Source organism: Dipteris shenzhenensis, chromosome 18 (assembly GCF_047967505.1).
Source record: "Dipteris shenzhenensis isolate YYH24624 ecotype China chromosome 18, Dip_SZ_1.0, whole genome shotgun sequence".
Classification (NCBI taxonomy): Eukaryota; Viridiplantae; Streptophyta; class Polypodiopsida; order Gleicheniales; family Dipteridaceae; genus Dipteris; species Dipteris shenzhenensis.
In genome coordinates, this window is record NC_141613.1 from 38,856,763 (window position 1) to 38,928,851 (window position 72,089).

Genomic DNA, 72,089 nt, shown 5'->3' on the forward strand with positions numbered 1-72,089 from the left:
AGAGGGACTTCCCTCTCATAATGAATAAAACACCCATTTGAATATCTCATGTGTTCTCACTCACCTCCATGATGAAGCTCTCCTCTCTCCCCAAGTTCCAACATTTGGTATCAAAGCCTCCTTGAGTCCCTAGCCCATTGTAGCTTCAATATGCCACCTCATCATCTTCTTCTCACCCTCCGTCTTCTTCTTCATTTTTGCCCACTTTCTCTCTAGATTTTGCTTAGCTCCGTTCTCCTCCATTAAGCGACCATTCCCAGAGCCCTCTGAGCTGAAGTTTCTTCTACTTAGGATGCACCTTTGACACAAAGCAATTAGGGAGAGATGCCCTCGACAGCCCGTGCCGACACGATCTCTGCTCTACGAGCTTTCAAGCAATTCCACATACTGACGCAATATTTCACCAATTCCTATTAGCCACGGGTGAACAACACTATGAGCTTACTGTTCATGAAATTTTAGCTCAAATGCTTGCTGGAATAAGGAGAAAAAAGCAAAAAACCAATCAGAGAAGGCGCTACTATCATGAGCAATGCTGCACGTTTTTTGGGTAATCCTCTCTGCTGGAAGTAGTCCTCAGTAAGAGCTTCCATTTGCCTTTAAAATCCCTCTCAAAGCTTTTCTCTTCAGCTTCAATTGCACCCTCCAATTTTAGACTACTCAATTTGGGGGTAACAGTGATATCTGTTTCTAAGATGAACCATTGAACATGATTAAGTGCTAGAAAGTTTCATTAGTATCTCAATTATCTTTGGTCTTTTGGATGTTTGACCATTGGAAGTGATTTGAGGTATTTTTTAGTCTTATCTTTCGAGCACTGCCCTGTGGTTTGATAGTTTTGGTAAATGCTCATTGCATGTGTGCATCCACTGGCAGTCATATGGTTGTGTGTGTGTGTGTAGGAGAGGCACACTTAGTGTCATAGGCCATGACACAGGTGATGATGTAATGCAAAGGCCCCCAGATGGAGTGGTGCCTATGATTGTGGAGTTCCTATGATTTAGGAGTTAGCTCCATTGGTGTAGGAGAGGTGCCATTGATTTAGGCCACCCTCTCTCCATTTCTATAAAAGAGGGACTTCCCTCTCATAATGAATAGAACACCCATTTGAATATCTCATGTGTTCTCACTCACCTCCATGATGAAGCTCTCCTCTCTCCCCAAGTTCCAACAATGGGTCCCTATAGTCAAGTGGATCTCTTTTGAGGAAGGCAAACAATGGGTCCCTATAGTCAAGTGGATCTCTTTTGAGGAAGGCAGATAAAGAGGAGGGGTCCCCAATAGTCTAAGTGAATCCCTTGTCTTGTTGGCATCCCTTGTGGATTTTGCAATAAACAAAAACATCAATGAAAATAACACATAGCATCACATCAAAGGGACCAAAATTATGTTTATAAGATTCAAGAGAGTGAGATGTTGGATTTTTTTATCGCACTTTGCAAGATACCAACCATTTTCATCATGTTTTCATGTTCTTAATATGATTAAAATAGTTGCTAAGAGTTGAAGCACATGTGAGAAATTGTTGGAGGGCACATTCTCAAGCGCACACCCTAAACATTCAAAGAATTTATACAAGTAAGAGGCTTCAAATTTGATGATGGTGATGATGCATATGAATGCTTGTTCTAGTGGGTTTCTCTTGTTTTTTTCTTCGCTCAAAAAATCTCGATTGGAGTTTGGGATGGGGCCAATATGGCAGCAAATTCTAAAGGGTATACATGAAGAGGATAGCCATCCTGTATGTCAATGTGATAAGTGGAATCCAAAATCTCATGAGTATGCCTCTAGATGTCAAGATGAAGCGAGATTTAATGCTATGCTAATCTTTTTTTTTTAATGTGTTGTTTCCGAGTCCAAGACGGAGCATTGGGACTCGTCTATGGTGATTAGTCTTCACTAGTTTTACATGCATTCACAAACAATTATTGGGCAAGTTGTTATGACACCTGTTGTCGCACAATGTTGCTTGGCTCTTCATGCAGCTCTTAGTTTAGTAAGAAGAGACCTACAACTACTACTTCCAATTGTGAAGCTGGGTGCACGACAACTTTTAACAACTACCATAGAGTGTGTTTGGCTACACAAGTTACTTTCATATCTTCATGTCAACCAAAACACTTTTCCTATCATCTACATTGACAGCCAAAGTGCTTTGGCTACATGTTTCATGTGCATATGAAGCACATTGATGTAAACATCATTATGTTTGCAAGTGATTGTCAACTTGAGATGGAGGATAACTTAGCTGATCTCTTCACGAAGGCTCTACCACGCACGAAGGCTCTACCACAACCCAAGTTTGAGGCTTTTCGACATGCCTTCCACTTGGTACCATTTACTATGTGATGTTGATCTCCCTATACTATCATAGGTCACTATCCATCTTGGACAAACATGTGCAACCATGATAAAGTATAGCCATCTACGACGAACGTTTATACGTAAGATGTATCCATGATACTTTAGCCATTCCATGGAGGGAGGTTTGTTAGCACTTAGCCCTGGTATGGTCTTGTAGGCTAGTTAGGACTAGTCCTAGTAAACCAATTGGCTTTAGGGCCATATATTGGCCACTCTTGTACTTTCTTCATTATCCATTTGCAAGTACACTAGTTGTTATTTGCTACCTTGCATTCCATTGCTCCCCACACCCAAATGTGTCTTTTGTTACGAAAGGCATACATCACTTGGGGGTTCCCTATGATGATAAGGTTTCACTGGTCATGCATCAAGATCTTGCCTAATTGCACCATTAACTTGTAGTCTTGGGCATGACCTTTCAAACAACGCCCACTCACATTTATATTTGAGGTCTTAGAGCTAATGCTCAAACATGCTTAGATTCTCCAACATTTTTAGCATGGAAGAAATATGCACGCGCACGCACATATGAGAGAGAGAGAGAGAGAGAGAGAGAGAGAGAGATGTTACAAAGGGCAATAATTGGGGCATTTGTCCATAAATAAATTTGTACATTGAAGATTTCAATGTCATGCTTGAGATATCAGAAGAATTTTATACAGCATTATCTACATCCTTTGACCACTTAAATCTTTAGATCACTCCAATGCTCCAGCCTTTACCCTTCAAAACACAGCATTGCACGTGTTAGCAAAGCTAAACATCAAAAGAACCCAAAAGCCTTCTTGATAGACAAGAGACAAATTGAGCTCAGGCTCGAACGCCCTTCAACTGACATGACATGTATACATTAAAGGTGGGGAGAGGGAGAAAGGGGAGAGAGAGAGAGAGAGAGAGAGAGAGCTCCTATGAACGACTCAGGCTTGTTTTTCATCACTAACATAAGGGAAAGATACAAATGATGAAAATAAATATTCAGAGAATAGCTGTATAGCAACACTTCAGGATGTGAAACTGCACAATGGTAAATACAATTTGATACAAATGATGAAAATAAATATTCAGAGAATAGCTGAACTGCAACACTTCAGGTCTTGAAACCGCGCAACGGTAATTTAAAGCACCAAAAATGCATGCTTCACCTTTTATTAAGCCTTTCCAAGGTCGAAATCCATTGTGTAGTCATACTCAATAGTAGGAATGACCGATGCAACAAACTTCAAGAACAGAAAGAGATACCTGGCAAAGCATCCAATATGCAATTTTTAAGACAAAGTCAAGTTCCAATGGCAAAATCAACTGCGTTATGCAAGTCACAAATCCATACTTATCAACTTCTGGCTCAACACCTCGGCTCAGTAAGACATCGATTATTTTCTTCATGACTGCACCGTGTCTACAGGGATGCACTGAGGCATGTTTTCCAGCCATGTGTGGATGGTCTTCTATGGTGACCTGCAATTTTTATATCAGCTTCAATCTGCTTAATTACACAGTTCCCAAAAGATGTAATGCAAAAAAGTACACTCCACACAGAATAGCAGTTGGCATGGACACCAGAAGTTTCAATCAGAAGCTATTTTCTTGAATAGTGTCTTTGGTCATTGGCACTACTCTAACATGTTTAACAGAAATTGAGATGGAGACAGTAATTCCTTTATATGTTGCAAGTGCATGCCCTTAGTCTTTAATGCAGCTTACCGTCTTATGGGCGTGGTCCTGACTGACATCTTCCAAAACAAGCTCTGCCCGCAATGGCATTCTAGACTGCAAAACAATATAAAGACCCGTTATGCAATTACTGAAGCATGGAAAGAAGAAACATCTGCAATTTTCAAGAACAGTAACTCTATTAGTAAAATGGTCAAAACTGACAGTGAACCCCCAAAACTCTAAACAAACTTAAATGCACGCGCGCATGCAGTGCAGGGAAGAGAGAGAGAGAGAGAGAGAGAGAGAGAGAGAGAGAGAGAGACTTGCAGCTGATTGGAGAGAGATTACCACAGCAATGGTGGACGTATTTAACCCATAAAAGGACACAACTGAATTTCTGATATATGTATATATCAAGTGCATGCACATGCACGCACACATATGCATGCATGCATGCATGCCCAAACTCATCCGCTAAATACGGAACAACTAGTCACCCACAAGGCTGGGCTTTTACTAACTCCGGTGTGGAACTAATTCTAGACCTCCAAGCTAAAAAGTCCCTATTTTGTGTGGCCATGCAAGAACAACCAATGCTTGAGCGTTTACTGGCATGCATGCAGCCTTTTAAGGCATTGCCACAAGCACTTTTAGGACAAGGAGCCTTCCTTGGTCAAAGAAGCTCTCTCTCGCAACAATTAGAGGAAAGCTGTGCAGGTCAAGCTTGAGGCTATTGAAAAGAACGAGACCTCGAAACTAGTTCCAAGGCCATTGCGGAGGCTGTGATGTCAAGTCGTTGGATGGGGACATTGACAAACACAAAACCAGACGTGTGGCTAAAGGGTATGCACAGCAACCGTGCATCGACAATGAGATACCTTTGCACTGAAAGCACAGATGGCCATGATCAAGACAGCTCTAGATGGACGTCGAGTCAGCTTTTCTGAATGGCGACCATCACGAGAAGGTATATGTGGAGCAATGTCCAAGTTTTCAGGTCAAAGGATATGGTCAAGTTAGGGAAGGCACTGTATGGCCTGTCGCAGGCACCTCCTCGAGCTTTGGAACCAAAAAATTGGTGGTTTCTTTCTTCGGAAGATTAGGCCCTCCAGTGGTGTGTGCACATTGACTCCTGTGACACAAAATTTTGATATCTTTTATTTGATATTGGTATCGGGATGGGAAGAGGCTGAAGCGAGCCAACTGGTCTAAGATTTAATTCCCTATTTTGCTGATAGGGTTTGCATGCTTGGAAAACACATCTCTCCATAACCCCTTCCAAATAAAACTGTCTGACCTTTTCATAACTCTTAAACAATACAATGTGACCATCCATTGGACAAGAATGCATGTCCTAAAGAACCAGCAACTTATAGGCAGAATTCTCCACAACAAAAATCCTCCCTTTATACCACAATAAACCATTAGACAACTTGTGGTAGGGATGGTCTTCACATGAAGGATTTTGTAGGTCTTGGAATATGACTGCAGCTTCATTATCTGAGAGATACTTTTCTTGAATACCATGTATCACTCCTTATACATCCATGTGATAGAACTCAAAGTGCATGCCCACATCCTAGATATTGTCCTTTCCTGCCTTATACTCAATATCAAAATCATTATTTTGAACTATAGAAAGCCATCTCCTTTGTTTGGGAGAAAGATTAGCTTGTGACAGGAAATAGTTGAGAATCCTATGATCTGTCTTACCTTGAAATGACTGCCATAAACATAATGGTGCCACTTCCCAATGGCATGGAGTATGGCCAACATCTCCTGATCATATATGTAATAAGCGACCTCTTTAGCATCCAGCTTTCTACTATCAAAGGCAATAACTCCATGAGGCTGCTTAAGGCCTGCACCAATGCCTCTCCCACTTGCATCAGCTTCAATAGTGAAGGGAAGGGAAAAATCAGGGCATACCAATATAGAAGCTGAGGAAAGGGCAATCTTCAATTGTGCACCTGATGTCCATACATAGGAATCCATCTTGAGTAGGTCAGTGAGTGGTGTAATAATCTTAGCAAAGTGCTCGAATCACATTTACTGGTTGTGGCCATTCCATAATACATTTCACTTTATTGGGATCCACCCTGATTCCATTGCTGCCCATAATGTGTCCTAAATAGTCCACCTCTCTAGCCATGAAGGTACACTTACTAGTCTTTGCATAGAGCTGGTGGGTTCTTAAAACCTCCAAGACCTGCTTCACATGAGAGAGATGCTCCTCCCTAGACTTGTTGTAGATGAGTATATCCTCAAAAAACACCAATACAAATTTGTAGAGGTAAGTCTGCAAGATTTTATTCATAAGGGCTTGGAAAGTGGCTGGGGCATTGGTGAGGCCAAATGCCATCACCTTGAACTGATACAATCCCCATTCAGTTCTCAAAGCTGTTTTGGGTTCATCCTCCTCTCTCATCCTTATCTAATGATAACCGGACCTAAGGTCTATCTTGATGAAGTATTGGGCTACCTTCAATTCATCCAAGAGATCATCAACTCTAGGGATAGGAAACCTGTTTTTTATAGTTATCTTGTTGAGATCTCTGTAATCAATACACATCCTGTAGGATCCATCTTTCTTTTTCACCAAGAGGACAGGTGAGGCAAAGGGGGATTGGATGTGGGAGATCAAGTCTCTATCCAGCAACTCTTTGGCCTGCCTAGCCACCTCCTCTCTCTCAACTTTTGACAACCTGTAGGGAGCTTTATTGACTGGTTTAGAACCTGGTTCAGGAGTGATGGAGTGGTCAATGTCCCTTTAGAGGTGGGAGATGATGGGACAGATCAGCAAACACATCTGAATATTGCCGTAAAAGCTCCTGCATGTTTGTGCCTTCAGATTTAGAAAGGTGAAGGGCACAGATTGCGCACACATTTTTTAGGTCCCTTGCCAGCTTCCTAGAAGAAATAACAGGTTCATGACCCTTCAAAAGTACCTCCTTACCTTTGTGGAACAACCTCATAAACATGTGATTGAAATCCATAGTAATCTCTCCAAGAGCTCTCAGCCATTCGCATCCAAGTAATAGTACCTCCTTACCTTTGTGGAACAACCTCATTAACATGTGATTGAAATCCATAGTAATCTCTCCAAGAGCTCTCAGCCATTCACTCCAAGTACAATGTCTATTGGCCCCATATCCAAAGCAACAAGTCTCCTTGGAAGGTATAATCTGGGGACAACTGAATTTGGGTGGCCTGACAGCAATATCTACTAATGGAGTGCTCCCATTGCCATTTGAACTTGCAGACCATGCTCTATCTGTGTAGGGTGTAGTCTAACTGATAGGACAAACTTAGAGTTAATAAAATTGTGGGTGCTCCCGATGTCAACCAAGATGTGAACTCGTCTGTCATTGATGGCCCCTTTCAGCCTGAGTGTTTGGGCGCTTTGGGAACCCATAAATGCCTCCGGAGATATGCTATAGATCTCATATTGACTGTAGACCCTTATGTTCATAGCATCAGCAAGGAACAAAAAACAGCTCACAAGAGCAGGGAGCCACTAAAGAGTAATGTGAAATGTCCCACTGTTTATGGCATTCCCACACTTGCTTTGGAGCCAATGGGAGGTTTCATGGAATGTGGAAATTCATGGAGAATGATAGAGATCCTGAAGGCAACTCTTGTGTGGATGATGAAAATCTGTTCTGGGACACCAGGCTCCACCATGACATCCTTTTCAGAACCTGAGTGACCCCTCTAGGGCCTGCTCCATAGGCTTCTTTTCCTCATGAACTGAGCCAGTCCAACTTCCTGTTCATTGTAGCAAAGGAATTCTGCATCCTTATACCATTATCTTTAATCTCCACAATCATCTCCTTAAGGGCCTGTAATATACCTATTAGTGTGTTGCTCCTGGGCCTGAGATGCCTGGGCATTGGAAGTGCCATCAGTTAGCTCCTGTCTGCAACTGCTAGGGATATCAACTGCCATCATCCTGGGCTTCCTCACTGGAGCCAATGCCCAGTTTTGTAGAATCCAACACCAAATCATCCTCTGAATGGGGTCAAAGTTCCCCCTATGATGCTTCTTAAACTGATTTCCAGATCTCTTTGGAGGCATCCTGACATAAACTAGCTTACTATCTGACAAAAAGCTTACACAATTGATAATATTTTAAAACACTACTAGTCTACTAGCAAACACCTCAATGCTTCCCTTATGTGATCACCATGCTCCCCACATTTCAAATATGCATAGACCACATACTGTATGCACCAAAAAACAATGAATATCGAAGAGCATGAAAGAGAAGGTGAGCATTGACATTATGAGAAAATAATACCTCATCATATCCAGTCAACCAAACACGTGGGGTTTGATAATACTTATCGTACCTGCAAGTAGAATAAATTGAATCATATGATAAAGCCCTTACCATAAATTAAAAAAAACAAGTACAGAAAAATTTTGCTTACGTTATGCTAACATCATAGGTGCGTGTCCGAAGAATGTTGTCCTCATCGGGTTCATTGGCAACAAGGTAAGAAGGTTCTAATGTAGCCTGCAATATACACACCACTATCAAGCACCTAAAAAAGTTGTTGTAAATTATAAATTATAAGAATGACAGTCCCATCCCTTTTTGACTATGCGCATGGTACATGTGAATCATGCATGAGGCAAAAAAATATACTTACAAGGATTGTTTTCTATCATCATAGGTTAGACCTTCGGCCATCCCATAGGTACCAATAGGCCGAACGTTGATAAACCATGCCCAAGAGACAAAGAAGAGTCCCCTACCTCCCCTTCCCTCACCTACAGCTCCTCCTAAAACCTAGTCAAGGCAAACTAGGATTGCGGCAAGCAGCCTTTCCATCGTCGAGCACGTAGCTATTAACCTGAAATTGAACTTGGATGCAAACATTTTATCAAATTTTTAAAGATAAAAAGAAAATGAGTAAAAATGTGGACATAAGATGTCACCACAATGTAAATATCCTAAGTCAAAGTACAGTTGACCATTTATTTGATCATAATTAAAGAGTTTTATATGTGTTAATTATGGTCAAAGAGTTCTTTTAATGGTCAAAGGATTGACTACGGTCAAAGATACTTGACTCTAGTCAAGTAAACCTGACTTCGGTCAACGAGACTTGGTTTATTACCAAGAGGGTTAACTGCGGTTAACTAGAGAACTACAGAGCTGACTACGGTCAGAGAGTGTTGACTTCGGTCAACAAGACTTGGCATGCGCCAAGAGGGTTAACCCCGGTTAACCAAGATGTGCCAACTTCGGTTGGAGAGACTTGGCTATAATTAAGGCGCCTCGACCCTTGGTCAAAGCTCCTTAATTATAATCAAGAGTGTTGACTCCGGTCAACCAGAGAATAAATATATATTTTTATATTTGTTTAGGTGTGCACATGTATTCAGTGGGGATGCCCACTGTGACTAGAATTAGTCCACAGTGTGTTATTTGCATGCAAAGCGCCAACAATTAATGGGTGCCATGGTGGTGCGCTTTAATTAATTGTTGCAGGTACTAGGAAGAGTTATTTTTCCTAAGCGTTACGGAAGCCTAATAAGCATCTAGGAGGCGGTTCGTGTGACCAAGTGCTTTGAAGACTCCAGAGTGGCCCTTAGTGGCATGTAATAGGACTTAGTCTAGATTTTAGACAAGTGGCATGTTGCCAATTTGAAATGAGCTTGAAGCTCTTGTAATAAAGGGATTTTCACGTTTTTGGATTAGAGTGTGTATCAGACAGCTCTACGGTGAACTTTTCTAACAGATTCTCTTCAAGTAATAAAATACCTTCGGGGGGGGTCCAGCCCGACATGTTGTCCTAGGCCCTAGTGTCTCTGTTGAGAGAGAGAGAGAGAGGGAGAGCAAAAAGGGAAGTGTGCTTGTCACCACAATGTAAATATCCTGAGTCAAAGTACAGTTGACCATTTATTTGATCATAATTAAAGAGTTTTATATGTGTTAATTATGGTCAAAGAGTTATTTTAATGGTCAAAGGATTGACTATGGTCAAAGATACTTGACTCCAGTCAAGTAAACCTGACTGCGGTCAGAGAATGTTGACTTCGGTCAACAAGACTTGGCATGCGCCAAGAGGGTTAACCCCGGTTAACCAAGATGTGCCAACTTCGGTTGGAGAGACTTGGCTATAATTAAGGCGCCTTGACCCTTAGTCAAAGCTCTTTAATTATAATCAAGAGTGTTGACCCTAGTCAACCAGAGAAAATATATATATGTTTATTTGTATATATATTTGTTTTGATGTGCACATGTGTTCAGTGGGGACGCCCACCGTGACTAGGATTAGTCCACAGTGTGTTATTTGCATGCAAAGCGCTAACAATTAATGGGTACCATGGTGGTGCGCTTTAATTAATTGTTGCAGGTACTAGGAAGGATTATTTTTTCCTAAGCGAAATGGGAGCCTGACAAGCATCTAGGAGGCGGTTCGTGTGACCGAGAGCTTTGAAGACTCCAGAATCCTTAGTGGCATGTAATAAGATTTAGTCTAGATTTTAGACAAGTGGCATGTTGCCAATTTGAATGGAGCTTGAAGCTCTTGTAAGAAAAGGGATTATTCACGTTTTGTAATATAGAGACTTACGAGACAGCTCTAAGCTGAACTTCTGTAACAGAATTTCTGCAATGAATAAAGACCTTCGGGGGGGTCCAGCCTGACAATTTGTCCTGGGCCCTAGTGTATGTTCAGAGAGAGGGAGTGAGGGAGAGCTTTGGAGAGTTAAATTCCGTCATTGAAGCGAAGCCATAGCTGTTTTTCACCCTCCAGTTTGGTTTTATTGGTATCAGAGCATGGTTTCACAGCTTCCTCAAACTGTGACGATCCAACAAAGCTCCAGGATGTGAAGTCTCTGAGTGATTGGAAGATATTACACCGGTCAGTTGGGAGAAGACTTGCTGGTAAGTGCTGGTACGGGTGAAAGTCCCCGTCTAAGATTGGCGAGAATGAAGCCCTGTGACCACGGATGGGTGACGCTCTCCACCGTATTGACGGAAGCTTTCTCCTGTGACGGCAGCCTGAAAGAGTCCGTGAATTCTCACGTAGGTGTGCATTGTTGGTAGCGGATGATTGGCTGTCATATCTTTTCCACCAGCGACCAGACACACCCAATTTTTACAAGCAAGGAAGCCTGTGAACACACAGTTGCGTTGTCCAGCTGAACGAAATATTGGCGCAGAAGAAGCGTCAATGTGAATCAGAGAAAGTGAGCACGTGAAGATAAATTTGGGCCTGTGTTGCTGACGTGGTCTCGTATGCAAGTCTCGCGATGAGCAGATGTTCGTTGTGAACGAAGGCTCGCCGGTGACCATCGCACACAGACGGCTCCAATGAGGGTGCCAGCAGGTCGAGCTGACGTGGCGCAGGAGGACACGTGGCAGATAGGCAGCTGATGACATGGCAGACACGTGTGGGCGTGGCGCTGACGTGGCAGCCAGCAGGTCCAGACGTGCGGCACTGACATGGCACTGACACGTGGCAGCCCGCTTGGCAGACCAGTGGTTAAGTTAACCCTGGTACAGTAAACCCTGGTTGGTTGACCCGTGGTTAGTGAAACCCTGGTTAAGTTAACTACAGTTAGTCAACTCTGGTTAGTTGAACCAGTATCTAGTTAGTTCAACTTGGTCCAGTTATTCTGGCCTAACCAGACCAGTTTGGTTGGTGTGACTGGTCCAGTTAGTCTAGTTGCAAACTAACCAGACCAGAACCAGACAGTTGGTTAGAGTAACCAGAAGCTACTCATCTGGTTACTGTTTTCCAAAAAAAAAAAAAAGACAGTTTTTGCCATCAATGCCCACCTATCTGGTAATCATTTTACTGTCAGAAAAACAGCAGAAAAACAGAGGAATCAGAGATTTGCAGAAACAGAGTATACATGCCTTTGAGCAGTAAAAGAGGGAAAAAAAAAAAAAAAAAACAGATGCCTGTCGAAGCCATCTGCAGTAGCCAGAAAAGGGCAATATAGTTGTTGATGCTTTGGTAACTGTGTGGGTATATGCCTTGAACTGACAGCCAGTACTGGCATAGATCGTAAATGCAAAACACCTCTTGTTGAGGTACCTTTTCTGTTGGAAAAGCAAAGGTAGTGTGCATCAGTTACCCGCACTGTGTGAGAAATCTGCAGATCTCAGAATATGGATCAATCACCTATCCAGTGGGATTCACAAGATAGGGATGTACATCCAGGACAGAGAAATGTGCCGCAAACTCAACAAGAATTTGAACAAATGGTACGCACTCGTATACAAGAGCTGGAAAATCTAAAAAGGGATCCCAGGGCTCAGCATTTGTTTCAAGCAGAAGCTATGCCTAATCCAGTATATGACGTGCCAATGCCAGAGGCACACTCTCGTGTTGTACAGTCTGAGAGAGAGAGATTTCATAGATCTCATAGGAGACGGTCCCATAGTAAAAAGAGATCGAGGCATCATCACCGATCTCCTAGTCCATCACCGTCTACCTCGAGTTCGACTTCCGTGTCTTCTTCTTCCTTATCAGATAAACCATCCAGGAAAAGAAGGAAACACGAGAAGTCTGGGAAGAGAAGGTCTTCCAAAGCGACCAGGGAATTTAAAGAGGGAGGAAAATCTGTCAAGTTTATGACCTACAATGGATAGTATGGTCATACAGACAAAGCATTGCAGTTTATCAGACAGTTTGATGCTGCATTCGGTACAGAGAAATTTTCAGAATCCTCCAAGTTAAGAATGGTCAGTCTACACTTAACAGCAACGACTAGTGCATGGTGGAGTGCACTGACCACAGATGGGTCAGCCCCAAGGAAGTGAAAGGGCTTCAAGAAAGCCTTCTACCAGCAGTTCATGCCTGAACAGTTTAGAGACCATGTTCTTCAAGATTGGGACAGCTTGCACATGGATGCAGGAGATACAGTGGATGGGTACAACCAAAAGTTCTGGGATGCTTATTTGCAGGTTGCACCGTTCAAAAAGATCTCCAAAGGCACCCAAATGAGGAAGTACAGAGCGAGTCTCACTCCAAGAATTCAGGCAGTAGTGAATGCTTTGGGGGCAAAGAATATTCAAGATCTTATGCATTCAGCTTCAGTAGCGAGTCTTGTGCCGCTACAAGATCCATCTACAGTGCCATCCTTGCATGCAGGACGTGCTGATAAAAAGAAAACTGATTTTACAAAATCAGAAAAGAAAGAGTACCCTAAGGCTGAAAAGAAAGGGTTTCAGCCTCAGAACCCGAGGGGTACTCAGTTTTCAAAGACTTATAAGGGCAAATCTCTATTCACCCCTGAACAGATAGCGGAATTCCGTAGAGATGGGAAATGCTTCAGGTGCGGTAAAGAGGGGCATGTGGCTGCCCAGTGCCCAGAAAAGCCTTCAACATCGAAGGGAAAAGAGGCAGAGAAGCCACGAGGACCGCAAAAGCCAATGGCAGGGGGTATTCCTGATATACTGGGTCATGCTTTGAACCCAGAAGAATGAGAATTACTGCTATCATGGGGCAAAGTTAGAGACCAGCAAGCGCTAATTTTATTTGATCCAGGGGCTACTGATAATTTCATATCAGAGGATCTAGCCCTGAGGCTGGGAATAAAGACGGAGGAGTTAGGCAGGGCTTTGGATGCCGATCAAATGTTTTGTGGAAATCCTGTGCCAGTTACTCCCTTGATAGGGAAGCTCCGTCTTCATGTTCAGAGTTATGTGGATCAGGAAGACTTCTTCATTTCTCCACTGAAACATTATGATGTAGTTTTGGGGATGCCTTGGTTTCACCGCAAGGCAGTGAAGTTGACTCTTCCTGAAAGAGTGCTGGAATTTGTGCATAGGGGGAAAAATCAGCGTTTAATTGCCAGGGATAAAGGGGACACTATCCCCATTGTATCTGATGTTTCATGCGGTAAAGCAATAAAGTCTGCAATTTCTGCGTACATGGTTTTTGTAAAAGAAAAAGAGAATGATATGCATGCTGAAATGAATGATGCAGACAAAGATAAGTTTCAGTTTCTGGTAAACTTTAAAGATTGCTTTTCTGATGTTTTGCCAGGGGAGTTACCCCCAGAGAGACCAGAAGATCATCAGATAGAGTTAATGCCTGGTAGTGAGCCACCAAATAGACCCCCTTATAGAGTCAGTGCGACTCAGAGAGAGGAGATCATGGCTCAGGTACAGGACTTGCTGTCCAAAGGGTTGATTCAGCCCAGCTCGTCTCCTTTCTGTTCCCCTGTACTGTTAGTACAAAAGAAAGATGGTTCATTCCATATGTGCGTCGATTATCGCGCACTGAACAAAATGACCATCAAGAATAGATTCCCTATTCCGCGTAGTGATGATGTCCTGGATCAGTTAAATGGAGCTTCAGTTTTCAGCAGGATAGACTTAAAGAGTGGCTACCACCAAGTGAGGATACAGCCTCAGGATGTGCACAAGACAGCATTCCGCACTACATTCGGGTTGTATGAATACTTAGTGATGCCTTTTGGGTTGACAAATGCTCCAGCCACATTCAATAGAATGATGGATCGTATCTTCCGGAAGTACAGGCATTTTACGGGTACTTTCTTTGATGATATCTTAGTTTTTTCTAAGACAGAGGAAGACCACAGAGAACATCTTGCTATAGTGTTTCAAGAGCTGAGAAATCATCAGCTCTATGCCAACAGCAAGAAAAGTGAATTCTTCCTGGAAGAAATCCACTATCTGGGGCATATAATATCCAAGAATGGGATACAAATGGATCCAGCGAAGATCCGTGCCATTCAGGAATGGCCAGAGCTGAAAACTGTGCATGAAGTTCGAAGCTTTTTAGGCTTGTGTTCTTACTACAGAAGGTTTATCAGACATTTTGCTGATATCGCAGCTCCATTACATGACCTCACTAAGAAAAATGCAGCCTTCACATGGGGATTATCACAGAAGAAAGCATTCAATACACTCAAGGAAAAGTTGACTACAGAGCCTATTCTAGTAGTTCCGGATCTGTATCAGTCTTTTGATGTGGATTGCGATGCTTGTGGAGAATGTGTTGGGGCTGCATTGCATCAGAATGGTCATGTAGTAGCCTATGAAAGCAGGCGACTTCGGGATGCGGAAAGATATTTAGGAATCTATGAGAAAGAGTTATTGGCTGTAATTCATGCCATCCATACATGGAAACACTATCTTTTGGGTGCAGATTTTACTGTCAAAACAGATCACCAAAGTCTGAGATACTTTTTGACTCAGACCAAGCTTTCAGAGAAGCATATGAAATGGGCAAACATGCTGTCAATGTGTCAATGTATCATTTTCAGATTGTCCATACCCCAGGAATTCGGAACAGAGTGACAGATGCCTTGTCCCGAAGACCCCAAGTCAATAATGTAACTATTGCTTATCATCAGGACCTGGAAGGCATGAAGGAACAATATGCTCATGATTCTGATTTTGGTGAAATTTTACAGCAAATGCAAGAGGGGCAATCCACCAGTCACTATTCCCTGAAAGATGCGTATTTAATGAAAGATGATTGCCTATGCATCACCCAGGAGATGAGGAAAAAGATTTTGGGGGAAAGCCATGCACCTCCCTATGCTGGACATAGAGGAATTACAGCAACAAATCTAGCCCTAGAGAGGTATTTCTTTTGGCCAGGAATGCGGAAAGATATACATCAGTTTGTTACTGAATGCCTTACGTGTCAGAAAATAAAATATGATAGACGGAAGGCACCTGGCCTACTTATGCCTCTTCCCGTGCCTCAGGCACCATGGGAAACTATTACAATGGACTTTATTTTTGATTTGCCGAGATCAAAGTCAGGGAATGATGGGATTTGGACTATCATTGATAGATTCAGCAAGCAAGCTCATTTCCTTCCGGTTCGCAAAACCATAAAGGCAGATCATATGGCTAAGCTGTTCATGGCACAGATCTTTAAACATCATGGTATGCCTAAGTCCATTGTTAGTGATCGAGATCCCAGAATGACCAGTCTATTCTGGAGAGCTTTATTTGATAACATGGGGACGAATCTGAATTTTTCTTCTTCTTTCCATCCCCAGACAGATGATCAAAGTGAAGTAGCAAATTCTACCATTTTGGATATGCTGAAATGCTACGTGGATGACCAAAGTTCAGACTGGGAAAAGTACCTACCGTTAGTAGAGTTTGCTTACAATAATACAGTACATAGCTCTACAGGGAAAGCCCCTTTTGAAGTCATATATGGGAAGGTAAATTTGCCACCTATATTGAGGACCAAAGATGAAATATTTGCAGCTGATCAGTTTGTGAGAGACCTTAGACAGCTTACAGCCAAGTCCGGACAGCAATTGAAAGGTCTCAAGAGAAACATAAAAGAGCTGCAGATAAACATAGGAGACAGCTAGATCTCAAGGAAGGGGACTGGGTACTTTTGAGGTTTGAAAAAGCTAGGCTCCGCAAGTTTAAAGGCAAACAGAAAGTGTATGCAAAGATATCTCCCAGATATTATGGCCCTTTTAGGGTTACAGAAAGAATAAATGAGGTTGCATACAGATTAGCATTGCCAGAGCATTGGAGGATTCACAATGCATTCCATGTGAGTCTTCTAAAGAAATTTCAAGGACCAGAGCCTACAGAACCAGTATCAGAAGATCCACCAGAAGTGGATGAGCTAGAGGAAGTCCTTCAGCCAGAGCAAATTGTGTACCATATTGTACGTAAAGGCCCTCAGGGTAAGCAATTTTACAGGTATCTTGTAAAATTCAAGAATTATACGGCATTAGATGCCAAGTGGATGGACGAAGACATGTTATCCGATCATCCACAGCTTTTGGATGTCTACAAGGAAGCTTTTCAGTTGAGGTCAACTGAATAGAAGCCGAGGGGATGTCACCACAATGTAAATATCCTGAGTCAAAGTACAGTTGACCATTTATTTGATCATAATTAAAGAGTTTTATATGTGTTAATTATGGTCAAAGAGTTATTTTAATGGTCAAAGGATTGACTATGGTCAAAGATACTTGACTCCAGTCAAGTAAACCTGACTGCGGTCAGAGAATGTTGACTTCGGTCAACAAGACTTGGCATGCGCCAAGAGGGTTAACCCCGGTTAACCAAGATGTGCCCACTTCGGTTGGAGAGACTTGGCTATAATTAAGGCGCCTTGACCCTTAGTCAAAGCTCTTTAATTATAATCAAGAGTGTTGACCCTAGTCAACCAGAGAAAATATATATATGTTTATTTGTATATATATTTGTTTTGATGTGCACATGTGTTCAATGGGGACGCCCACCGTGACTAGGATTAGTCCACAGTGTGTTATTTGCATGCAAAGCGCTAACAATTAATGGGTACCATGGTGGTGCGCTTTAATTAATTGTTGCAGGTACTAGGAAGGATTATTTTTTCCTAAGCGAAATGGGAGCCTGACAAGCATCTAGGAGGCGGTTCGTGTGACCGAGAGCTTTGAAGACTCCAGAATGGCCCTTGGCATGTAATAAGATTTAGTCTAGATTTTAGACAAGTGGCATGTTGCCAATTTGAATGGAGCTTGAAGCTCTTGTAAGAAAAGGGATTATTCACGTTTTGTAATATAGAGACTTACGAGACAGCTCTAAGCTGAACTTCTGTAACAGAATTTCTGCAATGAATAAAGACCTTCGGGGGGGTCCAGCCCGACAATTTGTCCTGGGCCCTAGTGTATGTTCAGAGAGAGGGAGTGAGGGAGAGCTTTGGAGAGTTAAATTCCGTCATTGAAGCGAAGCCATAGCTGTTTTTCACCCTCCAGTTTGGTTTTAGTGCTTGCTGTCTTTTACGAAGGAGGTTCGTAGTGAATCAAAGAGTAATTGCTGTCTTTCAAGAGCGTGAGGGATTTCATAAGACACGACATTGGGTCCATTAGGACCCGATCCTCCCTGCAAATGTCAGGGGTGGTTATTTATTATTGACTTGGCCATATTGTTTGTGCGGTTTGGGAGTTCAAGCCCAACAAATACATGAATAAGGCAATGCTCACAAGAGCTCATAACTGATCCTCCCTGCAATCTATACAATATTGTCACAGGGACTACAATCATATAAATAAATGTGTCGATATCTTTCAATCTTGCATGTAGCTTGGATTTTCTTGCTCCCTCACATCGAGAACATGCATCAAAAGAGAGGAATGTTGTAAGAAGTCAAGTTGAAAACAGGCAATTTTGAGTGTAAGAGCAATTGAAAATATTTGTATGATAGGTGGCACACTTCCTTCCCCAAAGAGTTATAATCCGAGGGAGCATGCCCTTCCGTGGGCGTCAAGAATATAAGCACCGCGAAAGAGTCTCGCGAATGGATAAGATACTGGCATATTACCTGAATGTTAATAGTCGTACTCGTAATCGATCACTCGTAAAATCACCACGAGCGGTTCGCCAGGCAAAATTCAAATTGTCGCCATCTTTTGACGATTTCAGGTAGAGAAAAGGCCACGTTTTCGCAGGTCATAAAAAACAGGGAGCATACAATTTAGATGATGGTAGACGCTATTTGCCATGGCAAAAAGCACTGCGATTGGAACAATGTCAAGATGCCGATGTGGAAGCCTGGTAAGTCGGACTTGATGTGGTCACCCTAGTCAGATGGCTCAATTCTTTACAAGCTGGTTAACATCTTGAAGGCGACACGCCTCGATTCAAATTGTGCGAGGGGATTTTCCAGGGAAGCTCTTAGCTTGTACTTGGAAAAGACAAGAAATCACACCTTGAAAATATCAAATATGAAGTATGATCAGCTCAAGTGTGTGATTCCGTGGTGCGCTTACTTTGAATCATTCATGGACCAATTGCCTAGTCTAGGTGGACTGAAAGTGGCTCTGCTGGAGAAGTTGCAGGGATGTAAGAGTCTATTGGCAACTACTTTGGAACGTTGGCTACCCTTTTTGGACCTTTACCGAGTCCATCCTGAAATTCTAGCAAGAGTTGTGTTCATGAACAGCATGGCCGAGTCCTTTATTACAGAGGTGCCCATGCGTTCTTGATTTCATCAGCGATACTGCTTGTGATGGCCTGGCCTCATACGCAGTCCCAAATTGATTGTTCGTTCACATGGCCAATTCACTCCTATGTTTAATGATAATGACACTTCCTTCCAAACACTCGTTCGAAATTTCAATGCAGATCATCGTCCAAGACACAGTGCACGACACTCAGCGATTACTTCCAAAACTTTGTGTTTGCTGTTGTTGTCAAACCTTTCTTCAAGGACCAGAATTCTAGAATGGGGCTAGTGCCCGCTGGGACCGCATGCCACATGGAATATGATGCTCCTCTTCAACGGTCATGTTCATTTCTAGGAGCTCAATCCTGCAACTATGTCCTCTTCACCTTCATACCAAGGGTGGTGCCTCCAAAATGCCTCTCCGTCGGTTGCACATGTGCAACGCAGCCTGGAAGGTAAATTGCGCGGGCCAATTTTCTTGTTTGAGTACCAACTTCCTCGCATCCTTCCCTTGCAACAAGACAAAGTACATTGGTGCTCTACAACTTCAAGCAGATTACCATCGTTCCTTCCTCCAAGGATTTCGTCGACATCATCCTCTCCCGCACCCAGTGCTAGATGCCCACCGTCGTCCACAAGGGCTACCCCATCTCTCGCCTTCGTCAATTCTACATGCGAAAGATCAAGTATACCTAGCAGAATTCCCACGAGAAGCTCTCTAAAATTGTTGATGACTTTGCTCGCGTAGATGACATTCATCCCTTTTATACGACAAGGATCGCTACAAGCTTGCCCTGGGTCAAATCAATACTGCACGGAATCTTATCGGAAAGACTATGTTCGGCTTTTGAAGTATGGAGATACTTTGTGTCGGTGCAAAAAGCTAAAGGTTGATGCACTTTCCTAGATGTGCATTGTTATGAAAAGAATAGGTCCAAGCTTAGCTTATTTGTAGGGGCAGGTTTGTCTAGACTTCCTACCATTGATCCGAATACAAGGACCATTTTGACCTGTGGCTATCCAAATGTAGGCAAAAACTCTTTCATCAACAAAATAACTAGAGCCAATGTTGGCGTTCATCTGAGGTCAAGGTTCTACATTGGATGATGTCTACTCTTTGGTTGGATGCTGACTTGCTTGAGCGCTAAAACGCTTGCAAGACTAATGATAGTGTGGAACAAGCAAAAGCACGAGATAAAGCGAAGATTGGACCGACATCTACAAAGTGGAGCATGGTTTAACGATAGCTTCACACCCTGCATCAACGAACGGAGCGGGTTGTTGTGGTTTGCATCCATCGACAGCCTCCCACCATGGATTGCATTCATTGACGTTTTCACTTGATTTCACGCCACGTTTTGGTTCCTCCAAGATGATTGATCCACCATCTGCTAGATTGGGGGATCTCGCCGAACAGTGAATTTTAGCTTCCAATTCACCAAAGGACCCTTTCCACTGCAATCTCCTGAAAAACTTATCATCTAGAAGGTAAAATTTCAAATCTCAAAGCACACTATCCCAGCACGTTTTTTATGCTTGATAACATCTGAATTCAGTTAAATTAACTGATCGCTATCCCAGCACGTTTTGATGCATCATAACATCTGAATTCGGCTCCTCTGCAATGCACCTTATGAATGATTCAATGCAGAGCAGATTCAATGGCCCAACCACAACTATTGCCAAAGCGACTCATCCATGCGCACAGAATAAGGAATGGCCCCAAGACCACACTGTCACAAAGTGGAAAGCCTAAAGCCATCTCAAAAGCTTTTGATTTTGGACAATTTTAGAAGGTGCGTTGTAAGCCTTTAGATCAAATCAAATCAAGGCCTATAATTAAGACACATGGCTCAATGAGAGCTCAAGAAACCCAAACTTCTTCATCCAAGCTACAACTGCTTGTGACAATTTCATTTTAGTCTCTCCCAAACAAAGACTAAGAGCAAGCTAACTATACAATTTCATTTCAGTCTCTCCCCAACAAAGACTAAGAGCAAGGTAACTAGCATCTTTATTACTAAGATCCATTGAATACAACTGTAAGCTTTCCTTGCTGAAGAGGGCTGAGTGCATCCTCTGGTTTCTCAATGAAGAGAGCTAACTCTGCTTGGGCTGAGATGTCACGCGTAAGCATTGGATCAGCTGAGGAGGCTGGAGAGGCTACTGTGGAATTGCTGCTGTGGCTGAAGACTGAACTGCTGCAATACACTGTGGTTAGGTAGACTGCCACAGCTGTTGGATGCCTTAAAGGCACATGGACCCATATCACCATGGATTTTATTACTACGATGCCTTCTACAGATGGGATCGGACAGCATGATTGGCCCCAAGAAACTCATCATGATTTGAAACTAGATTTTATACTCTACTTCATGTTAAGAAACAACATTCTTAAGCTAGCAATAGGCCATGTGCAAAGTATACGATGACAAGAGACCTTAGTCATCTTCAATATATGCAGCCAAAAATCAAGTTGTCCTTTAACAGCCTCGATGGTGAGCAGACATCATTCATAGTTCAGAAAACACTTTAAAAAAGAAATGGCAGTTCATAAGAAGCATCTGTAGTATCCCTTAATCTGGTTCATTTGTACAAAAAAAATTCTCTGGGCACTGTCTCTTATCTGAAGTTTCAGCAGGCTACAACATTTTCAGCATCACAAATCACAAGCTCAGCTCATTCCTACTGATGCTGTCGTGTTTGTGGACAATCATCGAGTAAAGGAAAATCACATACACGACATGAATGCACTCACGATGTCATTTTCGATGAAGTTTTCAGATTCTTCAAAATCGGCCATGTCTGGAATGCCTTCATCATCATCACTGCCAGCATACTTGGGTATGATATGTAGTCTCTGTCGTAGATCACTATCCAATTCCATTGCTGGTACACTTTCCTCCTCCTTTTGATTGTCTAAGTCCAAATAAAACAAACAAAGAACAAAATAACCTTGAGACATCGTTTTCACCACCAACATGATAGATCTGTATCTCCCAACATGTCTCAAAAATATGTGAGTCACAGATACCTAGGTACTCAGTAAAAGCAAATGACAAACCTTAGAGACAACACATTAAGAAAATAAGGTTGTGGATCTGTAGAACGTTAATGATTTTTTGTGAAATCCCTTGATTTCCTGTAAGTTCCTTCAAACAAAAGTCCTCTGGACCTCATCACGTTCTATTTTTCATTGCAATTGCAAAGTTTTAGGATTTTCACAAAAACAGACCAAAGTCCAGATCTAACATTACACACACCATACAAGAAAATTACTTCAAAGACTGCTCCTACAATAAAAGGTCTTTCAATACCCTAATAGTATCCTTAAAATTCATGCATCTCGCTCTTATCTCAAAGACACTAGATTAAGCACTAAACAATCTAAACACAAGAACAAGGGTGATACCCGGTCTCCCGTGAGTTGCCAGCCAACCATCGTCGTCATCATTGTCAAGTAGAATTTCCCCTCCTGCTGCCTCGTATTCCTCTTCTACAGACGCTGCCCTGCGTAGGCACGGAACTGGAACTTACAGACGTTAATCAAATTCCATTCAAATACCCATCAGCGATATCAAAAGAGTAAAGGCGCAGAACAGGCCTACCATTTCTGGTTATTAAGTATTGCTTCTCGGGAGGTAGATAGGGCTTACGCTTGTTAGGATCACCGACCTCCCTGCCCGTTCAAAAAATGAAGTGGCAGATGTCAGAAACCGATGAAAGAGGAACTGAATCAAATTCAAAGAAGAGAGAGCACATACCAGGACCAGGTAGGGCACTTGGCGACTAGGTTATCTCCAGCGATAAGAAATTCGTCTGGAGTTAAAACCCCCTTCTCCTTGTAAGCAGAAACGGTACGGGGAGGTGTGATTCTCTCCACAGCGCCTTTGAAAGCCTCATGGAGTCTTTGTTTGAATGCCATGGAGGCTAGAAATGAGACGACTGTGACAATTTCGCGAACTTTGTGGAGGATGGATCTCCGATGATTGCTTGCATTGCACGCTGTAAGAGGTGCTGTGAGGGAGAAGGATTTCTCAGCAAGATTAAGTGGCGTATTAGCCTATAAATTTGGCACCTTAATTAATACAACTTGCAATTTATTGCCATAGCTTTTGTTCTTGTCGGCTACTCGTACGGGTTTTGGTTTTGAGATGGGAAAAATAAAATTATTGTATGCGTGTAACTTTGTGGTTGGTGCAGTCCTCGGGTGGATTCGTTGTTATTTTAGGTGTTCTAAATTCCCATTTTGGCACAAGCCATCGGGTGGGGGTTGCGGTTTTGAGATGGGAAAATTAAAATTATTGTTATTATTTATGCTTTGTTACGTGTTAATTTGTGGCTAGTGCACGTCTTAGGTGGATTCGTTGTTATTTTGGGTGTTCCAAAATTCCCATTGGCATGATTTGGGGTCCCCTTTTATGAAGAAGAGATTAAGAGTGCAAAGAGGAGTAAATGCGAATGGCCCAAAAGTCCTTTTCACCCTAGGACCTCCAATTTTATGCTCTCTCTAGGCATTTCACTCACACAAAGGCAGGCCTAATGAATGATAGATGTATCATTTACCTTGTTAGGAAAAGTGAGGATATCTCAAATCCTTGGGCCTTAAATGAATGCTAAGATTGAGGGAACTTAAGGGTTGTCATAATCTAAGGGTGAGGTTGTTGCATCTCCTTTGGCACGCCTAGTGAAATTTTCACCTTGATATTTTTTAAATTTCAGGTGAATCCTTACTTGCTCGTTGTGTGGAAAATCCATGGAGTCTCTTTGGCACTTGATGTGGAGATGTCCGATTTCAAGGGGGGTCTCGTCTAAAATAGAGGCTTGCCTTGCTTGATGTCGAAGTTCTTTATTGGAGGAAACTCGTTCTGTTGCTCGATGCCTCATGGCTTCCGTCTAATCTCAAGGCTTGTTGGCCATTCATTAGGGGTGTGGTCTACTGCTCGATCTGGCTAGTCAAAAATCAATTGGTTTTCCGTGTAGCTCGAAGATGGGTTATAGGGACAGTTTGGTTATTGTAGTTGTCAAGGCTTCTCTTGCAGATTTATCCAAGGAACTTGGGCCTTCCCAGCCCTCGGAGAGGCAGTGCCTAGCTAATTTGATGTTTTCTCTAGTCTTAATCTCACCTTGCTGTCTGAGCGTAGGCCTAGGGCTCTCTGCCCATGTATATATGTCGACCACCCATGTATATATGTCGACCACCTTTTGTATGGGCTTTTTGGGTTTGCCTTTTTTTGTTTTTGTTTTTTTTTGCGTGAAAAGATAGAGCTTTATTACTTGGAACAAGGTGAATTACATTCATTAGGCTTGCCCTGGTGTTGAATTTTGATGTTTGTGATGGTGTTTAATTACCATATTTATGTGAGTGTAGTATGGACAAGCGAATGGTCAAACCAATATATGACGTTGCTTTTGCATTTGTGATTGACATGGTCTGTGTTTGTCCAAATTTAGTCAAACATTGAGCATTCTCCCACAATGTATGTTTCTATGTGTTGATTTATTTGCACGAGTAATTGTTGGAGTCCTTGAATTCAACCCTTTTTTTAATTGTTGGTGATTTATAAGTATGTATTATGGCTATGCCTTTCTCTTTTTTGTTGGTGAACATAGTAAGCAAGCACTCAACACCATCATTGTTGTAGTATGGTGTGTTAATTAGATGGGTGTTGTTTTTATAGTGTGTTGTAATTCCTAATCCTTTGGTTATTAATATGTAGTTGAATCCTTCTATTTTCAAGTCTTTTGGAACTGTTGTGTGTCTCTTGGAGACATAGCATTGTTGTTGCCATTACACTTTCACTTGCAATTATGTCCACCTTGTATGATGTAAATGATCGTGTGTTTAGAGATTGCACACTTTGGTTTATATCTTTGTTTCGCTAGACATTTTTTTGTTGTGGCATCCATTTGCATTGTGTTTGCATCTGCGGTATTTCTTGGAGCACTATTGGTTCTACCTTAATGTGTTTTGGTTCTAGTTCCATTAGACTGCATAGATTGTTTAGGTCTCAAACACGAGACTGTGCAGTGTATGTGAGACCATGTGACCGGATGTTCGAGGGGTCAAATGAAAGATTATCCTTTGAAAGGCCTTGGGCTTGGTGTATTGTTCTTGCAACTACTAGTTGGATAGGAAAGTGAGTGCGACATTTAGTGTTTAGGTTGTTTTTTCCCACTTTGAACTCATGAGTAACTTGTAGATGTTGGAGTCCATGTTTTCGGGGTATTTTCATCATATGGTTTAGCATTTTGGTAAAGTACTTGCCTTCCACTTTTCTTGTCATTGAATTCAATCCACACAGTTAAAATTCTACCTTTTGTTTCATAGTGTTTGAAGATCCCATCATCTCCGTCTACGAGGCCATCTTCTATGTTAAAATTTCCTGAGCATATTTCTATTATCATGCTTGGCTTTAAAGTTAAGCTCATTGTGTAGTGCTATTGTACATTTTGGGTCATTTGGTATTTTTTTGGATTAGCTACATGTTTTGTGCTAAACATCTTTTGCTTTGAGTGTGTGAAGGGTTGTAGATACCATGTGGAAAACTTCTATATTGTGTTTGTCCTTATATGTGTTTGTGTCGAAGAGGTGTGCAATGTGTTCCTTTTGTGGTGGTAACCTCTTGTAATTTCTATTAGGTAGTCTAAGTCTCTATGTGATTGCTGTCCAACCCGATTTTTGTTTATGATATTGATGAAGCACTTGTTGTTTTGTCACATCACCTGTGTTAACTCATTGGATTGCATATGGTTTTTCCAAATGGACGAAAGCATGCCCAAGTTCATGGGCTGATCACAGAATATACATGCATCCTTTGCGAGGCTTGCTTGGCAAAGATTGCCACACAATAGGACTTAATGCCTCCAAATGGTTCTGAGTGATTATGTTTGATTTTGTGTGGATATGCATGTCTGCTGCTGGTGCGAATGTGTTTTGGCCTATGAAACACGATTAGCCTTAGGTTCTTGTAAAACATGGATAGTTGTTGTAATTGTTTTGCACCTAGACATGTGCAATTCGATGTGAGAAGTGGGAGATGCAATGCAGAGTGAATTATTGTCCCGCCTATGTTGTAAGCTACTTTACCTGTATGCTAGCAATAAGGCCCTTGGCAAAGCAACATCCAAAGTTTCTCGATGGGAATAGTGTCGTAGAAGAGCTTGTACAAGAATGAGCAACCCAAAAGTTTGACCTATCCCTGCATTATCAACAACTAGGAACAAACGTAGAGTGAAGATGGGATCTATGTTTCCTTAGTAGTATGTCTTCTATGATTATACCTTGCTACTACAAATTTAATTTTCTAAATGCTAAATGGAATCATGCGTTAGGCATAAATGTGTAGGTGTGCTGTTCTTCATGACGAGTTTGTTCTCTCTCCTGAATAGTGTCAAGGTCTTTGCCCAAGTCAGAGCTGTTGTTTGCGTCCAATTGTCTTGAATCACTTGAACTTGGTGTTGCAATGGTGCTATATTTGGTCAATGGGTGGTTGAAAAGGGATTAATTTATTGAATTCTTTTAGTTTTTTCAATTGTTTCCTTGTCATTCATATATGTCATGCCATGGGTATTGATTGTCCAAGGAATGTTCTCTCCCAAAGAAAGGCAAATACAATAGACATGCTTCCCTGTGATGGTTGTTTGGGTCATTTTCCTTATTGTAATTGTTGAACTGAATAACTTTTTCCTTCTTTCTCTTCCTAGTCACACTCTTTTGTAGTGTAGACTCACAAGTGTATACTTTACAAAAGAGTGTGACTAGGAAGAGAAAGAACGTTTGACTTATTTCTCTTCCTAATCGCACTCTTTTGTAATGTATACTCACAAGTGTATACTCAAAAGAGTGTTGCAAGGCTTATGTCGGCGAGGCTTGTGCTTTGTGTATAGTATTTCTTGATGTTGCTTGGGAAGAAAAAACCTTCAGTATACGGGTCCATCATCTCAAGTTGTTTTCATCTTCGGAGCAAAAGTTTGCATTCCTCAAGTGCGCTTGTGTTGATGTACCCAAAGTATTTGGAGGTACTTGTAAGAGGTAGTGACAAAGCTAAGTACATAGCTTGCTATGCACTAATTTGTTATATATTTAATATTGCATCACCCACTCAGTGCACCCGCTTATTTGCTAGTGCACTAGACTCCCCACAAATTGCTAGGGCTTGATTGATCCTGGTATCATGCCTTGTCAGCTTTTGTCATGTACGAAGTGCAGTATGTTGTGGCACCATGGCACGAATTGGATGTCAATATTTTCTTCCCATAGTTTTGATATTGTTGGGTCAAAATTGTTTGTGTAAACATCTTTTGGCTATCTTTGCAATAGTAATGTTGGTTGTGAAACTCTTGCATGCAATGCATGAATGTAATATTCCTCTGATAGTGCTAGCTTTGCCAAGAAGTTGTCGAAGTCTAATTCCATTGTTGATTGTTCTGCAAGCAATGAGTCAATGTGTTTTAGGTGTGTCTTTAATGTTGATGTGATTAATGGACTCTCAAGTGGTAGCAAGATTCTAGTTTTACGTGCCACTGGGCATGGAAACCCAAATCTACAACCTTTGTTTTTCATCTTATATGTCTTTTTATGCTTGTGTATTTGGATCATTTCTTGCTAACTCTAGTTTGGAGATATCCATTGTGATGTACTTGTCAAAAATGCTTCGAGTTCCTCATTTGTTGCTACACCGTATTATGGCAAATTGTGCATCCAGAGAAGGCCATGGTCATGTTGGCCTCCTCTTTTTTGAAACTCGATGACAAAGATGTCGTGGGATTGTCGGATTTTGCTTCATTTCAATGCTTGGAATCTATGTACATAGTACTTTATTGTTGCCACTGGATCATAACGAATTAGTTTTGTTGTTTCCATTTGCAATGCTTGTGCATATATGCAATTGGTTTGCACATAGTTTCCTCAAGGACTCTTGCACAATGGCTCCCAAAGCTTCTTTGTAGAGTAGAGATAATAATGAAGAAGATGGGTCTACCCAACTACCTGATCATTGCAAATAAGTTTCTTTCGAGCCTATACGGGACATCCTAAGGCATGTGAAATCATGGAATCCAATGTTTGATTACAAATTCTTTTCTTCATTGGTATCAAGCTTAGCGTCCTTTGCTTGTATCGTTCTTCCATTTAGTTGTCTTCCTAAGTATGTCTTGCTTTGTTTTTCAAAAAAATTTGTTACCTCTTTTTTCTTCTCTTTCGTTTTCTCTTTTATTTTTGTGTAGATTTTTGGACTTTAGAACAACAAAATTTCTAAATTTGTACAATTGGATATACTCTAGTCATACAAAGGTATATATATAGTTGTCCTTACACATTCATATTCAAGTTAATGACAAGACTTGGTGCACGATAATTTTCATTATCTTGGAAAAGAGATTCTCTATGAAGTAAGAAAGTGTATGTCTTTATTAGTTAGTTACCACCTTGCAATGTCTTGGTAAGGAGTACGTTCAAGTATGTTCTAATTACGTGTTTGTTCTAACTTATAGATGGCCAAATGACTTATGGTGATTGATTTGAGTACTTGAATTTGGAGATCATATTAGAATTTCATGTTATTTTTTTGATACATTCATCAAATTTGAAGCTCTACTTTAGCCTTACATTCAGCATTAGGTTAATATTCACCCCTATTTTTTTGGTGTCCACTACCTATAGATGGGATACACAGTTACAAAATTGGGAGGCATGGTCTCCATGTATATGGTTGTATTCATTTGCACAAGGTGAAAAACTATTGTCCTCCAGGAGAAGGGTTCATTACTTGTCTATAGAAAAAACTCCTACCAAAAGGATATGTTTGTAGCGAGTGTATTATTTCTAGGAGTGAGTGTATTAGTCTTGAAATGGAGAAAGTAGTTCATTGCCTTGTCAAGTAGACAATATGGCTAGGGATATGGAGAATAAGACAACATTGTATTTAAATGCTATGAAGAAGTAGTCATGCCTAGCAACATGTATAAGGCTACTTTAGAATATTAAGTTGCCATTTTACAACAACCCATATCAACCTCAGTTTTACTCCCCTTCCTTTGTCCATCAGTGGCCACTTTAACCATCTTCTTTATCTTCCCGTTGTTCTATCCTTTGGTTGCTAAATTCCTCTTTGAATGAGGAAGGCAATAGTCCACATTAGAGACACTTGATTTCACATCACATTTAGGGGGTCTTAAGCCTTCATTGTAAGCGGTATTATTATTTTACAATAGCACAATGTTGCAAAATTGTTTTGCTAAGGCATTAACAAACTTAGTCTTCTCTCCCTTTGTATTTTAGTGTTTTATAGCAACAACATTACATTGTATTTCAAGGTTATTTTGCTAACCTAATGAGCTATTTTACAAAAACACGCTATTGTAATGTATTTCATAATTGTTTGCGAAGCCAATGAGCAATTTTTTTGTCATTTGTAATTCTTTTTTTTGGTCAATTGACATTTGTTCTTCTTGAGAGCAATGTGTTTGAATGCATCATAGCCATATCTTTAGCGGTTGATTACTAGCCATACCCCCTCTCCATAGTGCTATTGTTGGAAGATGATCCTCATGGAAGGAGCCTTGAACCTAACGGTGATGTGGCGACCGTGGGTCATTGACATACATGGCTTGATGGATATTTGTTTGTGATTGGACGATGCATGTGAGATCTAGAGCAATTGGTTGTAGTGTGTAGTCTATTCAGCTCATTAATGCATGGTCTCAACATGTTTTTGTGCAACATGGCGGTGTGGACATCCCTTGTCTTCATGGATCCTACAAAGTGTAGAAGGAGCATTGATCTCATACTTTTGTCCTTCCATGATCTTCTACCAGTCGTGTTGTAGGAGCTCCTTTGCTACTAGTAGTAAGTGTTGTAAGTTGCTGCTCATAGGTCATAGGAACTTCAAGAATTTGGTCCATTGCTGTAAGCTACAACAAACCCAGTAGGCGTGCAAAGTGTTTTGATTTTGTGAGTATCCTTGAGTCAAGCTCATGATATACATGCTATTTATCGTGTCAATTTCAAATATATAATTTTTTCACAAAGAATTCTAGTGCTTATTTATAGAAAGTGTGGTCGAATTGAATAAGATTCTAAAATTTTAAGTTTTGGGTTACTCATTTGTGTATTCTTATCATTTCATGCAGTTGGAGGTTCATATGGCTTGCTCAATACCCTGCACTCATTAACAATGTCTCTGAACTATGAGATATATTGCATGCATTAAGACCAACAAGTGCTATTAGTGTTGAGAGTTAAGGCCAACAGGAGCATAGGTTAAGGCCAACAGGAGTGCAATTGAAGGCTAATAGAAGTGCGAGTAGTTCTATACTACCGAGTGCTGCCTTGCTCAGGGGCAGTGGAAGCAATGGAACTCTAGACCGAGCACCGTTCACAATTAGAGGTGCAGGTGATTGTGGGACATCCAACCAATAGCAAGTAGCAGTGTGGCACACTGAGCATGATGTCCTTTAGAAGGTGGTTTGCATAGTTAGTAAAAGGCTATGTAATAAGGAGAAGGGAAAAGTAGAGTTGTATTTCACTTCATCAATGGTCAACATGAACCTTTCAATGACCTCTCAATTCTAGGCTTGCTACCTCGGTTCCCTAGATCTCTTGGGCTAACAACTGATCAACTCACAACTCAATTGACCCTTCCCCAATAGGATCGCCAAAATGTTGACAGTTCGGTTCACTCACACATGACCAACTTTAAGGCGCTCAGTGCTATCCCAAATGAAGTGTGTAGTGCTCGGGAGGAAGATTCTTGCTCTTACGATCCTTAGTGCAATGTTATCGGGTGATAGAACAGATGCCCACATTAAACACTCAGAGTTCAGGGGTACTTGTTGAAGGGAAAGACCGTATGGTGCTGCTACTAGGAGAACCGAGTTCAAATTACTTAGGAAAACAATACTAAGTGCACAACACAATGGATGAATAGACAATGAATAAACAAGGAAATCAACTTGTATTGATATACTCTTTACAACCAAGATGCCTCAACTTACAATGAACACTCAATAATAGCTTCCTAGTCATGGAAGAGTGCTGAGATTACATAGAAGAGTGCATGGTGCCTTCCTCTACATCGCCGCCACATCCCATTGAAGATTTCAGCAACAATAGGGGAATTTTGAGGAGCAACAAGCTCCTAAAGTTTGCTCGTCTACCATGGAAGAAAGCATGGGATGAAGCTCTAGCAGAAGAAATATTGGATTCTTACAACGCTGAGGACCACAACGTCATTATCAATGACGTCCATGTTTGTTTGAGCACAACATTGCTGGAGGAGGTGTTTTGGTTATGTAGAAGATCTGGAAGATGACCTTGTGTAGTGGACTGGTTCACAACTTTTGAGAAGGCATTTGAGTCCCAAATGAAGGCAATTAGCAAGGGACAAACACATTACAGACTTATAATTGGGCCATGTACAATGACCGAATGCGTTTCCATCACCTAGAGGAGCAAGCTCATCAAGAGCAAAGAATATGAATAGTGCTCAGGAAAATACGGCCCAGATGAACAAAACAACCACGCCAACCAAGGTAATGAAGAGAATGAGAAGAATCAGACCTTGGAGGGGAGTAGCCGTGAGGGAACCTCCAAGGTGCAACTGGCATTGGAAATTTCTACTAAGGGGTCAAATAAGGGTGATTCCTCTAAGGAAAAATTGGCAGATGAAGGTTCTACTTAAAGGATAGATGGAGGCACTGAGTTGCCACCATGGTAGACACCTGCGAAGCAGCAATGATAGCCCGAGCAGAAAAGTAGCGAAATAGTGGAGCCTGCGGCCACTGCCATCACACATCCCTTGCCTCCCTCTACTTTGTGAGGTTTGTTTGTCCTTGAGCCATTCTCCCTTGACTCGTTGCTAACACGAGTCCCAGTGGTAAATCCTAAGGGAGGATATGGTCTATGCAACTCAAGCCCTTGACTACTTAGCCAACCACTAGCTCCCTCCCCAAGTATTGAAGCACAATTTGTTTCTTCAGGCGTAGTATAGGGAGGAGTCGGCTTGGTTCTTTGAGGAGAAAACAACGAAACTAGGGCTAGCCCATGTGGATCTCACGGTCGAGTGCAAGAGCTTTGGATAACAGGTGGACAATACACAATGAGTTGCTTTAGAATTATTTCTTGCTAAGCCAAACTCTTACCAAGCTGTAGATGGACTATGGCAACCTCAAGTGTGAGGTGGACATGTTACGAACAATTGTTGCCAAGTCCCAAAAATGAACTACTGAATGTTGTGGTGGCCAATGCAAAGCTCCAAGATAGGTTGGCAAAGATGCCTTAGACAATGATCAACCCAAAGGTGCTGTAGGTGGCCCAGGATCAGGTGGAGGTACTACAAAAAGAGAACACTCAGCTTCATCATGCAACTGCAGATGCCGATGACCTAAGAGAGGAGAATGCTCGGTTGCAAGCAATATGCCCAACTCCAATCTCTTATTTGGCTCCTCTAAGCACCTGACGAGCATCCACATGAGTTGCCCAGAAGATAGCCACCAGACAACGTTGACTCGGCGATAGGCCAAGCTGGTGTGCATCAATGATCTAAGGCCAATACCCAGACAGATACCTTGGAGCCGAAGCCTAAGGAAGTGGAGGTACCTCAGGCACTAAGGCAATGGAGGAAGCAATGGCCTAGGCATTACTCTTACTTGATCCGGTGGGCTGAGTTGAATCCAAGAGCGTGAGCACCCAGACTTACTGCAATTTGTAGAGATTGCAGTGCAAGAGGAGTGCAAGCCTCGTTTTTGCAGTGATTGTAGTGCAAGTCTCATTTTTTGTGGACAATAGTTGTGACATGAGGTTCCAAACATTGAAGCAAATTTTTTATGTCGAGCGAATTTTGCCAAGACAGGATCTTCCTGAGGCCATGCCAATATCTGAAGTCCTGCACCAATTATTAGGCTGGGAAGGGATGCCTACTTGAAATCAGGCCTTATGGCAAATTGAGGAGATCTAGTTTAACTCTGCTCCCCCACAATCTATACATTAGGGCATTTTAGGGCCAGTCCAACCCATCATCTCTATTTATGATTGAGCCATAAAGGCCTTGCGTCAGCATAACATTTTTAAGGTTGAGCGGCGCTTGATTGTGGCCCACATTCGTCAACTCCCCAAGTCGAGCTACCGTCCTACTACACATAGATTTTGAGGGAGTTAGAAAAATTAATAAGGAGCAATGTTACAGAAGTACCCCCCATGCACAACAACGTCCGAGATCTTTGCAAGGACCCTTTGACTGAATGGCAAGAGCGAATCACACCTATCCGTAGTAGGTACGCAGAACTGCAAGTTGAAGTCTGAGCTCCCAAATTTGCTGCCGGGAATAGTAGATCTGTTCCTGTGCTTCAGTCGTGCTTACAAGCTTCCTGATTTTTGATGGGAGCAGCTGCAACTGTGGAGTAGAGAAACCTACAGGTTGGAGAGGCTGAGCAAGGGAATTTTGAAGTGGAACCTGGCTGTTCCATGCTGGTCATTTCTTAGATACCCCTGGCTTAACTAACCCCCGAACTTGGGCTGGGGGTTCAGCCCAGCCCGGGGAAGGGGGGAAGGAAGCTGCTGCTGCTGTTGAGCTCAAACTATTGCAGGGAGATGCACTGAGCGATGAGCTGGTGGGGGGGGAGAGAGAGAGAGAGAGGGGGGGGGATGGGCTGGGCTAGGGTTCAGCCCAGCTAGGGGTTAGGAGAGGATAAAGACTCCCCCCGACTGCTGCGACCCTGGAAGTGAGGCGAGCTGGACTGAGCGGCGGCGCAATGCTGTACGGTGGAACTGAGGAGAGCTGAATGGAGATGCTCAGTGTGTGTGTGTGTGTGAGAGAGAGAGAGAGAGAGAGAGAGAGAGAGAGAGAGAGAGAGAGCCTTTCACCAATCTGTCCAGCTGAGACTGGCATCCCTCCCAGTACCATGCAAGTGTCTAAGCCATCAGATCTGATGAGTGGGTCAGCTGACTATATACCACACTCTTTCATGCTGGTTTGACTCACCAAAAAATTTGCCATGGCCCAATGCAAATCTCTGCTCAGCACAGCAAGAGGTAAGGGAAATGCAATAGATGGATTTGTCACCAATAGCCCTCACAAGAACATTTTCCATCCTTATAATTATGAATGCGCCTTGCATCTCGACAAATGATATTTCGCCCTTCGATCTTTGATATGAGAGCAGTGGCCTTGTGACAATCAACACAAACCTCCATATTTTTCACAACACGTATTGGTTTTCCATCAGGTGTATTGAGAAGGGCACAAGCAATAGCGAGTGTCTCACTGTGCCCACAAAGTACATCTTCTTCTTCATTGTCAGATATTTCCTGTGACAAATGGTCCAAAGCACACACATCACCTTCTTCCTTCATTTTGAGAGAGAGCTCTTTCAGCTTTGCATATATATCTTCGCACTGAGGATGTCTCCTAATCCCCATTACAAATGTATGCACTTTCCCGCTAAAGTCAGTCCACCAACTCTTTCCTGGCTTCTGCCACGGTTGAGCTTTCTTTCTCATTGCCTGAATCTTATTGTGATCCTCTTGCATATTGGCATCTGCATAAATGTTTGCCATCATGACATATGCAGCAGAAAGTTTTTTGTCTAATCTCACCAGACATTCAAAGGCATGCCTTCCAACCTCTACATTTTTCCACTTTCGACAAGAACCCAACAAAGTCGACCATACAACGATGTCAGGTTGGAAAGGCATCTTCTCCATCATTGACAATGCCTCGTTCAGCTGGCCTGCACGGCCTAGAAGATCGATCATGCACGTGTAGTGCTCAATTGTGGGGCTAATGCCATATTGCCTGTTCATATCCCGAAAGTACTTTTTGCCCTTTTCTACTAGACCGGCATGACTGCATACAGTAAGAACACTCACAAATGTGACCTCATCTGGCTGTATGCCTTCCTGCCTCAATCTCTCCAACAAACAAAACACAAACTCACTCTCTCCCTGCCGGGAATATCCGGCGATCAGTGCATTCCACCGTACAATATCCCTTGTGGGCAATGCATCAAATAACTGTTGGGCATCAAGCATGCTCCCACATCTCGCATAAATGTCAATGAGACTGTTTTCCACAATTGCCACAGTCACAAAACCAGCACTCCTAATATGAGAATGGAGCTCCTTTGCCATTTCTAACGCTGCTGTATTGCCACATGCTTTCAGGATGGCAATGAAGGTAAAGCTATTTGGTGACAGACCTTGCTCTTGCATTTGTGCATAAAGTCTAAAAGCCTCTTCACTTTCTTCTTGCTCGGCACACCCTAGGATAATGGCAGTCCATGTAACCACATCACGATAAGGCAATTGGTCAAAGACACGCCTTGCATCCTCCAAGCTCCCACCTTTTGCGTACATATCCACCAAGGTGTTTCCCAGGATCGCGTCTGAATCGAAGCCACTCTTAACTAATCGTGAGTGCATGGCTCTACCCTTCCCCAAGCATCCTGTTATCTTGAATTTCCCATCCACTTGCTTCTCGTCTTCTATTGCCGCCTGGCTACTGCAAGCCCTTATGGCACCAACAAATGTTCGCTGATCTGGTGTAACACCTTCTTGGTGCATCTGTACATACAAATCCAAAGCCAGTAAACCCTCTTCCTGCTTAGCATACGCAAGGATCATGGCAGTCCATGTAACCACATCACGATAAGGCAATTCATCAAATACACGCCAAGCATCCGTCAGGCTGCCACATTTTGCATACAAATCGACCAGGGTGTTTCCCACGAATTGATCCAAATCAAAACCCATTATCATTACTTGAGAGTGGATGGTTCTACCTTTCTCCAGGCATCCTGGCTTCACAAATTTCCCTTCGATTTGCCTGCCGTCTTGTAGTGCTGCCAGGCTGGTACAAGCCTTCAATGCCCCAACAAAGGTTCGATCACTCGGTTGGACACCTTCTTCTAACATCCGTGCATACAACTCCAACGCCCATGCACCCTGGTAGTGCTTGGCATAGCCAAGAATCATTATGTTCCATGACAGTACATCACGCTTGCGCATGTTGTCGAACACATTGCGAGCATCCGCCATACTTCCACGCTTCACATACATCTGCATCAAATGGTTTGTCTTGGACACTGGACGGTCATTCAAACCTTCTGCCGTGCGGGCATGAATTCCTCTAATCTGATGCCATTGGTCCAAGCCTGCATTTCCAGATCTGCCTGCAGCAAAAGATCGGCGACGCAGGGCCAGAACCATACCCAAAGAAGGCGCAAGCAGAGAGGTGAAAAGACCCGATGATTCAGCAGAGAGAAGTACCTCAGACCAAGGGAGTCGTAAGCACGAATGTGTAAGAGAACAAGATAGAAGCACATGGGCAGTAGAGCTCCATGCGAATGTATTATGTGCGCAGAGAAGCTTACAACCAGAGGCTTTGTGGGTATATTATGAAGCAGCTTCTCGCAGCTGTGGTAGTGCTCACTCGAAAAAGCACTGTGGATGTGTAAAGCAAAGCTTTGGTGTGACAAAGGTGAGCTGAGGGAGGGCGACCTGCTTCTGAGTCGCTGTGATATTGGTCCATATGATCCATATGAGTACAACTCCACTCTGCACTTGTAATCACATACAACCTTCGGAAATGGAAGAAACAAGCGATACATTGCTAATCCATCACCATTAACCATAATCAATATCAATATCCTTAACCAACTCGAGTTCCCTCACCCATCTACGACTGGCTAGAGACCTCCTCCGGTGGGTCTCAACATAGCATCTCAAAAGCAACCTTGCTAATTTGAAAATGGTGTCCAAAGTTGTGTTGCCAAGATGGCAACAAAGGTAATGCTACTTGGCTATAGACCTTTCACACATAAAAGCCAAAGGCTTCCTCGCTTTCTTCTTGTGATTGTATTGAGCGTATTTGGGCAATAGCTATCCGACATATATAGGGGTGGTGTGTGTGTGCGCGCGTGCACGCATGCAACTGAATGTCTGGGCATTCAGTTGGATGCCTTACCATGATATCCAAGCATACATATCCAAACCCAACACATCCTCCTCCTTCTTGTTACAACCAACATGGAAAAGGATTGGGACATAGTGGGAGAGAAAAAGGGAACGCCACTTGCGCGTTATATCAATTCCATCACTATGTCATAGATCCATGCTTCTCATACATCTAGTGGTGAACCACACATGTTCATGCATGAATTGAAGCTAAGTGGTGAAGGTATTGTTCATTACCTGGACTAAACGTTTGCTCTTGGTCATGGAGCCACAAATTCCATGCAAAGAGCATAGCAGTAGGGAAGAGCCAGCTGAGAAGATGATTTCCTCACATCTCATAACTTCCTTTTCCTTTTCACTGGCCTTTCCCTTCCATGATCCCTTCACACTCTCTTGCGTTTCTTCCCCTTCTTCCCCTACCCTTGCCCCTTCGTCTAACCCCTATGGCATCATCATCATCACTCTCATTGTCTCCTCCTCCTCTACCATAGCCACCACCCGCAAGCTCTCCCTCCCCCTCCTTACCCTTATGTATCTATAATCGTCCCCATCAATGTCTCTATCTCTCTATGTACACCTATGTTAGTGTGTGTGTCTCTCTCAGGCATCCCCTCTAGCCAAAGTTCCCCTCCCTTGGAGGTGCAGGAATTGACTCGCAGGTGCGCCCTTAGTAGCCCAGCTTTGCACAATGAAGACACATTCCTTATCTTTCATAGTGATGAATCCAATGGACATACTTTTTCAATTCATCATGCCTGGCGTGCCAATGGCTACAACCTACAAGTTAATATTTACACATGAAAGTGCGGGTTGATAGATGGTGAGCTCTAGCTGTTGATGAAAATATTGACAATGCCCTCGAAGGAACCCGCTGCAGCTCTCAACGCTGTCCTCCACCTCTGCATAGGACCATCATCAAAACTTTTTCTCGCTAAGAATGTCAAGAAAAGTCGATAATTAATGAAAATTTTGCTTTTGTAGACAACGCAAGCTATACTCTCAACAAGATGGCGTAGCTACATAAGCTTACTTGGATGCACCCATTTTTCATGCTACCCCTTTCAAAGGTTACATGCACCCATTTGATGGAGTTTGCACAAAAACATTAAGTAGCCCTACCAATTCTAGGACCAAAAGCTATAGCTTCTCTCCTCTATCTTCTTCACCCTACACAATGCAATTAGAAATGTATTATTTCCAATGTAGCCACACAACATACTGCAAATCCACTACACAATTCAAAAAAAGTCAAGGGAAATATTTATAATCTACCACAACCCATCATGTATTGGGTAGGGAAATCCCTTGAATTTTTAAAATATGTAAATCTTGCATAAGCTGATGTGTCAATGAAGTGAATCGCTTCTCCATTCACATGGAATTGCAAGGCATTTGGAGAAAAATAAAATAAAACAATTTGACTTTGTTAACATCTCTTTTCATAGGGTGTGGGTGTGGTTTAGTTGACAATTTTACTTTTTCTTAAAGAAGGGTATGAACCTCATTTCCCTACTCGAAGATTCTCTTCCATGTACAAACTTATTATCTCCAATCCTTTCGGTTGACATCCGTCTGATTGGATACTTCTTTGGTAATTTGTGGTGTTGAACATCACCTTGAGACCTCTCAAGGTTGGCACCACTTGGTTAAGGGGACCATTCATGGCTAAGATTGAGGCTGCAAATCTAAGACTTGGAATCAACAAAGTCAAGGATCTTATAGAAGATAATAACAAAGAGGTCAATGGAGATGGGATTGACATTCATGCTCATTCAAGTTCATGCCAATGGAGATGAGATTGACATTCATGCTCATACACTCTTGGTGAAGCCATTCATGCAGGTATTATCATTTCTTTGTCTTGCAAGTCTTTTATAGACTCTTATGGCTTTGCCCCTATGGCAATGTCATGTCGATCAGCAAGCTATGGGTCTCTCATAGGTCTACACCCTCAAGACCTCTCCAATGACATTATTTAAGTTTACATCAGTTTCATATGTTGATGTCTCTGACATAAATGGATGGAAGAGAGGATTTCAAGTTCTTCAATGGGAGTCATTGACAAAAAGATAGAGGAGGCCTATAAAGATTGTCAATCCCATCTCCATTGGCCTGAACTTGAAGACATTATTATTGCAATGTAAGAAAACCACACATTCTTAATACATGTGCAAAATCTTTACAAAAGGCTTTCTCAAGTCGCTCAAAGACAACATTAGGGAAACACACATCTTCTCTCAGAAGATATCTTCTTGCAGGACAAAAAGCTACACTTCTCTCCATTATCTCCTTCACCCTACATGATATGATCAGAAATGCATTATTGCTAATGCACCCATACAACATACTACAAATCCAATACAACATTTAGAAAAAGTGAAGGAAAAATTTTATAATCTACCATAGATGATCACATATTGGGCAAGGAAATCCCTGAATCTTTTCGCTACACAAATCTTACTTAAGCTAATGTGTATATGTCGTGAATTCCTTCTCCATTCACATGGAACTGGGGAACAATGAGCTTTACTCATGATTTATGTTTGTAGATCAACATCTCTTTTCATAGAAGATGGGTGTGGTTAAGTTGACGATTGTTACTCTCCATGAAGAAGGGCATGATCCTCATTTCCATACTTGTAGATGCTCCACTATCTAGTAGAACCATATTGTCCCCAATTCTTTTGATTGACATGTCTTTGATTGGATACTTCTTTGGCAATTTGGATACCTCTCAAGGCTAGCACCACTTGATTCAAGAGACCATTCATGTCTGAGATTGGGGCCTCACATCTTGTAGAAGGTAAATGGAGAGGTCAAGGTTGAGGGTTGAACCTCTTGCTAATACTCTCTTGGAGAAGCCATTCATGTAGGTAGTGTCTCTTCCATTCATTCGTGTCGGAGTTATCAACACATAAGATTGATGGCCACGTAAAAAATGACCTTGGAGAGGTCCCTGAGGGTGTCGACCCATAGCCTGCTCATGAGCATGACGTTGTTGTAGGGTCCAGTATACTCACCCATGGCAAAGCCATGAGAGTTTTATGGAAAACTTGCAAGGCCAAGAAATAAAGACTTTAGGTTCTTCAGTAGGGGTTATGACACATGTAATATCAGTTGAAAGATAGAGGAGGCCTATAAACATTGTCAATCCCATCTCCATTGGCTCTTTATGCTATACTTGGCAAAATCAACCATATTTCCAATCTCCCTCAATTGTTGCCCATCATGAATCTATTATCATGTTCTCTATGACGTCCACCACCTACATAAAACCCTTGCAAATATTGCTTGGGGCGTTGCATGTGCCCATGCATGGAGAAAGTAGCATGATTCTAAACAATAATTACATGAAACTATTGTAATGCATGTCAAAACAAACAAAAAGTTTAAACAATTATGTTTATACATTTTGTAGAAAACGTCACAAAATTAACGCCTAGAATCACACATTACAACCCAAACTTAATGGAACTCAAGTTTTTAAAACCACATCATCCACAACCTAGATTTTCTCCTGTAAATAGGCATGATAGGCATGGAAAGATTGGTGCATGCGTGGTCCAATTCTTTGAGTAATAGAGCAATTACGTTTTGTTCACAATTCTGATGATGAAAAGGCTTGTTTGATTTTATAGAGAGAAGGATGAAACCCCTTATCTAGAGCATACTCACTTGCACTATATCCCCAATATATCGAGACCGAAAACTACATGCAATCTTTGAGATTTAGGAGTTGATCCTTGCTCATGTGTGTAGTTTGTTGAGATTGTGCAATGTAACCTAGCCACAATTTTTCCCACGTTAGCAACCCGGCTCTTAAACACTTCTTCGGTGAATCTCTCTCTCTCTCTCTCTCTCTCTCTCCTTCTCTCCTCTCTCTCCACCTCTCTCTCTCTCTCTCCAAATAAATATAAATATATAAATATTAAATATATGCATATGAATGTAAATATAATTATAAATGTAAAATATATAAATATGTAAGTATATATAGTTGTTTATGTCTATATATGTAATTTATAAATAAATAAATAAATAAATATATATATTCTTAAATATATTAATGTATATTTATTTATAAATCTACATCGTATAAATATATAAATATATAGTTTATAATCTCTCTCTCTCTCCTCGTCCCTTTACTTCTCTCTCCCCCCTCTCTCTACTTCTCTCCTCCCCCCTCTCCCCCCCCCCCCTCTCTCTCTCTCTCCCTCCATCCCTCCCTCCCTCCCTCCCTCCCTACCTGTGTGTGTGTGTGTGTTTCTCTCTCTCTCTCTCTCTCTCTCTAGGGCAAGGGAGTGGTCTACCATGGTATTAGAGCACCACCATTTGAATGACTTGGATGACAAGGCCAAACTACACTTGTGAGGCTAGGTGGTCTACCATGGCATTTCATTTCTAGTTAACATACACCACCTCCACATAGCAAAACTTGCAATTGAGCTTTGAAGCCTGCAAGTGGCTATACCTGATGATCTAGTTCAAGAGTTGTTACTCATTTTTTATCTACAAGATGACTAGCATGGAATCCCCTAGTATTTTCAAGCTTGTGAACCCAATCGGAGATGCCAAATTCAGTCTGACTATGAGTGTTTTCCATTCGGCATGTTGTCTCATAGTCATTAGACCAATACAAAATGGGAATTGTGTTGAATCTCCATTCTGACAACCGCACAGGCCATGAACAAAAATATAAGATGAACACAGCAAAACAAAATAATGAAAACTAGATTAGACAACAAAAACAAAGCACTTGTACACAAATAATTTTTTAGTGTAATCAAAGCAAATTTTGATCTATGCTCCAAGGGCTACTTGTAACCTAAGCCAAGCAACAAGTCTTATATTAGTATGGATGGGGAAGAGATCTCAACCTAGCTACATTAATCTTGCCAAACTCAACACACCTACTAATCACAATAGAAACTTGAGGACCCTTTCTCTCTCTCATCTTCTTCCTTTTACACAAGTCCCTCTAACAAGGCGTGGTAGATACCACCCAATAGCATTTACATTCAGTTGCACCAGCCCATGAGTGTGATAGGTGCCTTGAAGACTAGTCAAACTATCACACTCGTGTGCAGAGGAACACATTAGTTGAATGGCAGGGGTCAAATTTTCATAAGGAATTTGATAGTTAATCCATACTATGTTAACTTGAGAGAATGGGTAACTTTGAACTTTGTCCAGATAAGGGTTTCATTGTGGTGCATTGTGGTGCTCATTGTGGTGCATAGCTTCACTAGCACCCTTCACTTGGCTTCATCTCTTATTTTAACCCTTCATTAAAGGGGTTCAACATTACCCCCAATTGATGCTCTAGCCATGTCCTCATGGATTGAATTCCCTCTGCTACTGTGACATGTAGGGTCACTTTGTGTTTCCATTTCAACATGGGATGGGTGGATCTCCACACTTGCAAAGCAGGGCATAGATCCACGTAGAGTCTATGTAGCCTCTACTTTGGAGTATTGATATTTGGCAATCCTGAAATACAAGATGGCCTCATGCTCACTCTATAGACTTGAGGTGTTGGATATTGTGTTCAAAAGCATCATCTGATGATTCTTGCCACCTCCCAGATCTTCTATCCTTTCATGATTTGAAATCATATTACCCTTCTCCATGCTTGCTCGGTGCTCAATGGAATGCTGAGGAAGATTGGGGAAACCAATTCCCTTAGTTGCACTTTAAAGTGTCCCATTTGTTGTGCTAGTAGGGTTTGTTGGTAGGTTTGTGGTGCTACAAGGGGCATCAATAGCCTATCATATTGCTCAACCTTGAGATCCTTTGTAAGGTAGATCTTCCAGCTTTGGCATAGTTGTTGTTACTTGATGAGTAGCTTTGAGTGCTAGCTAGTCTCTTACATTTTTTGCTTTTACCCCCTTTCACTAGGCTTCGTGCTTGGTTGATGCTCGCTTCATGGGGGTGTCCTTTGATGATGTTGCCAAGTTCATTGTAGTTGAAACCCCTTTGGCTCTTAACTCAGGGTCCTTGACATTCTTTTATTGTGGCTTTGGTTGAGAGGGCTCAGTGCACTTCATCATGAGTTAAAGGGAGCTCCCCTACCTCTACCTACATGTTGTCATGTCCCTGACAAATGTTGCCAAAACTGTGGGGTGAAAAGCTTTGCTTGGACCTCTATTGACTTTGCTTGGGAGACAATTCATTTTGTCTGAGTTTATATCCACATGTATCAAGGATCTAGGCACCAACTTTAAGCTCAATGTTTCCCTTAGATTATCTCAATCAAGATTACTTGTTTTTTGCCTATTGGTCACATGCTTTGTTTTCTTCATCTCTTGTTTCTTTGAGCTGATGTGTCACTTTTCTTCTTTGTCTTGACAAATAGCGCACATGCATTCTTGGATGACCTTCATGCCCACATAGTTCCACTTCACTCTTTTGTGTTGGCTCTTGTGAATCATCATCCTCATAATTTCTTCCCTCTCGCTTGGAATGTTTTCATCACAGCATTGTAGGTATGGATGGCCTCCTTGCCACATTGTAGCCAATGTTAGGCTTCATGGAAGCTCTTGGAATTCATGGTGAGTCTCATAAGATGACTCAATTGAGTGACATCAATGGTAAGCTTCATTCTAGTAGCAGTGGCTAGATGTCAAATCCTTTCGGCTTATGGACATTCACCTTTTTCATCATTGGATATTTGTTCTTCTTCTTAGATACCTTTTTCTTGGAAGGGGAATCTACCATTGGTCTTGATTGGGGGTGGGTTGCTATGAGATTCATTGCTATGAGATTTGTTAGGCATATGTTTGGGCATGGTAGAGGGGAAGTGGTTGGTGTCTAGGTAGTCCTTGAATGAGAAAAAGAGGGCTTAGGGTTCCCATCTACGTATTCCTTTTAACCACTAGTTGAATGTCCCTTTTACTCATGACAGCTTTATCATTATGAGACTTCCTTGTTTTGTGGCATCACGTCCATTTGATGTTGCTTGATTTTTGGATTTAGTGACCTTTTGTGGCCCAATTTGGTGCTTTCTCCATCCATGATTATTCTTATCTGTGGCATTAATCCTAATTTGATGTGTAACATTTGGAAACTATTCCCATTTGGTGGCACATCATGACTACTGCTATGGCAAATTGTGCTTGTGGACAAAACTCCTTGATCCTTTTTCCATTGATTCATTATGGCAATTCGTCCCCTTCCAAGGTGATGGTCCCATTATCAAAACACTGTTTGATAGTATATCCAGGCTACTAGAGTGCCCCCCGAGGTATTTGAAAGTAATTAAATAATGTCAATATTATAAGTAAAGATTTGATTTTTCATACATTGATATATGTTGTCCCTTGTTTACAGGCCTTTGCACAAGAAGACGAGGAAGAAGATGAGGAAGGAGGCAGAGAAGGGAGCGCAAAAAAGAGCATAGAAGGGAGCGAGGACGTGGAGAACTTAGATTAGTCGTAGAAGTAGTGCTAGCTACTCTTTTTTGTACTTAAAGCCACTGGCTTGGCTTCTGCCTCTTGTATATACACTCCTTTTATTTTTAGTACTTGAAGCCACAGAACGTGGCTTAGCTTCGTGCTATATGTACTCTTTATGCACTTTTTGAGCTATGAATTTATATACTCTTTTTATTTTTGTGGCTTTCAATTTTCTTGTGCAACGTTCTATCATTTAATGCCTTGTGAACTAAACGTTTTGGAGTTGTAATGTTTTATTTGGAATTGTAATTGTCGGCTATAGACGTGCTTGCAAGAGTGTTGATTAAAATGCGGTTGGCTGTAAGAATTGAATTACACAATGTGGAAATGGGATTCCTGTAACTACATAGCATACACAACATACACAGCATTCTGTTCAAGCACAACAAGACAAAGTACACACAGATGCACACACAGATGCGTCTATATAGCAGACTGATGCACGTATAGACGTGCATATAGATGCATAAATAGACGCTCTGCTAGAAAATTTTAAAAATAGACAGACGCATCGTTAAACACGTGTATAGATGCATTTATAAACGGTCTTATAGACGCTTTTATAGATGCGCAAATAAACGCTCCTCGAATAGACAGACGCATTTATAGACGCTCTGATAGACGCGCTACATAATATATTTTAAATTTACAGAATGTTGTGTATGTTGTGTATGCTATGTAGTTACAGGAATCCCATTTCCATATTGTGTAATTCAAAGGAATCCCATTTCCATATTGTGTAGTTCAATTCTTACAGCCAACCACATTTTAATGAACACTCTTGCAAGCACGTCTATAGCCGACAATTATAATTCTAAATAAAACATTACAACTCCAAAACGTTTAGTTCACAAGGTATTAATTGATAGAACATTGCACAAGAAAAGTGAAAGCTCAAAAAGTGCTTGTATGTACATATAGCACAAACCCAAGCCACGTCCTATGGCTTCAAGTACCAAAAATAAGAGGAGTCTATATACAAGAGGCATGAAGCCAAGCCAGTGGCTTTAAGTACAAAAAAGAGTAGCTAGCACTACTTCTACAACTAATCTAAGTTCTCCACATCCTCGCTCCCTTTTGCGCTCCCTTCTCCACTTCCTTCCTCGTCTTCTTCCTCATCTTCTTGTGCAGGGGCCTGTAAACAAGGGACAACATATATCAATGTATGAAAAATCAAATCTTTACTTATAATATTGACATTATTTAATTACTTTCAAATACCTCGGGGGACGCTCCAGTAGCCTGGATGTACTGCTCCTCAGTAATCAACCCATCATTATAAAAGTGCCTCCATGTATCTCCTCTGCGATGGTGGCGGTGGTAGGCTATCTCAACAGGAGTAGGGTACCTACCCACGATATCAAGCTACAAGATGACACAATTTGCGGAGGGGTTAGTACAAAGAAACAACCTCCTAATAAACTACATAAATAATATAATTTGAGATTGATACTTACAAATTGGGCCTCCCATGATTCAACACCCCTTGCTCCAAAATGCATGCTTCCATATTGCTCCATTTGGATCCTTCGTGCTTCCACGTGCTGCAGACTAGGGTCCGCCTTCGTTGCCTTCATTGCTTTCTTCCACTCACGCTTGTGAGCAGTGTGGGGTAGGCCCCTTGGTGGTTGACCTCCCTCGAGCCTGGCAAGCTCCGCTAGTGCCTGCCTCTTAAGCGAAGATCTTTTATTGCCAAGTATCATAACAATCTTTGACTTGGCCCATTTATCTGTGAACTGAAGATTGGGGGGTTAGGATACCTAGAGCGAACACCAGCGAGGGTCTCATTAGCCAACCTCTTTGGCTGGTCTTTGTAGTGGATAAAGCAATCTCTGTAATTGTTAGCAATTACAGAGCGCATGAAGGCCATCATGTCCTTCCCCCGTGCATCCATCAAGATGCCTCCTATCTGAGTGATGTCATAGAAGATTGTACCATCAGCCAGAGGCACGTCTAAATCATCTGAATCATCCTTGTCCCCACCACCACCCCTCCCAAAGCATTGTGCCATGCATCCCCCACTGCTCTCCCTGCTACTACGCCTGCTACCGTGTCGTGTCGAGCTAGTACGCTAGCCACTTGTAGCTGGAGATTGCACGGGACTACGTGGACCACTCGTAGCTAGAGAACCGAGTCTCGATTGCACAGGAGTACGTCGACGGCTCTGTGAGATAGAAGGACCTCCTGACGGCATGGGGGAAGAGGCATAAGATGGCATGGGGGAAGGGACATAAGATGGCATGGGGGAAGGGGCTCGACTATGTAGCCGGTTGGGCTGTGCTGACTCTGCTAGGGTAATCTCAGCTAGTGTGGGGTTGGGGTGGCTTAGAGTCTGTAGTGCCGACTCTTGGGGGTGTTTATAGTACCCATCATGTAGCCGTATAACTCCCTAGGACTGGGAGGGTGCCCTAAAAGGTTATATAACTCTAGAAAGATGGTCTCCCAAAGATCAGGTGAGCCTAAAGAGCTTCTTGGCCACATGATGAACTGGAAAAAAGAAAAAAAGAAGATTACTGATGAGCTGAGAAGAGAAAAAGAGAGAGAAAAATTACCACGAAAAGAGAGGATAAAAGAGAGAAGGAAAGAGAGGCAAATATAGGAAAAGAGAGGAGAAAAGAGAGGCAAATCGTTTTCTTGGAAGTGGAAGTGGAAAGGGAAAGGGAAAACGAAGAGAAAAGAGAAAGGAAAGGAAAGGTAAGGGAAGAGAAGAGAAGGGAAGGGAAGGGAAGGGAAGAGAAGGGAAGGGAAGGGAAGGAAAGGGAAGGGTCTAAAACTATCATTGCGTATAACAGCGCGTCTATAGACGTGGCTATCTATTTCTGAAAATAGAGTAGACGTGTCTATAGACGTGCCTGTAGATGCGATTTTAGACGTGCTCTGAGACGCGTCCATAGATGCGCTCCAATAGATGGACTATTCTAAAAAGTGGAAAAGGACATGCGCCTGACACAAAAGCGTAACACTGAACCCAAAATCATTCGTTTCATGGAAACGACAAAGGATGAATCCAAAGAGAGCAACTTTCAAAGAAGATCAACCATAAAGAGACTTACCTTGGATAGAGGTATGGAAGCTTCTTGTCCTTCTTCAAAGTTGCTTCTCTTCCTTGTTCACCCTCTTCTCCTGCGTGCTTGGAGATGATTGTGTAAGCCTGGAACTAGTGCCTGGAGATAAGTGTTGGACTATGGATCTGCTAATAGGAAAGCAAGCAAGCCGCGCGAAGCTTATGTGAAGAAAAGCAAAGCAAACGTGCTAAAAGTAGATTTGAACACCGTGTCTATAAGCGCGTCTAATGGCGTGTCTATACACGCATCTAAATACGCGTGTAATTGCGCATCTAAATATACAGAGTAGATGCATCTATAGACGCGCACCACAGAACAGACATATGTGGTTTTAGATGCACCACAGAATTTTAAAATTAAATATTTGAAGAAAAGCAAAATTTTTTGGGTTGTTTGTTTGTAGGATGTCTTCATCTTCAACAAGTAGCTCCAGTGAGGATGAATCCCTCCATATCCACCATCGCGAAATGTGGTTGGAGCAAAAAATCAAATGTATGTGTGATCGATGTCGAGTAAACATGTATCGTGCACGCAGGATTACACTCAATCACATCTCAAAGTATGGAGAATGGGATGCGACCGTAAACATGGTAAGTGTTAAAGAGTTGAGGTTGATTGAGATATCTATGGCTGTTCATATGTTTGAGTTATGATCCCATTTTAATTTGATATAGGATGCAGTGCCACACCCGCATATGTTGCCCTATGCTCCTCATGAGGAGGCAAAGCGTCGACGATATGAGGTGGGATCTTCAGGAGGGACCGTTACGGATGCATGGAGTGATGGTGATAGTAGCCCTCCACCATTACCTCATGAAGCCATGGAGGAGGAGGTGTTTGATGATATGGTGCGGGATTTATATGTCCATCAATCTGAAGGGAGGGATGATGGCATGGAGCAGGACGATCCTTTTATCGCAGCATCGACTCCACTGTTTAAGGGGTGCACATTCTTTGTTCTACGTGCCTTCCTTGAGTTACTAAACTTGCAAACCATCTATGGATGGAGCAATGCAAGTTTGAATGCATTACTCAAGTAATCTTTAAAGTCTATTTTGCAAACATGGTGAATTATGCTAGTGGGTCAATTACTCAAATGCTTTTTCTCATTTATGGTCTTCACGTGCAGGCTATTGTGTAAAATGCTTGCAAGGGAGAATAAATTACCGACCTCAAGAGATATGGCAAGGCAACATGTGACCTCTCTTGGAGGATTAGATTACAAGCGCATCCATGCATGCGTCAACGATTGCGTTTTGTTTCGTGGACTACATAAGGATGCAAGAGAGTGTCCTACTTGTGGAGGGGCAAGATATAGAGCAGATCTCAAAACTTGGATGTGCCTCGTAAGGTTCTGCGACATTTTCCCATAATCCCTTGCATCCAACATATGTTTAAGTGCAAATCCATTGCAAAGCTCATGTCATGGCATTCCTCCCATCGATCAACCGATGGCAAGTGGAGAACTCTAGCAGACACTCCTGCGTGGAAGCATATTGAAGACACATGGCCAAGCTTCAAGGAAGAACCTAGGAGCTTGAGACTTGGATTGGGTATGGACGGTGTGAACCCATTTGGTCTCAAAAGCACCTCTTAAAGTGTATGGCCAGTGATATTGGTGAATTATAATCTTCCACCCTCTATGGCTATTAAGAAAGGACATGTTATGTTGTCCCTTCTAATTCCAGGGAAACATTAAGTCAAAAATCTTGATGTTTATTTGGAGCCTTTGATTAACGAGCTAGAGATACTTTGGAGAGGTATCGAGGTGCATGATGTGAGCAGGCCTCCCTCATCATGAGACTTCAACTACAAAGCAGTCTTGATGTGGACAGTGCATGACTTCCCAGGCTATGGCGAGTGTTCAGGTAAGCATTGCACTTTTAATTATGAGTAGGCAACCGATGTGGCACCTTGAACCCACCTTCAACTCTTAATTGCATCTATTGTTCAGGTCTCACTACATCGGGTTACCATGCATGTCCTATTTGTGATCCTTCGCTAGTTGCCTCGCGGGCAAACGCATTGAATAAGGTCATCTATGAGAATCACCATCGATTTCTCCCACCTGATCATCCTAGATATGTTGCCCCTTAGAATGAAGTCCTTCCACAATCACTCAATGCGGGAGATTGGATGAGAATTTGGGATGGTTCCACGATGACTCCACCACTTGGCATGAGCCAATAAGGGTTTGTAATTATTGTATGCTATATAGGCTCGAAATAAAGATTGCCCGCTAACACCAGCTTTTGTTTAGATACTCCGTCTTTTATCGTTTACCATATTGGTCCCACCTCAAGATCAATCACCTGCTTGATCCCATGTATATCTTCAAGAATGTGGCATCTACCATTTGGGAGCATTTGAATGGGACACGAGATTCTGTAGGCATAAGGGAGGATCTACATACCACAGGTAGGATGCATGAAGCTTGGCCACAAGAGAGACGAAATGGGCGTGTTTTTTTACCTCGTGCACCGTGGAGGTTATTAAAGCTAGAGATGGCGGTAGTGAAGTGCGCTATTACTACAATTCGTACTCCCACTGGATGCATGAGGTGTTTGAAGGAGGCCTTTACAAAGAGCAAGAAAAGAGGTGTAGAGCAATTATATGGCTTGAAATCTCATGATTGGCACAAGATGCTCCAAGTAAGTATTTTATGTGCATAATATCTTTTTCCTTTCAAATTTGTCAGTGAATAATTATAAGCAACTAATCAACCACCTCCTCATGGGTTTAGTTCATACTACCTACTAGCATTTCTCGTAGTACATCGAAGGACGTGAAGGATTGTATTTACGAGATGGGCGAGCTTGTGAGGTACTTTACGTGATACAAAATATGATGTGTGTCAATGCTCCATGCAAGGTGTTCATATTGCTAATATGGTGTATTTTTTCATTTCTAGGTATGTGAGCTCAAAGGAAATAGATCCCACCATGCTTGAGAATGCTCAAGTTATGTCAGTGGAGGTGGTTTGTTTAGTGGAGGAGACATTTCCATGTTCTATTCTCACAAGCCAACTACATCTTATAGTGCATTTGGTGGATGAGATTGCTATATGCAATACTATACATGCACGATGGTTGTTCTTCCTCGAGCGCTTCATGAAGACCTTGAAGGGCTTTGTGAGACAAAATGCAAGACCCAAAGGTAGCATGGCCAAGGGTTGGTTGGTACAAGAGTCACTTGTATATATTTTTTGAGTTTCTTGTTGATGTGGATAGATCTCTCCCACGACTATGGAGAGATGATGAAGACCTAAGGATGACCTCTATTGTGCCTCAAGGGAAAGGACGCAACAAAGTAATAGACACACAGTTGCTTAATAATATCAACCTCTATTGCGTGCTTAATAGTGATGTGATGAAAAGATGGGTGACAAGATACGAGGATGCAAAGGCAAGAAGACAAGAAGAAAGGGCCCTCTTTCATACACACCACAGATTTCGTGTGCCATACCCTCAGTATCTAAGAGCACTTCCAAAGGATATTCATGTGGATTGGCTGCTTGACGAAATGGAGAAAGCAGAGAAAGACGAGGGGATGCATATCACAATGGAAGAATGGGAGTATGGTAGGGGATGCATGAGCAAGGTCGGTATATAGAATGTTATGCATAAGTTAGGAGCTTTCAATAATTTAGATTGCTTATTTAATTGATTTTTTCTTGGTGTAGTGCACTATGTTCAATGCTATATGGTGTGAGGGCAAGAATTTTCGAACACAACGGATTGATGATAAGAGAAACACACAAGATTGCGGCATCATTGCTAGCTTTGAGGGAGCCAATGGAGCCATGGATGATTATTATGGCATAATCCAAGATATTATTAAGCTTGACTTTCGATGCTTCTTTGTGTATGTTTTGGATGTAAAGTGGTTTAAGGACGTGGTGGAAAGAGGCCCTAATGCAACAATCAAATGCCATGCAAGTGGCTTTGTAACTATTGACTCTACAAAGTTTTGGCAAAGTAGGAAGGACACACTAGTACTACCGCAACAATGTGAATAGGTACTGTGCACACATTGTTGCGTGTCTGTAGGTGCTTTGTCTTATTGTGTTCATCCTTCTTATTTGGAGAACTCATGTGTTATCTGTGCCAAAACGGTGTTACTTTAGAGATAAATTTCTCACTTATGCTATCTGTCTTTTTCTTTTGTTGAGTTGATGCCTAGGCTCCTCACATCAAGTTGCATTGCTTCCACATCGGCTAATTATTGGAATCACATTGGATCTTCTAATGGATAAAATCTTCAATTTTGTGCTCCCAAGGGGTTTTTTGTTTGTATTAGAGAAAAATAACATAGCTATTTCCACACTCTTTGTAACTAATTGATCTAGCTATGCACTCATTTCACACTGCCAAGGCCCTATCTCAAGCTAGAGAGTATGGTATTTTTGGTGTGCAATCCCTAGGGCATTGGAATAGTAGACAGTTGATGAATCCTTTGATGTAGGGTAAAGTCACTCAGGACACAAGCTTGGTAGCCCCTCAAATGATGTGATGTTGCTGCCTCAATTGGTCCTACTAGTTTTGAGACTGTAACTTGTGTTCTTTGTTCTAATCGCATTGCTTGAACGGGTGCATCTATTACCTCCAAGGCTTTCTACTCAATGAGGAGGTGTTCATTCTTTGCAAAAGTGTCTTTCATTTTTGTTTTGATATTGTATCATTGGCTTCTATGGACTTTAACCTCCTTGTATCTTGATTGGGTTTATCAAGTTTCCTATCTCATAGTCTCTCTCTAATTCTCTTACAACCCTTAACGAACTGCATTGCACCATGTCGTGCCCTATTTTAAATAAAGAAAGTACACCAATAAATGAGGAATAATTTATGTTAAATGAACTAGCTTGTAAATAGAAACAAAAACTCTCTAAAGCTTTGTGATAGGAATTGAAAGTTGTGCATGTTCCAAGAGAGCCTGAGGAACATAGATAGCACAGGGGGAAATGTCCCTGAAAGGGAAAGATACACGAATGCCAAGGTAGATATGATGGGGGGGAAAGGGACATGTCATTGTTAGTCAAGAGAATGTTCCTTACAGATAAAGGCAAGGCTGCGTAGTATACTTTATTTGGAATATACTAGCACAAGAGAAGTGAAATTTAAAAGACAAAAGTAAAAGATGTCAAAATTTGGGAAAAATTGGTGCCTGTATTTCTCCACCTTTAGCTATATACATCACATCACCAACTTGTTCCCCCTAAACAAGTGCAAAGAGGCCCAAAAGATTAAAAAAAGCAAAAGGTAAAATGGTTTGCTTATAAGCTTGATGCTGTGGATTAAGAAATGAAGCCACTTTTGGAATGCTTATGGGCCTCATTGTGAGGTATTGACTCAAAAAGGGACTAATGAAAAATGATAAATAATGTTGAATTTACTCAAAGAGCATTGCACATGTATAAATTGAGTTTTTTCTAGTGCATCCATTTTGGGTGAATCAAGCTACAAATATCACCAATTATCAAAGTTTTAAGCCCACCATGTAGTATCTCCATAGGTGTGTAGTGCATTTTTTCAAAAAGTTTGTCTTTCCACCTAGGTTAGAAAAAGTTATTGAGTGTACCCTCATATGTCAACCTTGGGTTGCTCAGTGGATTTCTTGATCTGTTGAGCAAAGAAGTCATGACAATATGGATCTATTTACGTCAACTTGGCAAAAGTTAGACTGACTTGCATTTTCTTGAATGCTTCCCATCTCATACAATTGTAGCACAATATTGGATGTGTGCCTTAAACCATAGCAAAGGTTCTAAATTGGTTGCCTCCTTTGGTTTGTGGGAAGCTCAAATAATGCACTTTCTAATGTACAATTGTTACTATATATATATATATATATATATATATATATATATATATATATATAGAGAACAATTGTTTAATGTTTTTACTTGGGGGGTCACTATGTATAAACCCTATATATCACGGCCTGCTTATGAAACTCCTTATCTATGAATTCATCATGAATATAACACACCCTTTTTATATTCAATATGTGAATACTTTATTTATATGATACCCTTCTTTATGTGAAAAATGTGTTATAAGGGGATTTGAAAAATATCCTCTATTGAACCCATATGCTACACTTACATATTAATGGGTGACTCCGCGAAGTATTAAGCAAGTGTTTTTAAAGTATTTTCAATATCTTGTATAGCCTAAGATGCATGCCTCATAGGAAGTATAGCTTTGCAATAGTTTTATGATCTCATTCAAGATGCCAATTGTGCAATGTTTTGATCTCAAATTCAAGTTCATGATGTGTATATTAGTTTGGACAACATTTTTGTCAAATTCCTTTTTTTTGGGGGGGATAAAATTCTATTGATAAATGGTTAAGCTATGAATCAAGCAAGTTACCATATGCAATATATTCCTTGAAGTTCACAAAAAATGGCTATCCCAATCATGCATTAGCCCTCATACTATTAACATATTTTTACATGATCTAATTATGCCCACAATACTTGGCTTGATAGAGCTATTTGAGCAAAAAATTTATTGCAAGAAATTGCACCTTCTCACCAAGTGTTATATAGCATCTTTTTTTACTGTTTTCTTCACATATTTGGAGTTGAAGGATCAAGAAGGATCCTTCTTTGACTTTGTTACTTACCAAAATTCGACATGGACTTATTGAAACAAAGGGATTTGTGTAATATGGCATGCACTATGTAATGGAACTTGTCCATTAGTTTCTTTTACTATTTGGTATTGCATGGGCCATCACCCAAATCTAGAATCACGCTTGCACCATGAAGAGGAGTATGTGTCTTTTGCTAATATTTAATTTCCTTAAATAATAATTTAACATCATTTGTTTAGCCTTTAGCAAATGGTTCACTAGTTCATCCTGCCATGCTAAATCTTGTTCATAGTTCCACCATCTCATGTAAGATTTTTCAAAAGTAGGCACCTTAGCATCAAAAGGTCTTAAGTGTAAGCATGGATGGTCCACGGATTCAACTTTATATACAATGTTGTCCTTGTAATCATCATCTTCACATCCCTTGCCTTTTTCCCTCTCATCCTTTGATGCAAGGGCCCTTTCTCAAGTGAGATAATCTTGTGAGTAAGCTATCTTTCAAGGGGAACTAAGAGTCTAAATTCTTGAGGGCTGAATCCATGATATAGAAGTTTATTAAAAACCTTATAATAGCACCTTCTTATATTTTTGTCTGTAAATATGAAGATATTTATGATATCCATTTAATATTAGTACCACGATTGATCCTCAACTGTCCACAATTTTATTATACATGTATCTAGCTAAGGTGAGAGATGCATGATTATGAATATTTCTATTGACCTTTCAGAACCATCCAAGTTTCTAGTACCAAGTTATGTATTACTTTCTTTACCAATATTCCTAGAGAATGTCCTACCCATGTGCATTACACCCACCACCAATACAAGGTGCTTACATTGTGCTTTTAGGATAGAATGGACATGCCTAAAATTCTTTGCATTGTCTCTAATGAATTAAATTACATTTTTAAGTCCCACCATTTGAATTTTTTGCTAGATCGATCGCACCACCTATGTGCATTACACCCACCACCAATACAAGGTGCTTATATTGTGCCTTTAGGATAGAATGGACATGCCTAAAATTCTTTATGATTGTCTCTAATGACTTAAATTAAGTCCCACTATTTGAATTTTTTGCTAGATCGATCACACCACCTATGTTGCATGTTCAATTGTAGAAGGAGAGAGAACTACCACATTGCTGAGTGGTTAACAAACAAATTTCATCCAATCATTTGATACAATCATAAATTTGGTTTAATACAAATCATCAACAATGGATTACTTCACCCACTTCTTCATATTCTCATATGATGCATCAAAGAATGTGGCATGCAAGGCATAATGGAAGGCCATTATGACAAATTTTTTCATTTATCTCTTTAGTAATTGTAATGCATTGTGCCATCAAGGGTTACAAACAAGAATCAAGCTAAATTGCAAAATAATTTATTGCATTTGCAACATCCTCATGGGCATTGTGGAGTTTAATGTGTCTCAAGTATCCAATAATACCATGGATAGTTAGCAATTTTCATCACAATTGATCTGCAATTTCTTTTGGATTGGGTATTGCATGATTAATACTTTGACATTTACCATCATATGAAAAATGATCTCTTATGGATGGAGGACCCCCACTCATTGATTTTTGACAGGCTAGTCATTTCTACTACATTTAATATTCATGAATGCATTTCACAAAATCCCACATAAGGTTGGTAGCTTAGTTGTTTTTTTGCTTGTTCTTTGAGACATAATGATGAGTTTGAGGTTGATTCATTCATGGTTTCTATAGCTTACTAAAACATAATAAATACTCCTTTCATATATAAGAATTAAGCATGGCAATCCTATTAAAAAAGAAAGGAAAATTCCTCCTTAGAACACCCAAGGCCCAATGTAACTAATCCTAGGCTAAAATCACATAATGCTTCTAATCTCTAGAATTAAGATGATCGAGAAACCCACCCATAAAACACACTCTCTAGAAACTCTAATATCCTTCTCAAAACTCCCATAGCCCTAATGCAGAGGAGGACACAAGGTTCACAAGCCTAAGAAAAAGGGAATGCTTTTCACACCCTCTAAACTCTATTCTCTTTTTGAAAATTGGCCAAGCTTCAATGCACTAGTGGACTAAAATTTCCTCAGGGGGTTCATTATATGTAAGTCCTTTGTATAACGTGTGTTGAAGGCCTAATTTATATGCCTTTTTATATTCAAGTTGTGAATACCCCCTTTTAATGGTACCCTTTAGTTTGTAAAAAATTGTGCAAAAGACATATCTAAAAAACCCCTTCTACTAAACCCATGTGCTACATTTACTATTTATGAGTGATCCCTCCCTAGTCAATCTCACAATCCCAAGGAAAAGGACATGTTGTTTTGCTTGTCTTATTGGATGTTGGAAACTCTGTAAGAAGGAAACTATGGAATATTTATAACATAGACCACCAGTATGTGCATATTGACCAAAAGTATAGTTGTTATATCATCGATAATTATTAATGGGTAGGTTGTCCCAATAAACTTTTTTAGGTCACCTTGAATACTGGTTCAATCATGCTTTTTATGCATCGTTACTATGCATTATTATAGCATGTAGAACCTTGGTCTTTAGGGAGTCTTCCTTTGTTGCAATTCTTTGAGAGCTATCATAACTAGAATGTTTACATGTTCATATACATTCTACCTTATAGTATACTCTCTTCATAATTTAAGATAGGGGAATATGGTATTTTCTTTCAAGATGGGATCTTAAAACTGATGGATTGTTGAGGTTTGCTTTTCCCCTAGTTGCACTAGTGTGGTAAGTGATGAGGGAATGGCATGGTGTGAGGGTGAGAGAACTTAAAAATATTAGGTTAGTAATAGTTTCATTGGGTCTAAAGATCTAATATAGCATTCTCTACAGGGTATGAGGAGATCAATGTGGCTTTCGGGGAGCCTTAAGGTTAGTTATGTTTAGGATGGACATAAGATCTAATATAGCATTCTCTTGAAGGGTATGAGGAGACCAATGTGGTTAGTTATGTTTAATGGAGTTAGAACTATGTTCTAGATTGTAACAAAGCATGGTATTAATCTAAACCATGCTTTTGAGAAGTCTTAGACGATAGGTGAATGGAAATAGGTGAATTCGAAAGGAGTTAGTCTTGTAGATGTGTAAAGGGCACCTCGAGTCTTGCCCTCTTGCCTGTTCTCGAAGCGGCTCGCGGTGACGACAAGAGCCTTGATTTGTCGCTTGCATAGGATGATGCATGGGATGATGCCTTCGACCGCCTCGGGGATCGACGTCGGGGAGATGACGAACGGCGTTGTTTGCGAACCTGGGATCGTGACGAAGACGATGCTTTCTTGCGAAGATGGGAAGCTTTGCGGGACTGCGCCGGAGTGGCGGGAGCAGCTGGTAGATCGTGTGCATGTAGTGGTGGTGTTGGGCTTGGGCGGGTCGCGGACCGGCAGCGCGAAGGAGCTAGTTGTCGTGATTTAGGAACGAAATCAGGAGACTGCGATCTATAACGGAGGGGAAAGCACTCAGGAGACGGCGATCTAAAACGATCGCCGGGAAGGGAGTATTTATCAGGGCGGCAAGAGATAAGGGATGGTTGCATTGGAGCGAGGCGACGCAAGGTCCTGTGGGCTGCCGCCCTGACGTTAGCAGGCATTCCACTGGATGTGCTGCGGAGCCGTTGAACCAAGTTTGGTACGTTGTGCTCCCGCAGCGTCTGCTGGCTGGGTGGCCGATTCCTCAGCCTCCGCAAAGCCTCCAAAACGTCTTCTGTGCTTTGCCACCTATAACTGTCCAGTATCTGAACGATCTGTCTCAGCCTCTCTGCCATTCTTAATTTCTCGCTCTCGAAGTTCGTCTAGCGGCCTATGAATCAGCCCTAGTACTCCACAGACCAGCAAGCAACAATAATCTGTTGTTGCTAGTTGCCTGATCTTTCCTGATCTATATCGACGATTCTTATGCCACCGATGATCTCTACTATGTCTAATATAAACTGCAGCTATCGATCCAGTCGCATGCAAACCATGATCTTTACTATAAACTGCAGCTGTCGATCCAGTCGCATGCAAACGATGGTAGACTACTCACGATCGGTATCTGCAGATTCCTATGCCACCGATGATCTCTCCTATGTCTAATATAAACTGCTGTCGATCCAAACTATTCACGATCCTCAATGCCAAGCAGGAATGAAGAACCCTCAATCGATGCTCAATCGTCGCGATTGCTGGGAGTGCTCAACGTTTCGAGTATGTCGGTCCAATTTCCCATGTTAGATGGAGAATATTTGGCGAAAATGTGGATTTGAAAAATTAAAAATAAATAATGGAAATGTTTTTTTCATCACATAACAGTTGACCCACCTAATATCGCTAGTGGGACTAGTGAGCCCCACTAGCCTGGGATTTATTAGGAAGAGCGCTGCCCCATGTAGGAAGAGGGCTCGCTCACCCCATGTAGTAAGAGAGCTCGCTCATGGAAGTTGCAGCCACTCGAATGCCAACTCGATCTCCAAAATCAAGGGTTCCAACCACCACTGGACTAGGAAATATATTGTCATAGATAGACCATCAAGGATCGCTCTCCCGCCAATTCTTGTGCCAACTAGGCATCGTACCAACTATAGAAGCCCCACACAAGGTCTCCATCCTTTTCCTTCTAGAGCCAATTCTTGTTCATGCTTTTCCTTCTAGAGCCCATTCTTTGAGTGCTTGTGCCTCTCTTCTAGATTAGCAAAAAGGCTGAATCTCATTCCTTTTGGTGCATCTTCAATCTAGTCTCATTGCTTAACGTTGCTTTGTCATCTCTCCTTGTTTGTAAATGAATGTTGTGCCTAGGTGCCTTGCTCATTGCTACATTACTAGGTTGTGCCTTGCTTATTGCTACATCGTGCCTAGGTGCAAGACCAGTTCTGCTGCTGCGTGTATTCGAATATCGTCCTTTTGTATTACATATATAACAGAGTCTCACTGGGTGCATATTATTGTCATGCTACTGCATGACATGACCTATCATATCAATTCTTGAAAATTTCTCCAATTGAATTGCTTCATGATAACTTCCACTTAAAGAGGATGTCACATCTAAGTTTTTGTTTCATGTGACTGAATTTCAAAACTAAACATGTCTCATCTGCTATGTAGCACTTTGTTGTTTCGTAGCTCGCGCTACTCCATGAATGCTTGCTTCCTTCCACCAATTTTTCCTTTCCTCATCTAATCAATTCCTAATTGATCAATGCTTGATCCCTAACACTCCTGCATGTATATCTAGGAATTAGAATATGTGTATGGATATATTGGGGTGTCTGATTTGTCCTATGTATATGTTGGCACATGGAGGCCGTATTTGTTGAAAACCAAAATGGATTGAAATTTTGGAATCCAAACTATTGGGACCAGTGCATGGTGGTCTTAAAACATTGATAGTTGTTGGTATTGGCATCTAGATTCACCCTAAAATCAAAGAAGTTGGAAAAGTGCAATTTGTGCATGTGCAAAGATATTTTATTAAATCCAACACTATTTACAATTTTGTATTGTTTCTTTTTCCATGCACTTGCTTGCTATATGGCTCATAAGCATGCCAAAGTTCATTGCATTTAATAATACACAGCATCAAACCCGATAGCGTGCCCTTTGTCCTATTTGTGTTTTGAAGCATTTTAGGCCACATTGCACGTGTTTGGGATATCCAAGTCTGTTGACATGTATCGTCGGAGGGGGGAAAAACTGACGGCTGAAATTTCGCTACTCTCACGAATTTCAAATTCACACCTCCCACCCATCAAATCTTGGAAGATTAAGTACCTGCAACCTACCCCCACCCTGCAAATGCCCTACAACCTGCACGCACCTCGACGTGACCTTGCACAGACTTTGGTTTGCCATTGTCTTCTTTTAGGTAAGTTGTCTTCTATTCTTTGCTTGCCTCACCAGCTAGCTTCTCTTGGTCTATTTTGGACTGATCGTGGCCATGGCATCAATGGCAACATGCAGCTCACCATGGCTTGCAAGAGAAGTAGATAGAGGTTGCGAGACAGGAAAGCCGAAAAGCCAAGTCAAGACACAACGAACAAAGTGCAGGTCGAGAAAAGTGCTGGCACGGTATTGAATAGGCAATACGAAAGACACTTTTGCAACATTTGTAAAGGGAGAAACATCGAGAAGAAAGAAGACTCCTTACAGGGCAGCAACAAGAAGCGGTTGCAGATGCACACATTCAATTATTACCATTGGAGTGAAGAACATGAGCTGTGGTGTCACAATTTGTGGGAGCATTCAAGGTAGTAACATCAAGCCATTCAAGCGATTACCAGTCTTGAGTCTTCACAAGCTTTAACTTGCGCCCCAAAGTTCATAGAGTAACAACCCTACCAACACCTCGAGAGATGCATGCCCAAGAGGCGATGCTCTCTAACTTGAGAAATGGCCTACTGAAAGTGAAAGGGATGCACAACTCAGATCAAGAAGCTATAATTGTTTTGCTTCATTATATACTTTAATTAGACTGTGTTTTGTATTCTTTTAGTAGTAGCAACAAGGGGGCTCATTGTTTTGTTGATCCCACATGTTGGGTCAGCAGACGGAGTTGTATCTCAAGTTTGTGGATCTGAATCTGGACATTTCAATTGGGCAGAGGAGCTTTCAAATTGAGCATTATAAGCCCTGGCACATCAGGAAACTCAAAGATAGGAATGTTTGTTGTTGTAAAACACACATAGACTTTGACCTAGCCTGGCAAGCTATGAATGACTTGAGATCTGGTTGTGTTGGATCATTGCTCCATGGGGATTGATGCCCATGCATGCACAGTCTATAGACCACCTAGATCCTGATCATATGTTGCAAGGGAGGGCAGGTTTTGTAGCCTGAGGTCTCTGTGGGAGCTAGTGGTTTGTACAAACAAAGACCGTGAGTTGCATAGGATTGAATGCATTCACGGCACATGCAAGCATTGCAGTTTGAAGTTGAAGAAGAAGACATTCAATGTTTGTCCAAATGAAATGAGGGAAGACAACCACGTTGCTCTAAAATGGAGGAGATTTGAAAATGTCAATGTTGAAGGATCCAATAAAAAGAGATAGCTACTGTCATATAAGAGCACCCAAGTCACGTGGTTCAATCCATCCCAAAATATGTGCTTCACAATTTCACAGCCAGCTAGAGGGATAAGCTATTTAGGATGTGCCTTGCCAATTTTCCCCATGGCACTATTGTATCTATCATAGATTTTGTAGAAAATTATTATTTTCAAGAACAAGATGAGATACAAAGTGCTCACTGGTACAACAAGCAAATAACAATTCTTGTGCATATCATGTACAGTCATTTGCTTGATTCTTCCACATCTGATGCCAATCTGCTTGTGACTCATAGGAGTCTAGGTCAATGCAATGCAGTTACCATTTCTACATTTCAAATGATAGGGAACATGACACCCTATTTGTGTAGCATGCTTTTCTACTGCATTGGGAATGGCTGAAAAAGGAAAATCCCAATGCTGAAAATATAAAACAATATTGGTTGTGGTCAAATGGTGCTGCCTCTCAATTTAAATCAGCACATGGATTCTACTTCACCTCAAGGTTCAAATCCCTGACCGGTCTAGACATGATGTGGAATTTCTTTGGGTCTAGCCATGGCAAGGGTGAACATGATGAATGCAGTGCTGTTATTAAGCAAGCTCTGTTTAAACACCAATTAGCATGCCCTCAAGAAAAACTCAATGATGCCCATGATGTTGTAACATGGCTTACAACCAACCTCTCCATAGGCGTGCATTCAACATACAGTAAACAAAGCCTTAAGAATATTGTAGTACACAGAGCACTTGTTCCATGAAGTGAAAGTGGATGAAGTGCAAAGCAGAAGCCGCCACGATTGGGAGAAAATTAAAGGAGTTTGTGGTTTGCACAGCATATGGGCTTTTCAAACAACCAACTAATTAAAACGAGAAAACTTTCTTGTTTTTACAGTGCGTGCATCATAGGGGATCATGACGATTGTGAGAACATTGCAACTATGAAGACATGGGAGTGAGTTCAAGTTTTTCCTCTACGTTCATATGGAGTGACAAACAATGGAGAGACAAACGACTCGCCACATACATAAGAGTCCACAAACATGTGTGTACTCTCATCTAGTAAGAGCTATTAAGTTCCAGATGCAACCTGTGCCACAACAAAAGAAGGGCAAGAGTGTCTTTAAATTGGATTTAGACATGCATGAGCACATCTTGGGGTGTCTTGGAGCAGTGGATGGGGACGACTGAGATAGTACTGACTAAATCTATGTAGTCTCATTGCAGGGAAACAATATGTCCACTTGTCCTACAAAATGGAATTTGTATTGAGACGACTTCTTTTTAGTATATCCCAAACAACCAACGTGCTGGTTTTATTAAATTACTTTTGTAAATCCCAAACGGTAAAACCCATGCTTGTTTTTAGTATATCCCAACAACCACCGTGCTGGTTTCCCATAACAAATCCACACATCCTACAAATCCATTCATCTTGTAATAATAAAAGCAAACCACCGCACTAGTGGCTATTTATATCCTAGTGCAAACCAACCACTGTGCTGGCGATAACTTATCCTGCACTACTACCGTGCTATCCTTACACTACTGCCATGCTATCCTAAAATTTATTGCACAGTGCTATACTAAAACAGTGCCCTTTAGATTGTTTATCGTTTTGTTAACCGTCAGATTTCATCCCATGCTTGCTTTTAGTATATCCCAAAAACCACCGCATTGGTTTCCCATAACGAATCCATTCATCTTGTAATGATAGAAGCAAACCACCACATTGGTTGTTGTTCATATCCTAGTGCAACTAACCACCGTGCTGGCGATAACTTATCCTACACTAATTCTGCACTACTACCGTGCTATCCCTACACTACTGCTGTGCTATCCTAAAATTTGTTGCACAGTGCTAGTGCCCTTTAGACTGGTTATAGTTAACCATCATATTTCAACCACTGGGCTACTTAAAATATTTAAGTACTAACATGGAAGCATGTCGATACAAAATCAGGTATTACAAGCACCATGAGAATATCGACAAGTTCAAGTAATGTCTGCAAGATTTTTATTATTTCAAAACACAACGACATTTTGCTTTTTCAAGGAAACTCCAGACTCCCAACTATCTTATTAACCTCTCTATAGCAAGCATCTTATCTCAGAGCTCCTTCATGCACTTCTTTGCTTCTTCTTTTCTATGCCTTTCCATGTTGACCAATTTTGTAGCGGCCGCAACTTGCTCTTATGCCTGCAAGGCCCTCGCTTGTGCCCCATCTACCTTGGCTTCTGCACCTTCCCTGAGACTTTTCTCAAGTTGCGCTGCCTTTGCTACATCAGTGGCTTTCTCTTATAGAAAAGTCACCTTTTGAGACATCTGCTTATTGTATTGCTCAAAAATCCCTTTGAGGGTAGATGCCATCAGGTGCATTGCAACTCCATCGGACTGAGATGACAATTGGGATTTGCCATCCACACAATTCTTTAGGTTGGTTAACACGCTCTTGGAGATAACCCTTGAGAAAGATACATCATGTCCTTTCAGTTGCTCGACTGCTTCTTGAACCTACCAGAACTTGCAGGTTCCTCTCGTATCAGGAAAGAAGTGAATGGTCTTCTTCAGCACATCTTAGAGGTCTATTGGCAAGCTCCAAATCTTGACTCCACCATCTAAAAATTACCAGTCACTGTGCTCGCATGCTCAGTAAGAGAACCAGAGTGCATGGTAATGAGTGATTAGACATGGTAATGAGAATTATTGCCCGAGTGGTGGTGGCTCTCATCAGCCACGTCTATCGTGGCTAAGATTCCACTGGGCTAGCAGTTAATTACTAGTCACCGGAGTGGCACCACATGGCGTCTTCTTCATGATTACTAGCCCGTCTGGGGGATTCCACCATGGTGGCCTATAATTAATATGGATGGAACCCCAGGCTCTAGCCATTGCGGTGGCTCGAGCTTTATAATATATATAAGATTTGTGGCATTTGGCATTTTCCTACATTGCTCTGATCCGCCCATGCTTTGCTACTTTGCTGCACATGCTCTGCTACTTTTCTCCACACCCCTCCTCTAGCTCTTTTTCACCCCTGCTCTTCTTTGCTCCAAGATCCCTCCTCCAACTCTCGTCACAGCATCTGCTCCCCTGCTCATCTGTTGCTCACTGATCATCTTCAGCATGCCTAGTACCACCTCCCCTCATGCTCTATGATCCCAATAATATCCGCCTTCTCATATAAGGTGATTGCATTGCACTCACCTGGAGTAGAAATGCTAGCACTAGTGGAGACCCTTCGTTCCCACTGGTGATTCCCCACACATCTGAATGTCATCACCTTAGATAACATGCTCACAGAGGGCCTCTTTATGGATGTGTTGTATGGGTTCCCCCTAGATGTTGACATGCATTACACAATATCCAGGATGCCACTGGATAGAAATGGCATGTCGATATGGCCCTTGTCCCTAAAGGGGAACCCTTAAGGGCCATATCATCAAATACATTTTGCTTGGTTGCACAACGGAATACATTTTCCTTGGTACAGAAATATATAACTCCAAGAACTAGCATGGTGGCTTTCATAGATCTCCTTCTGTTTGCCAACTCGCTGGTCGTCATAGACCTCCTCCTTTAATACGTAAAAATAGGTAACGGAGCTATAACTCCAAGAACCAGTGCGGTAGTCTCTCCAAGACAACCTTGAATTCTAGGCGATGATAGGTGGTCAAGCTAGAGACTGCACTGAGGCAATGCTCAGAATGATAGATTGCGTCTCATTATTACACCAAAAACCAGCGCGGTGGTCTCTCCACGCCAACCTATGATTTGCATGGGTTGTGGGCAAAGAAGCGACAATAGGCTGCATGATGACAGGTGGTCATCAGGCTAGAGACTGCGCTGCGGTGGTGTTCAAAATGATAGATTGCATCTAATTATTATGGCGGCAAGAATCAACATGGTGGTCTCTCCAAGCCAACCTTCAATTTTAATGATCTGCATGGGTGTGTGCCCAGTGACAGGTGGCAAAGCTGTAGCAAAAGGCTGTGCGATGATAAGTGATCAGGTGGCATAGGCCAGAGACAACACTGCGTGAAGCAATGCAAGATGCCATGTGTCCTCCATGTGTCGAGCTATGCAGTGTTCTGCACAAATAGATTGCATCTCATTATTATGCTAGTGCACCGTCATGACATCGGGAAAGTTTTTGGCGAGAGCACGGGTCCATGAAAAATTCAAATATTCACCCAAGAGCGCATCGCGTCCCAAAATGGCCCCAAAAATAGTTTCGCGATTGGCTACACCCAAGCGAACGTTGACCCAAAAATTATCACTTTGTGGTAAGTTTGGGCACTATGAGCGAGATTGTTTTTTTGCAAAGCATAATGCCACACATAGAGCAACTAGTGCAAGAACACAATAGAATCGTTATGTTGGTCTAAGAGAGTATGCACATGAGCATGATATGGAAATGCTCACCGGGTGCTCACCTCTTTAGTATGGAGCGTGTTATGATCAGCATGCAAGAACCTTCGTTTTCTTTTAGTGATGATTGGTTCATAGATTCGAGAGCCATGAATCATATGATGCATCATGGTGAGTGGTTCATTCATAAGGATGAGATGCCCGATGAGGAGTTTGCCGATACGGGGGATGATACCATGCACAAGATTAGGTGATATTCCCTTGAAGGATAAGTATGGTGTGGAGTATTAATACATTGGGATATGTTTTATATGTGCCCACAATCACAAAAAATCTTACTTCCATTGGTCAAATCTCTGACCAAGACTATCAAATCTATTTCAATAGGTTTGGATGCTTTGTGGAGGAGTTTCATAATGGAAAAGTAGACAAGGTTGTTGCCAAAGGTCAGATGCAAGAAAACCCTATTTAGAGTAAGGTATGTATGCTAATAGTGCCCCTAAACAAGATTAGGAGGCTGAACTTTGGCACAAAAGACTTGGGCACATTAACTATAGGTGCTTAAAGGAGATTGAAACCAAAGAATTGGTGAGAGGATTGCCTATGTCTAGCCATTTAGATTTCATCCATGTATGCCCTGCATGTCAATTTGCAAAACAAACAAGATTTCCATTCTAAAGAGGGGGAGAATGAGCAAGTACCCTCTAGAAATCGTTCATTTGGATATTTGGGGACTTGTAGACAATGCAACACCTAGGGGAACAACATATTATGTCACATTTATAAATGATTACAGTCGGATGGCATGGGTCTATTTCTTGAAAGCTAAAAGTGATGCCTTGCAAGTGTTTTGCCAATATAAGAGAATGATAGAGAAGGTGCTTGCATGGAGCTTGCGTGTTACCTAAAGTGCTTTCATAAGAACAATGGCAAAGAATACATGTCCTATAAATTTGATGAGTTTCTATATAGCCAAGGCATTAAGAGATGGGTCACTTGAAGATATACACCTCAACAAAATTTTGCTACAAACAAGAAGAATAGGGTGATTGGAGATATATGATGGATGAAATGAATATCCCATTGATTTTTAAGGCTGAAGCGGTGTATATGGATCATGAATAGAACACCGACGGATGCCATGCATGGGTTGATACCTTCTGAAAATCTTTATGGGTACAACACAACCTTGGCTTATTTGAAGGTGTTTGGATGTGTTTGGTATGTGCATGTGCCAAATGAGATAAGGAAGCAGTTGGAGCCAAGGGCTATAAAATGTGTGTTTTTGGAATCCCCATCTAAGTGAAAGGGATATAAATACTATCATCCCATCATGGAACAAGTATATAGGAGTTGGGATGTGAAGTTTAGTAAGCATGAAGCATGGTATCATCCCAAACCAATTGTTGTTGAGGATGAGCATATGCCAAAGGGTGAAAAGATAAAATTACAGCAAGCTAGACCCTCAAGTAAAGTGATGTGAGGGCCATCACAACATGATGAAAGTATTGATAGTATGAGCCCATGGAGTGATGGATTAAGGGGGGGCAACCATGTGGACAAAGGCAAGCAAAATGTTTAAGTTAAAGAGAGTGTTGAGGATGCAAGTAGTGATGAAGGGAGTGATTTACATCTTGTTAATTCTCAAGAGACAAAGCATGTCTCAAAGTATGGCAAGTACACAATAGAGTACTAGTGTGCATAGTAATGAGTGATTATAGCTATGTTTGTCGTGGCTACGATTCCACCGAGCTGGTAGTTAAAATTACCAGCCACCACTCAACCCACCACCGGGCTTAAGAATGCATGATCACTACGAGTGCAGTAAAAATTACCAGTCATTGGTAATGAGTGATGAGAGCTTCATGATTTACCTGCTACTTTGCTCCACGCCCCTCCTCCACCTCTTTTTCACCCTGCTCTACTTTGTTCCACGCTGCCTCCTCTAACTCTCGTCACTCATTTGCTCCCCTACTCATCTACTCCTCACCCACTCATCTTCACCGTGCCTACTACCACCACCCCTCGATGCTCAGTGATCCCAATGTTATTTGCCTTCTCTACATGTCACCACATTAGATGACATGCTCACAGAGGGCCTCTTTATGGTTGAGATGTATGAGTTCCCCCTAGATGTTGACGAAGGCCTCATTATTTTCAAAGCAGAGTACTCTCAACTTGTTGGGGGGGCTGTAATCTGAGTCCTAGAATGTGCATGGTCTTCAGCCTCCTCCTTTGGCTCCCTAAAAAATTTTAATGCAACAAGCTATAATGGCGGAAACTGAGTTGTACAAATTCCCTCTTGCTCAGATGAGGCTCTCATCAATGGCTGGATGTAATCTTTTGGCCTCTAAGGCTCTCAATGATGTTTTGGCTCACTGGATGTAATGTTTTGGTCTCTAACACTCTCAATAATTGTTGAGTTTTTATTACTGTATTTATGTAATCTCTTTTTGTTCAATTTGAGGCTCTCAGTATGCACTATTCTTAACTTTTATATTTGTATTTAAATGGTTATGGCTGCTAGCTATCGGTGGTCTCTCCAAGACAATCTTGAATTCTGGGTGATGGCAGGTCGTCAGCAGGCCAGAGACTGCATTGAGGCAATGCTCAGAATGATAGATTGTGTCTCATTATTATGCCAAAAACCAATGCGGTGGTTGGGCTGCGGGTAAAGATGCGACAAAAGGCTGCACGATGAGCACTGCGAGAAGCAATGCAAAGATGCTGTGTGTCGAGCTATGCGGTGTTCAGAACAAATAGATTGTCTCATTATTACACTAGTGCAACTTCATGGCGTCGAAAAAATTTCCGACGAGAGCAGGGGTCCACGCAAAATTCAAATATTCACCTAGAAGCACATCGGGTTGCGGCCCCCAAATGGCGCCAAAAATAGTTCCGCGATTGGCTACACCCAAGCAAATGTTGACTCATAAGATATGTGATGAACAAAATATATGATGTATGTGGGAAAGTACTTTCTACTAATGCCACATGTCGCCCTACCATTGATAGCCTTATGGAGACAATGGCCGGTGCTCTTTGCCTTGGCATATTGAGTTGTACAAACTATGACCTTCGATGTAATAATGAATAGACATGATTTGACAACTATTACAATATGTTTGAGAATCAAGGTTTTGTTATTATGTATTCAAATATTCAATTGTTCAAATTGTAACTTTAAAATTCCATTTTACGTATCGAATTTTTCTTCACATGAACAAATTCGAGTAATTTGTTGTACTATGCTTCGAGTATGCTTCCATATTTCCAACATTTAAGAGTGTATCTGCAACAAAATATTAGATGAGTACACAACAAGCAATACTTTATTTGCAATAAATTATACAAGGATTTATTCTAGCTCCAAATAGTACTCACATAGCTTAAAAAAGTACCCACCAGATTACTAAATTAGTAAGTATTATGGGGTTTCAACAACAATGGCCATTCTAAAGCACAAAGCATAATGCCATACCACCACGAATTCATAAGATCTTTAATTAGTTTATGATTAGTAGAGAGCCAATTATAGTCTTAAAAGGCTAGTACTAAGTATAGACTCAATGTTATCTTCTGCAAAGATAAAGATGCTAAACAAAGCTTAAATGAACCTGAAAAGCTTGGTTTATGCAACTTCTAAGGTCGATAGAATTCCCCAGCACAAAGAAATCATTTTACTAACTATATTATTATGTAGTCATATATTTAACTAATATTGAATACTATTAAGAAAACAACATATGATAAAGGGGATGTGGAGGTAACCCTCCGAATTACATACCATTCAAAAATACACAACATACAGCCTAAAGAATTTGAGATCAACTTCTTTCCAAATAGTACTATAAAAGAATTAATAGGAATCTTCAGCAAAGAAACTAAAGGCACCATTGCTGTGGTGATCTTGGAAGATGGTGGTAGGCTTGATACTAAAAAAACCACCATGTACTATTTACAAGTTGCAAATGGCATGGACAATGCAGATAATGAATTGGTGACTAAACTTTCTCATTTCAAATATTCATAAATTAGTTCTATAACTAGTATCAACATTATGCTAACTCTTCTTTTTGTTAAATTATAAATACAAGATAACCTTCTTCTCTGAGACAGAAGCTGAGAAAAATTGGATGGTTGATGAGTTGCATTCAAAGGAGTTCCCTATGTGCATTCTTAAAAATATATATGTAAGTACATATAGTACAATTTAAAGGACCCTCCAGTTTCGAACATCCAGTATTCTCGCACCAGTGAATGATGCTACACTGCAAGAAGAATTGATGGAGATAGCAAGATACTAGAAAAAACAAAAAGTCTTCTTACAACGAAGTAAGTTTTTCTCCATGTTACATACATAGTTATATTCAAATATAAAAGATAAGCTTTATTAAAATCCCTCTTGTTTTTATGTAGGTTGAAGGAGAATTCAAGTTCAATCCTACAAGCAAGCCTCTCTACCATGTTTGTTCAGAATGTGGATCAAAAGTTCAAATGAGCGAGAGCTTGGAGAATGATGCTTTATGCTGCTCAAAATGCCAAAAGGATGTCAAGGCAAAAGTAATACCATTGATGACAGGCACCATTACTACAAATATGTAGAAACAAAATCAATGTTGCCATTGGAAATGAATGGCTCCCATCTTTTTTAGGGATAGAAAAGGAAATTAAATCCTACTACAATGAGAACCGAGCGAAATTTCACAAGTAAGTTCATGCAAAAAGAATACATGGACAATTCAAGTTAACTAGCTCAAACTTAGTTGTTGGCTACAATGACATGCAAAGTAAAAAAAAGAAGATAGATACTGGAGATGACATAAAAGGTAGAGAATTAAAAGCAAAGAGTGATTAAAGGCAACTTCGAGGAGGACAATTAGTTTGGAAATGTCGAGTAGGTTTTTTATTTGAACTATATGAGAAACTTTTGTTCCTTTAAGGCACCTAGTGCCCTACAAATTTAACTAGAATTTAGCTTGTCAGAGCATCCAATGTTTGTTGACTTTAATCATATTAGCACCGAGTGTTTTTTCTTGTTTGAACACATTGCTTACTTACACTCAATGTAGCATCTTACGTTTAAGATAATGGTGACTTCATTTTAAGTACTCTTTTCTCATCATCCATGTCATGTAATTTTAATAAAACTGGATACATTTACTTGTTATTAATAGCAAAAAAACATGCATGTAAGGGATTTTAATGGCTTTGTACTTTTTGTTGCTTTTGCATTGTTTACAGGTCCTAATTGAAAGTACACATACAAGCCATGGATATAATAGACAAAACCTTAAACGTGCATGGTTTTCAAGGATCCCCGCACTTCAAATATGTTCCTAGTGATTGTTCGTCTAACAGTTTAAGCTTCCTCATGGAGTTTAAGTACTTTTCTTAGAAAAATATGCGAGATCATAATTAATAGTTTTTTGAGTGCCCTTAAAAACGAAAAGTGCCAACCGCACCTTTTTGGCATTGGAGATACTCTCAACTTCACATGGAATATATACAAGACAAGAATACTCCCAACGTATGTGATTACCAGCTTCAGCAAATGGGCTATGGGGTGACCATTTTTGCATTTATTGGTCACATCCATCATAGAAAAATACAAAATGCATCCTTCTACACTCAAAGATTTCAGCCTATCCGAGATTGCAGCATCTTACAACTATAGTGAAAACTTTCAAAAAAGGAAGAAAGATAGAATTATAAGATCAATAAAATACAATCAACACCGTGACCCTGAAAACTATTGTAGAGAGATACTTCTAATACACATACCTTTTCAAGAAAATGAAGAAAACTTAAAAACTTCATGTGAAACATAGGAAGAGTCATACAATCTCCACATTGATGATATAATTAATACAGCAAAAAAATACACATATGCTTATTGCAACAACTATGAATCTAGCTAGGCTAACTTTGAAGAAACTGCTAAGCAATTATCAAAAGACAGCGATGAATTTATAAGCACAACAATGAGGAGACTTCCTGAAGATAGCATACGGATAACCAACATTGTAAATGTCGAACTAAACAACTTGATTTATGAAGAAAATAACAACAATTGCAAACAAAACACTCAATCATACCACTTACAAACACCAAAAGGAGTCACCTTATCCCCACAGATGAATACTACAGACAAATATGATAGCTAAATCTAGAACAATGTCAATTTTTTTATGACATTACATTCAAGTTAACGTATCAAGAAGAACAACAAATATGTGCATTCATTACCGGGGGAGCTGATACTTGCAAAACAACTATCTTGAGGGTGCTCATTGAATTCTTAACAAGAAAATTTAATTCTAATAAACATGCCGAATTGTTAAAACTAAAGGTCATGAAGCTAGCATACACTGGTAGAGCTCCATTTTATATAGGTGGGATGATAATACACTTTGCTCTATGTGTCCCTGTAAACCAAAAAGAAAGGACACAAATACCAGATGAACGACTGGACACACTCACAAAAGCATACTCCGAAGTACAAGCAATAGTTGTAGATGAGATATCCTTAATAGGAGCACGAATGCTTAATATAATAGACAAACGTTTGCGCACAATCAAACATGTACAACATCTACCATTTGGAGGAATGCATGTTTTCTTCTTCGATGACTTATATCAAGCATCCCTTGTGCGTGACAGGTG

The 72,089-nt window shown here is 41.2% G+C and overlaps 1 protein-coding gene and 1 pseudogene across 1 annotated transcript; both read right to left on the reverse strand.

Annotated features, from left to right (window-relative positions):
* Nucleotides 1-2,936: 2,936 nt before the first annotated feature.
* On the reverse strand, nucleotides 2,937-22,996 carry ATG3 (autophagy 3 (APG3)). The gene is made up of 10 exons (XM_087389586.1): nucleotides 22,697-22,996; nucleotides 22,541-22,611; nucleotides 22,345-22,458; nucleotides 21,691-21,851; nucleotides 8,451-8,536; nucleotides 8,318-8,369; nucleotides 4,066-4,131; nucleotides 3,692-3,819; nucleotides 3,507-3,603; nucleotides 2,937-3,087 (listed from the first exon to the last, which is right to left on the reverse strand). Exons 1-9 carry the CDS (start codon nucleotides 22,855-22,857, stop codon nucleotides 3,513-3,515), a joined length of 930 nt encoding a protein of 309 aa, XP_087245712.1. The 5' UTR covers nucleotides 22,858-22,996; the 3' UTR covers nucleotides 2,937-3,087; nucleotides 3,507-3,512.
* A 10,994-nt stretch (nucleotides 22,997-33,990) lies between these two features.
* On the reverse strand, nucleotides 33,991-36,138 carry LOC147891209 (putative pentatricopeptide repeat-containing protein At3g11460, mitochondrial pseudogene; annotated as a pseudogene).
* Between the last annotated feature and the right edge of the window lie 35,951 nt (nucleotides 36,139-72,089).

Coding starts and splice junctions, on each gene's coding strand:
- ATG3 (XM_087389586.1), bottom strand. CDS start 22,857: ATGGCATTCAAACAAAGACTCCATGAGGCTTTCAAAGGCGCTGTGGAG. Junction 8,370..8,450: donor ACCTATGATGTTAGCATAAC/GTAAGCAAAATT, acceptor TTCTACTTGCAG/GTACGATAAGTATTATCAAA. Junction 3,604..3,691: donor GTTGAGCCAGAAGTTGATAA/GTATGGATTTGT, acceptor ATGCTTTGCCAG/GTATCTCTTTCTGTTCTTGA.